Source organism: Pseudopodoces humilis, chromosome 1 (genome assembly GCF_049639895.1).
Source record: "Pseudopodoces humilis isolate 2021_Gansu_Grassland_sample_001 chromosome 1, ASM4963989v1, whole genome shotgun sequence".
NCBI lineage: Eukaryota > Metazoa > Chordata > Aves > Passeriformes > Paridae > Pseudopodoces > Pseudopodoces humilis.
Genome location: NC_142200.1, coordinates 26,315,505 through 26,387,593, shown reverse-complemented (window position 1 = coordinate 26,387,593; position 72,089 = coordinate 26,315,505). Strand labels below are relative to the sequence as shown.

Sequence of the window (72,089 nt, the reverse complement as noted above, 5' to 3'; positions counted from 1 at the left end):
CTGTGACGGTGTAGTTCATCGTACGCAGCAGCCGAAGCGGGGATGGGCAGCCTGAGGCACTGTCAGCTCGTGTCCCGCTCGGCCGGTCCTCGCTACGTGCCCTGGGTTTACCCGGTGCGAACTGTGGCGCTGAACCAGGGACGAGCCCGGCCTCTGCTGAGGCGCAGGCTCTGCCCTCTCCCACCGGCCCAGGGAAGCCTGGGATTTGGGGAGCAGCCCGGGATTTATGGAGCAGCCTGGGATTTGGGGAGCAGCCCGGGATTTATGGAGCAGCCTGGGATTTGGGGAGCAGCCCGGGATTTATGGAGCAGCCTGGGATTTGGGGAGAAGCCTGGTCATACTGGGCTGAGCAAACCCCGTGGCACAGCCGAGCGTGTGGACTGAGATGTGGGGCGCGGGGAGATATAATCGGGTTGTGAGCTGCAAGCAGAGAGCAGATTAATGCGGATTTGAACTCCTTGCTGAGGCAATTGTAGGGGATGTGTTCAGGCGTTTGCAGTGTGTTTGTATTTGGTATAAGCTTTCCTCTCCCGCATATGCACGTTGGATTTAATAGCACAAATGTAGACCTTTGCCTTCGCCTTTCAGAGGAACATCTCATCACCACGGAGGTGTAGTCACTGATACAGCTCCATGCAGTCACAAGACCCAGTGCAATAGAGACAGAACATAAACAGCATTTGTATGCACATCTGAACGACAGTAATAATGCAGGCAGACGCAGGCAAATTCAGCTGAATTTGTGCCTTCTGAATATGCTGTGTTTTTTAGCTCCATTGTTTTTGGGGTCTTCTTGGGTCAGCACTATTGTGCCATTTTCCTGTAGACCTTCAGATGCCCTCTCCTACTCAGTATGCCCTGTGCTAGAACACTGTATTCAAGTGGTTAAATTTCCATGATGCAAGTAGAAACAAACCTTATAAACCTTGTCAGAGGAAGAAGATTCAGTGGTATTAGATGGCAGGGTTTAAAATGTTTAAAGCCTAAATCAGGAAAAGAGCTTGTAAGGCTTTTCTCCTACAGGTTGTACCAAAAAGGCATGGGCCTGTGGTTCTGAAACTCCTGCTTAAGGTCCAGCAGGGCCAGACTTCCAGATGTGGTGTGGCATGCTCTCTGCTGTGTATCTGTGAGTAAATGAGAGATGGTTTTATCTCTCACACATGTTTAAGTCCTTTTATCTGAGGAAAGAAAAAGGGAATAAAGATGAACTCCCAATGGAGAAATTACTTCTGTTATATAAGTCATATTTTCTCTAACTTTGAGAATAATTCTGAGTCAAAATCCCTTTGATAAAATATAGATTGGTATAAAATTTATCTGAACTGAGGAGTGGCCTTAGTAAAGCTGTAGGAAGTGCTTCTCTCCAGTTGCTCTCTGGAAGACCCCAGCAGCAGTGGCAAGTGATTGCAGAAGTTTTCTTCTGTACCTCTTCACAGCCACAGAAGAAACATTCCAACCTGCTTCTATTTTCCAGGTCTCTCAGGGTGAGCAGGAAGAAAACCAGAGAGGGCTAGGCTGCACCTGATGCTGGCCAAGCCACTATTTTTTGCTGTCATCAGAGGTAAACGTTAACATTGCCATAGAACTCAATAGATTGAGCTTTTTTCTAGAACAGTTGCATTTAATGACATTTATTTAGCATGGTTTGTTGTACGACTATTTGCCCTGTACAGCGTCTTCCCTACCTCCCTTAAATCTGTGATTTTGTGCCTCAGTGAGTTTATTGTTACTTTTTCTTCTTTCTTTGTTTATTAAAATAGAAAGTATGCTGTGTTATGTTTGGGTTATCTGATCTGATCTGATCTGCTCTGCTCTGTACACCAATAGTTTTTGGAAGCGCACCCAAGATAATTATTACTTGCTGAAGTCAAGGTGAAGTCTGTGAGTGACTAAATGTGCACACATATATGTTTGCATTGGTCATTGACAGAGGTCATCTGGTGCATTATTTTATCTATGTGTTGCTTAGTTTCCAAGTTATGTAGGAGGCCTAGCAAATGGAGCTGCTGTAACTGTGACTAGGTATGTCTTTGCATTATTTGCACTATCATTGCATTTTATGGAGAAAATTCTTTTTGTGTCTGCATATTGTTGTTTTCTATATATCTGCATATTGTTGCATATTGGTTGTTGTTTTTTTTCTGCTAGCATCAATTTGTGTTGAATTGTCTAATAGAGTTTGTGTAATAAAACTAGGTTTATATTCCAAGGCACTGATGTTTCCTTGAATTTTCATGAAACTTTTATGCTCAAGTATTGATATTTATTTCTTTGTAAGCTTAAAACTGTGCAAGAAAACAAAACATATTAAATAAATAGAGGAAAAGTAGCCAGCAAAATAATACAAGTACAACAGGACACAGTGAAATAACCCTAAGTTCCTGAAACAGAGGTTCAACAAAGGCTTGCAGGCAGCCTGCCTAATAGCAGTTATATAATAGCAATACTTTGTTGCCTTGCTGAAGAGCCCTTTTTACCCCCCCTCTCCCCCTGATAAAATGTTTAGCACACCTTGTACTGTGCTTCAGGGGCTTGAGCACATGAGCTTATTGTTTTGCTGTTTATACCTCTCTTTCCCAAATGCCTGGAATTTCTGGTTCCCCAGCAACCCCAGGGGTGTCCAAATCCTGCACTTTGCACTATGCAATAATGTCTGTATGGTCTGGAGTGGGTTTAGGGATGAAAAGTCATGGTACTTTAACCTGCATGAAAAACAAAGTATGAAACCTGGGGACTGTAGTACCTGAATTTCGTAAGAGTGGGTCACAAGGAGAATTTCAGCCGTGGTGATTTATGAATTTGGAACCACTTAACGACTCTGTCTTGCTTCAGTTTATCCTATCTTCCGTGACATTATCCATCCAACACAAGACTCTGATCCCTGATAACTGTAGGAATGAAAACTGACATATTAAACAGACTTACCATGGTCTGAGGTTTTCTGCACCCACTGTCCCTCATCAGTTTTAGAAAATTATTGCCTTCACCTACAGAGGGCTTATTCATGTAAAATTGCAACAGTGGTATTATAATACAGTGGTAGCATAATGCAGGAAGGGCTTTGCTGCTGAATTTTTTTTCCCTTTCTGGCAGGAAAGTATGTAAATGAGGGGGGCATCAGCAGGGTTAGGAAAGGAAAAGCAGCACTGTAAGGTACTTAGCTGTCTTTTCCTCATAGTTAAACTAAGTGTTCCATTTGGCAAGCAATAACCTTCATGACAATAGCTATTAACTATGTTGTCATCTCTTTGGTGTCAAAACTTTTTGTACAGAAATACAGACACATTTTGTGAAAGCAGGGAAGATGACTCTATTAATATTAAACCTTAGGGAGCTTCCACAGGCTTGTGGTTCTCCTTCTCCCAGATCATCTCAAATTTCAGTCCTGCCTTCCAAAAATTGTAAGATGTCCATTTTGGAGCATAATGTTGGAAAAAACTTCATAAGTATATTGTTCCTGGTTAGATGATCTCATGTGATTGGACGCTGCTGTTCAGAACCATCCTCTTCTTGGAATCAGATTTTCCAGAGACTGATTATGAGAGGGTTTAAGGCTCCATGCTTTGGATAGGGCCTTACCAAAAAACTGTCAAAGGGGCTCATGGTGTGTGTAAGAGACACACTTTTGAGTGACATCCTTAGCCTCACCCTGCTGCAGGTTGATCTGCTAAGGTCATCGATAGAGCATCCTGTAGATAACCAACTGCACCTGATGTTGCAAGACCATGACACAATGATGCCTGGAACTTCTGCGAATGTCACCCTTCCAGGTCACCCTTCATACTTTCCATCAGCCTGTGAGAATTCTAGCATGCTTCCACCATCAGGGAGTTTCAGGGACTGTTCCTTGATTTGAGAGGACAAGAATTAATATTAATTATGAAAGTCTTTTGAGAAAAAAATGAAGATTAACCAACAGTGTCGTATGTCTATACAGTTTTCAGAAAACAGGAATGTTGGAGGAAATGAATACCCAGTTTGTAGAAGCACTGGAAGACACAGAAATGTGAATAGTCTGCCTGGTCCTCATTACTTCTCTCTCTGCTACACTTTACCTGAGAAATTATGGGAAAAAATTTTCTGAATAGTTTTTCTAAATAGTTTTCTAACTCAGTTATATTCTCATAAGATTATTTTGCTAATTCAGATTACTATCCCATAAGATAAGTCTGCTAACTCAGGCTGCTATCATTGCAGACATCTAAAGGCATTGAAATCTTAATTGTGGGGTTGCAGTATAGATGTCATTAACAATAAAAGGGCTTGTGTTGTAGACAAGTCTTTTATTGGAAGAGTTTAGATGTCCTCCAGAAGAGTCAAAAACTGCATGTGCACTATGGAAGATGTAAGGGACAAAAGAGGTAAAAATGGCACATTTAATTTGAACAGAGCTCTTCAGGAATCAGTCAGGAAGATCAAAAGACAAACTAAGATGCCTGAGAAATAAGGCAGGAACTGATATTGTCAGAAATCCATCAAATCACAGTGAAAAACAGACCAACGTGAATTGCTGAATATTGGCAGATAAAGAAAGAGGCCTGGATAATTTCCATGAATTAGCCACAGAAGTAGACTCAAAGTGAGAAGGAAAGAGAAGGGCAGAGATAACATTATAGTGGAGAATTTGGCGAAAGGAAAATGTCAGCTCCAAAGCTGGTGCTTCTGGATAGTAGAATTAAAATAAGGCACATCACAAAGATTGACTCAAGAGTGGACCAAGACAGAGACTGAGATGCTTCAAAAGAAATGTGGATATATTGGGGGGAAAATAGTGTTTACTGAAATAACCATAATTTATAAAGAGAAGAAACTTGGATTAAAGAATAATACTCATAAAAAAATTACATACTAATAATACCAGCATTTAGTTCATGAATCCTGGAAACTAAAGTAGGAGCCAGTTGGGAGAAAAGGTAAATAATGTTATATTGTGTGTCTCTACTATTACTTTAATCAGCCTGACTTTTATGTTAAGAACACTTAAGCTAGAAAAACCTGTTCATCTCCTGTACAAATATTAGTATAAAATAGATGTCTCAGATCAATACCACATCCGCTAGCCATTAAACACCTTGTAATCAAACAAAATATTTAGTTTGTTTCAAAGCCAATCCCATGCAGTCAAGCTTATTTCATGTTTTATCAACACTAAAGGATACCCTGTCATCTCTTATCTGTCTTCTCAAGGAAAAAGAATTCCTTTTTAATTAGGTCATTGCAGTCCTAATGTGCTGCTGCTCTCATATAGACTCTTCCTGGTATATAACGGTGGATAAATACAGTATAGCATTTAAGGAGGTTTGATGCTGGCATGGATATATTAATATGCAGGCTGTAGAGGAGGTAGAGACAACAGACTTTGATAATACAAATTCCTTTCCTGAGTTTTGTCCCAGTTCTGACCAAACCTAAGGCTGGCATTTAAGTTAGGGTCATTTTTACCAATACTGCCAAGCTAGATATTGATAATTGATATCAAAGGCCTACACTGTAGCCATTGAATAAAATCTGCTTTTCAAGTCTGTCATCATTCAGTGCTTAGAATTCTAACAAAGATCAAGAGATGATCATCCTATATACATAATTCTGAGCTATCCACACCATATTCTTTTGTGAGGTAAAGTCAGACAAGAGAAGTGGGAGGGATTTAAGAGTGATGTTGGTTGTTATTCACCTGGAAAGGAGATGGGTGATAGTTTTCAGAGAAGATTCAGTTTGTTTATAAGTTAAAGGAGTTTATTGGCAAAAACTATACAGCTAACGCATAAAAATGTTGTCAAGCAGAAAGTCAAAAAAATGTTGAATTAAGCCTCATTTTAATTTAGATTTATTCTGATAAAAATATATTAATGTGTAGTTTTAAAACACCTTGTTTATAAGACTTTAAATTTTGAAATATCACTGTATGTTTTTGCCCTTAATACAGTTTAGACTGAATTTTCATTATGTAATAGTCATATTAAAAAAATTAATGGATTCTGAATTTGGCTCAATTGCAATTTTTTGCTAGGAACAATTAGAGATTCTTTTAAAAGTAATTATAAAGAGTGTTGATTATTTGCGTGTGTCTGAGGCTGCCTCTGTAATGTTATTGTAACTGGACAAATTATATAATTGAAAGAAATAGTAATTTGCTACTGAAATGCCATATAGTTGCTGTTCAGAGTGACTTTCAGTTTTGTAGCAGCTTCTTGGGACTGGAATATTTCTGCTAGAGGTGGATCCTGAGTAACCTTTTCCTCAGAACCCTTCTTGTGGGGAAATGTCAGACTGTTGTTGTACATCACTTGTAAAGATCAGTCATGAGGAATAGAGAGTGAATTAACGAGGTCAGGGATTGTAGAGCTGCCTGTGCCAACCTATATGCAATAAAGGCCCTGTATTGCACAACTTGCAGTGGTGTTCAGAGCTCTTCCGTTTGCTGCTGTTCTTTCTGCCAACACTATTGATCAGTCCTTTGCCTTGTGTGCACTCCAGTCCAAAATAAAGCTGTTCCTGCCCAGAGGGGCTTTTGCCTTATCTTAGTCTACATTATTCTGTGCAGCAAATCATTGATACGAATTGATGTTAACCACACCTAGTCTTTTGGGCTAGAGATGGCTGTAGTTTGGCGTGTAAGTTCCCTGTAATTTGCCACACATTTAGGCACAGCTCCCACCCTAAAGGAGTGTGCTATTTGACTGACAGGGAGTCTGTGCTAGTGTAGGATCTCATGAGTAGCCCCTAGCTGTGGGAGGAAGTGAGCTGGTACAAGCTGATGAATCCAGCTAGTCACACCAGCAATTGGTGTACATACAGCAAGCACAGCCTGGCTCTGCACACAGTGAGAAGCTGCTGTCATGTGTGAACTATCCCCAGACTTCCTCCATCGCTCAGCTTCTCAACAGATCTGGTACATGTCTCATGTCAGTCAGATAAAGCTTTGCATTGTTCATCAGTTCCTGGCTCTCGATCTTATCAGCTACAGGAGGTCTTTTCATGTTTTTTCTTTCCCTATCCAAAGCTTTTTAGTCCTTCACACCTCAAACTATATTGCCCATCATGGTGGAACTATTATCAATAATGTCTTTATGATAAAGCAGTCAATATGCTGCAAGGCTTCATCACAGATCAGCTTGTTATATCACCTTATAAATTAACCCATATTGGTTGTGAGAAGTCATCTTCTGTTAAATAGCCAAGTTTTGTACTTGTCTGGCAGAGAGGTAAGGTACAAGAGCTTGGTACAGATTTACTTTAGCAGAGAGCTTGATCCTGTGTTGACCATATAGTTACTGTGAAAATTCATCAGAAATTATGATTCTTTCCTTTTTAGGAGATCATTTGTGTGTCTCCAATGACAAGGTGGTTTTAAATTAAGCAAACTCATTAATGACTTAAAATTTGGTTCTATTGATAGATACAAAATGAAAGTTACATTTTTTTCCCAGAGCTTTCTCATAAACAGTCTTAGCAATTTATTCACAGGTGTTCAGTAAGTAAATCATTAGCATGAACAGATCTTATTAATCCCTCTGCAAAGGTGAATGAAAAAACACTGACTTTTGTAGTCTAAATTGAGTCTGAGAACCCTTTTTGGAGGTTACAGATCATCGTGCCTCATGGCCTAAGCAAGACAAGCAGGATGTGCTTCAAGATGCATCCTGTTTTAATGTTCCTTATAACAACAAAGTGCTTAAAAGGGCTTGATTGACCTTTATTCTACCTTACATCTCATCATGGAGATACTTTAAAATTAAGAACTGCTCTAGGCCGGGAGAGACTTTCCAGGAATTTTGAAAGTCTGGGTTTCTGATTGCATCAGAGGTTTTAATAAACTCATTGAAGCACTGTAAATGTCTTAAGTTTTACTTCTTCCTTTTCCTGTCTTTCTATGGTGATAAATGCTATAAAAAAATCCTATTGTTTGCCTGAAAACTGCTTTTTGATTTCGCAAAATAAGAATTGGCAGTGTATGAATACTGTTAACACTGATGCTCTACCACAGAAGTCTTTCATGTCATACAACTTGATCTAGATTCAGTGACAAACGGCCTTTAATCCAGTTTGTCAGCAGGTATGTCTGACTAAGATAACGAGTCTGAGAAATACATGTTTCCTTTCCAAACAGAAGCTGACTGGCCTTATTACTGCTGGCAAATCAGCTGGGATGCTTTCACTTCATACTGTCAAACCATCCCTGTATCAAATGACAAGCCTCATCTGCACTATTTCTTCAAATAAAGCACAGTCTCTCTGACTTTGCACAATCAACCTCACTAGCTATTTTTATTCAGCACAGCAGCTATGGCAGTTGCCCTTCAGCATTACTTTGCATTCTGGAAGAAGGTTTCATAATTTTTTCCTCTGTGCATAGAAGTTTCAGATGGTAGCTGTAACTGACTGCAATAATGCTTGGTTTGACCACACGAAAAGAAACAAGTATTAAGCAGACACAGCATGTGATGTCTTTCAGGAAAACACGTAATTTTTAGAAGTTTACCTAGTAATCTTAATTCCCAGTTGCGAGTTATCTGTACAAGCACAGAAGAGCGCTGTTGCCTTTTTATGAATTTTTTTTTGCAGCACCCTGTATTCTAGGCTGGCTATACACAGCTTTATCCTCACATTACCACCCTTCTGCCTGCATACTTTTCTACAGGATTTGCTCCCAGCACTGGCAACTGCAGGACATCACTGACATTGAAAGAGCTATAACAGCTTATACAGCACCATCATGGATCTTTTTCTGGGTCAATACATCACTGTGCTAAGTGTCTCCACTTCTGTGAACTTATTATTTAGAGGTTTTCACCATTTTTGTAACCCAAAATTTGCATGTTAAAATTAAACTTATTCAAAAAATGTCAGCTGTGAATTCTGAAAAAGCCACATACATAGTTTAACTGGTCAGCCAAGCCTGTTTCCCAGGGAATTGCTGACAGACAAAATCATGACTACCAAAATCACGTTCTTGGTAAAATCAGCTTTTGTAAACAACTCTTTCTCCTCTAAACTCTGGCAATAAGATGTAATTAATTTCTGTGTCTAAATTCAATTTGAGTTCCATTCATTGAAGAATATTCAGCTCAAAACAAGTGGTGGGAAACAGGTTACATCCTGCTGCCAGTCCAATATAGAATGCCATTTAGAATTTAAAGGCAAACATAATTTCTGCAATGCTTTGATGTAAAAGAGGTGCTACCTGTAATAGCAGACAATTTGGTACACAATGTACAGTTATTTGTACATTTTGGAAAGCTTTTTACAATGAGCTGTATAATCAAACCAGATTTGTGTTGTATATCAGTCCTGGGAAAATACTAATCCAATCAGAATCCTTAAGGCTGACTAATGCTAATGCTTACTGAATAGAAGTTTTCAGAGTTGCATGTGAGAAACACAATGAAAAATGAAGAAATATGAAAATAGTAGTTACATTACTGAACTTTGCTTTCTGAGTTGAAAAGTCAATTTTGTGAGCTGTACAATAAATCCGAATATGATAAATTAGAAGGATTCAATTTAAATTTTGATTAGTTTAGAGCAATCCAAATTCAAAGCATCTATTTTCTATTCATTCTTGTTGAAGATCAAGTCCTGCATTCCACCTGCAAGTAAGGTCTTCCTGTAGCTGTAAAGTAGACATGAATTTGGATTCTTAATTTTCCTCTATTTTCTACTTCTTTTGAAAAAGAAAAACATATAGCTTGGACAGATATGAAGAACAAAAAGAACAAAATGTAGAAGCATTTTACAGTCCATGGCTTTGTAAAGTGTCTAAAACTCTGATGAGCTTCTAACAATAATCTTTATTTTTAATGGGTGCTAACCTACATGCCCAAAGTAAGAATCTTAAAACACTAAAACCATAAAAACATGAACTGTTATTTTTTCTAGATCGTCCTATGCTTTTTGAAAATACTGTCACCCCACTGCTTGTTTCTGAAAACAGTTATCATTTTCCTCTAATAGCAGCAGCTAGCCAATTTCACTTTACCTAAAGCCATCTTTTCCAAAGAAAATCTATGGCAAAGCTAAGTTCTGTCACTGATGTGTTTTAATAATTTGTGGGGAGTGTTGCAGGGTGACACTAATATTTTCAGTTAGCCTGGTTGTTTGAAAGGTAGCTGCCTCCTAAGCAAGTAGAAGAGATATTCCATGAAATCCACTCTAGGATGGAAAAGCATGTAGAGGATTTTCATAGAAAGGAAGAGAGTGGAGACCAGACAATATCCATTCCAACACAAAGCATTAAACGTGGCTGGGATAACCAGTGGTGTTATCCACTGACAGGGGCTGAATTTTTCAATGACTTTCTGACTAAAAACAGGTTCAGCCAGCTCTCTACTGCTTTTCCTTTTCACACTACCTCAGGCCTTAATCTGCAGAGGACATTCTGGGGTCAGCTCTGACATGACTAGGAGATGAAGTATTATCCCCAGTTTAAACTGTTTGCAACATAACATATTTGAAATAATTATCTCAGTACCTTGTGTAAAGGAGTGAGGAAGCTATCAGCAATTCCATGGGTCAACATTAAGAAAACTACCGTGAAAGAACCATTTCTTTATTTCTTCAGTGCTGGAAACAGTTTAGCCACAAGGCTGGCTTTACATTTTGCTTTGATTGCATATGCCAGTGAAAACTGGCATGATGAACTGATTTGAACTTTGTGAGATGGATAGCAGCTGTTGTACTAAGCTGTTTAAGCCCACCAATTTGGGCTTAAACCTTGGCTGAGTAAATACAAAGCCTTAACCATACATAGTACCCGTAATGAGCTTTCCTCTTCCAATTTCTGTGAACAGAATTTACTTTTAAATAAACAACAATTTTAGTGCCAGATTTTCAAATACCAAATTTTCCATTGCCAGATACAGAAGTATCTTACAAAAAAACAAAAAACAACTAAAAATAAAGCAGGTGTGTATATTTTCATTTTTCATGAATGAAGTTACTGTTCATCACTGCTGAATGCAGTATAGCTCTCTCCTCCCTAAAACAAAGTTTTAAAAGTCTAGCACTGGAATAATGAAAAAATTGGAAAAATTGTGTCTTTGTGCTTATGTGTGCATTTCTAGTATGTCACTGCAATAGGAGAAAGGAAGATAAAGGGGATGAGAAGAAATGTAAACGAAACCAGCCTACAAAGTGTACTACTTCCAACTTCCTGTTGGTTTCTGTAACCTTTAAAGTCTAAAAGTCAGTATATGCATATAAGAATAGCAAAAGTTCCAAAGCATTCTGTTGGAAGTCACAAGGTTGTTTCCTTATCACTGAGTAAGGCATCTAATGCTGACACAAGTAAGACAATAATGTTAATTTTTTACCCAGAAAAGAATGAGTGAGCAGTTAATAGTGTAGAGAAAGAAACATTAGTTCTGAGACACAAGCTTGTTACAATTCAGAATTATACTTAATCACAGAAAATCTGAAGGTCCTTTGCCCAGTATCTCAGCATATCACAGAATTTCACAGGGAATGTAGAACCTTCAATTTAGTGGCAGCTTGATGTAGAAATATATAGCAAAAGAGATTTCTCATATCTGAGAAATCATACTGTAGGTTTCTCCTAGACAGAAATGTAAACAAACCATCAGATACTTTGTCAAAATAAAACTCAACTACAGGAACCAAAAAGAGGTATGCATTATGTGACTATTTCATCGATTTACAATTTGCAAACCTTGGCAGGTTTCATTGCTGCTTTTAAGTTACCTCCAATTCAGTGACAGACGCACACAGCTGCTAGGATTGTCCAGTTCAATCTGCAGTATTTCATTAGAACCAGAGGCCTCAGGTATAGGCGTTGGATGAAAGGTTAGGGTTTGTATCCATCCTTCTTCTTTACACCCATTGATGGCAAAAGGCACAGATTCAGGTGAAAGGCTTTTGGGCAAAGCTAGGTGAATGCCTTTTGTTACTAAGAGGGTTTTCTCTGCTATTTCCTGCTCTTTTGAATGTGAAACTTTAGTAAGAGAAACTAAAAAAAAAAAAAATAAAAAAAAATCAATATTTATTCTCTTGTGACATTCTTCTTGGCAGCTTTACACAGTGCAGTCATTGGTGTTCAGCCACCATCTAACTCCCATCCTGGGGGCAACTGAGAGCTCCTGTGGAAGCTCTCCTTGGTCACTGCTTTGCACAGAGCTCATAGTTCTTCCGTGTGCTTAGCACTGTTTTTTTCAATCCCTGAGCATTTTCATGACACTGTCTGTAGCTGGAGTAGAGAGTTCATTCAAAGGGTAAAAGAGGAGCTTGTCACCATTCCCTCATACCCTGAGAAGCAGCATTCCTGTGCTCAAAGAGGATCTCATGTTAAATAAATCTTACAATGCCCATTACAGGGGTATCTGGTTGAATACTATTTTCAGTGACTTCACTTTACACATTCAGCAAACAAAAGCAGAGTATGGCATGGTCTCTAGTTACAAAAATAGAATACATCACAGTGTGATGTGTATTTTTGTTTATTTTTTTTAATTTGAAATTAAGAAGTTGTCACAGAAGATCAAATCTCATTTCTTCCTAAATTGTACATTTTTATCTGCAATGAAGGTGAAGGTGATATGGCTATTTGATTTTGGTTGGATTTTTAAGTTCAGGTTATTTAATTGATCTACATTTAGCAAGACAGATGACCTTAATAACTCATTGGAGAACCTCACAGAATTACTCAGGTACATACAATTATTTATGTATATGAACATTTGTATGTTAATAGTTGACACCAAGGTAAACACTAAATTTTCTTAAAATCTATTTTCTGTTATTTCTTTCAGCTGTACTTAAGAGGTAAGGTTCAATCCTTTTCCCATAGCTATCTCTTAGCATGTTGTGATAGACACATGTATAACTACCACGACACATGTATAATTAGGTACTCCTTTTTGTTTCCATTTCTCTCTTCTTTAGTTCAATTTTATAAATTGATTTCCTACCTTTTCTTTTGTTTTTGGAAAAATACAAGTTTACTTTGGAACTCTGTTCTGTCTTTTGAGAATGCCCTTCTCACTCATGCTGCTCTCATTTTAGTGTTCCTAAAGCTGTAATATTTCGTGATTCCAAATATGTGTATGTGCTACATCAACTATTTGTGACTACAGCAGAGGAAAGCCTTAATTTTCATCAGTGTACCAGGACAATAAAGATCTTTTATCTTCTAGCCAAATGTAACTTTGGTTCCCAAATTTACTGAGCATCTCAGAAGCAAGAACCTTTTGGTTGCAAGTAACTTTTTAGAAGAGGAATCTATAACTTGCTTGATCTTGGTGGTCAAGCACTCTAGGGTTAACATCATCTCTTCTGTCTTCCAAATAGTGCTCACACCTCTTACAGAGGAAGAGTAAGTGACTTCCCCGTGACCAGCTGGAAGCTGATGGCTTTATTTTATAAACCAGTTTTAAATCCTTTGCATGTGCAATGCTGTACTGTGTCAGACTGCTGAGCTGCTGCTTCTGTTGCCCTGCAATATGCTCATGTGCATCCTGGTAATAGACTTCCAGTGGGAGTTGATGTAAGTTTACCACATGGTGCAATGCCAACTGCAGGAAGCAGAGGTTTTCAAAACTTTAGGGAGTGTATTTTCAGGAAGTTACATAGTGAAAAGTCAGGATGATGACCACAGACACAGCTGTGTGTGAGGAAGAAGGCACACTGTCACATGAACAAGGAAATAGCACCTGAAACCGTAATGACCAGACACCTAAAGGCCAGGTTGTGAGAGAGTTCAAAACATCATGGAAGCTAGTGAACCGATTCATTAGCCTGGTATGAGTAGGTACATACTGAGATTTCCCTCAAGATGCAGCACTTAACTAAAATGTCCTTATTGACATTAATTTTACACTGCACAGAGCTTTATCATACAGATGTAATTTCACTGAATAGTAACAAATAGCTTTTGTCTGGGAACTAAAGTTTTTTCATGTAGTCAAGCTTGTTCATTTTAACAGCAGAGATTACTTAAATATGGTATCTTTCAAAGTGTATATGTATATTTCAAAATGCATTAAAGTGGCTTGTATCAGCAAGTTAGAACTCAGCAAGACAGGCAGACTTTTTCCACTGCACTGACATGTCACAAAGCTTGGCCTGCTAGTACTTGCATTAGTCTCTCATTAGAAATCAGTAGTAAACCATCGTTTTTGTAATACAAGAAAGGACTCTAACCCAAGGACCAAAAATTACTTTAATTTTCTTAACTGCATTTAACTTTCACAGAATTGCTAGAATGAATCAGAACACTCCAAGGTTCTTCTGCATCTTGCTCAGCACTGAACAGTAAAATGACTGTTAATGTTAAAAAAAGATTTCAAATAGATTTTCAGATTTTAAAATCTACCATAAAGATTAAAAGGTAGATTTACAACATAATCATTGAATGCACTTCTGCTGAAAATGTCTGGTAGGTTAAAGCCTGTGTGAGATGTCATCACTGCTGTAGCCAGAATACTACTAGAAGTTAGTAATTTACTAAGGAAAAAAAGACTTTTGATACAGAAGAATCTATGCCATTTTCCATCTGTACTGCCATTTCCTGTGCTTCACAAATAGTAATAATCACAGTAAAAATACATTTAAGGAGATTCCGTAAACAAACACAAACAGGATGTGTCCTTCCTATGCACAAAGTCAACTGTTCTGTGACATGTAAAACTTCAAAACAGAATTCAAGTGGGGTCTAAGTGATGTATAGGCTTTGTACTGTCCTTTGCCCAAAAATGAGTACCATAAACATGGAGGTATCTGAGTGAAGAGTTTGCACTTACTGAAGTTATTGATGCTCCTCCTATTTGTATTTGATTCCAAAGTACCATCAAATCAGGAAACAGCAGTTTGTTTACCACATTCAGATGTGATCTGACTCTAAAAAATTGAGGCGAGTTGAAGAATAGCATCTGGTTTTATTAGTTTCTATAAACCTTCATAGTATGTGGTACTGGTAGCAACAGAAAAGGGAAACAAGATTACACTGGCACCTTTTCTACCCAAAATGTTAATAATAAGTAATCAAATGGCTACAATAATTATCTAATCTGTTCCCTGTATTTGTATTGCTTGAAATGTATTTATAATGCCTCTGTTGCAACAGGATTTGTGAATATGTGCTTTAGGAGCTGCTCCTACACATTCTGTACATGCAAGTAGGCCTCACTGCTGTGCATCATTCTACTGACTTCATCACAACTGGCAGAGAGGAGCAGCCTTATGGAGCACAGATAGGATTTGTGTGAGAGGCCTGAACTTCTGCAGGCACTGAGTTGATGTGTCCTTTTATTGCTGCTAACATGCCTTGCAGCTTCACCCATGTACAGTGTTACGTAGGTAGATTGTACCATTTCTAGTATCCGCCTTCCTCTCAGGGCTAGCTTATGGCTATACCTGAGGCACTGCATTCTGCCATAAAACCACTGTCACAGATTACGAGTCTGATGCAGATGAGAGACAGAAAAGAAAAAGGCTGGAATCAAAAGGCCCAAGTCAATGCAAGGCTCTCATTAGACCCTTGGCATGGGCTCAAGCCTGCAAGTACTGCTGAACAATCAAGGAAAATATGTATTTGATTTTAAGAGCACTGGACTTTCTATTTGTGGATGTATGTCTGTGCGCTTAGCATGCACCACATATCTACTGATAAGAAAATGAAGATTAAAGTAATTAAAAATCCCAGTCCCTTGGTGATGCTGGTGACTGACTTTATTTCCCTGGTAAGAACCATAAGATCTTTCAGGAAGTCTACCATGCCAAACATTGTGTCATGTTTAATCCTGCACTTGTCCTTTATACAGTACTCCTGTTGATGTCAGTGGAAACTTGACTTGTGAGAGTAGAGAAGACTCAGGCTGAATGGATTTTTTCAATAGTAAAATTGAATGGAAGGAAACCTTCTGAAAGGTACCAAAATCTTATTCCTTCTCACAACATAAAGGGAGGTTTTTTTGCTTTGTTCTTCAAGGGTTCTCACCTATATGGATTTGTGTATCTCTACATTTACTGTTGATATACTGGATAGCACGACTGGCATATTTTGAAGTGATTGATTCAAAGTATCTATAATGAGCAAACAAGGAATGACTAATAAATGTGTAACATGCGTTTCCATTTGTTGTTCTACATCACACGCCACAGCCATTTCTAAATAACTTCTGTGTATACAGTTTTCCCATCACAGTTCCATTTTGTGGTTGCTAAACCATATTGAAGCATGCAAATGTGAGGACACACACTGTGTTAATCACTAATAAGCTTTAAATATTTTCTGTTTATATTTGAAAGGGTCTGAGAAACGCCTGTAAGTTTTCTAAGCAATTTCCAGCTGGTTACGTTTGCTGTCACCAATAGTACTCATTACACAAATAGACTTTTCTCCCTCCTCTTACAAATACAAACAAAAGAGGCAGATTTTACAATGCTGAATGTAAATGATGAAGTCATTCTGGTGTTCTATTATTCTAGATTTACAATGACCTCGCCGAAAACAGAACCTAGACCCCTGTGGTTAAATCACAACAGAACAATATTAAAACCAGATTTGAACGAACCATCTTAAGAAGAAAACGGGGTTAAAGTTACAATGCCATTTCCATACCGAAAACTGCTCAGAGCAAGACACGCACAGACAAGCCTTCAAACAGGACCATCTGCAAGCGCGCTCGGGTAGGAGCTGCCCCTCGGGGTCAGCCCGCCCCACCACAGCGCCGGGCCGAGGGAAGCCGGCACGACACGGAACGGAGCCGCCGCTGAAGGGCTGCCAAGGTCCGATCCCTCCTGTCCTGCCACAGAACACGGGAGCGTTGCGCAATATGAAAACATCTAAAATATGTATTGCACAGTTTTGTTCTCGCTAATCCAGCCTCGAGAGCGGCAGCTCAGCCGCACTCAGAGTTAAGTGTGTAATGCCTCAATGGTAAAAATTACACGTAAGCGCAGCTCGACCTGCAGCTTCTCCGGAGGCGAGCAGGAAAAACGCACTACGGAGTAATAAGCGGTGACGTCCCCGTTCTTCTGAAGCCCCATCACAGCTCCTCTCCACAACTCCGCCGATCTCCGCGTCCAAAACCTGTGACAAACCCTTCCTGCAGGACCCTCCGGCACGGCTGAACTTGCCCCGCCGGGCTGCCCTCCTCCCTCCTTTCCCTGCGCTCCCGGCAGGGAGCAGCACCCGCCCGCCCTGCCGCGCCGCGCCGCGCACCCGCACGTACGCACACACAGCCCCACACACAGGGGCACGCGGCCGCCCGCGCGCTCCCCCACACCGCGCTCTCGCGCCCGCCGCCCGCACCGCACCGGCTCCCGGCGCGCTGCTCGGCCCGGCCGCCGGCACCTCCCAAGGTCACGGCGCCCCGCACCGCCCGCGCAGCGCAGCGCGGCGCGGCGCCCGCAGGTGCGCGATGCGCGGAAGGAGAGCTGCAGCGCGGAAGGAGGGCGGCCCGGCACCCCCGCCCCGCCTGCAGGCACGCCGGACCGCCCGGCGCCGCCCGCCCGCCTGCTGGGGGCGCTCTTCGCCGGGCCCGCCACGGCTCCGCGGCCGATCGCGGATTATAAGGGACCGCTCTCTCCGCCCCCAGCGAAGTCTCCCTCCGCCCTCCCCCTCACTCCCCACCCCTCCTCCGGCCGCAGAGAAGGGCATGGAGTTGGCGGGAGCCTATAAAAGCCCCTGAGAGCGTGCTGGGGCCACGGCGCTGTGACATCCTCCACCGGCAGAGCAGGGCTGTGCACCATGTCCCACCACTGGGGATACGGGAGCCACGACGGTGAGTGCCCGGCGGTGCAGGACACCTGCCGGCAGCTCCCCGGGAACCGCGCCCGGGACGTGCCCGCTGCTGCCCCGCGGAACCCTTGCCCGAAGCGGCAATGAGCTCGGTGGCGCTTTTTTTCTCGTAACCTTGAAATGCACCTGCGCCCGGGCAGCCTGTCCGGCGCTCCGCACGCTGTGCTGGAGCATCTCCTGCTTCCCCGCTGACATTCCTGTACTTCGGGAAGGGAGCTACGGGCGCTACTCCACAGGACGGGGTGGTCCCGAGGACTCCCCGGTACGACCCTCGCCTCAGCCGCCGAGGCTGTGGGGCTGCCGGGTGCCTGGGTGCCCAGGTGGGATCTCCGCTCGCCTGTGCTGCCCGCTGCCGCCAGCCCGCACAAGTGGTACGCAGTTAAAGGCTGATACTGGTGTTCGAACGTCCGTATTTCCAGAAGGAGGGCTATCGCTTATATCCCCCGAACTTTGTGTCTTTTCCCACTGAGTCGCTTTCCGCTGTCTTGCAGGACCAGCTCACTGGCATGAGCACTTTCCCATCGCCAATGGAGAGCGCCAGTCCCCAATTGACATCTGCCGCAAGTCCGTCAAGTACGACTCCTCTCTGAAGCCTCTTAGCTTCAGTTATGATGCCAGCACGGCCAGAAACATCGTCAACAACGGGCACTCCTTCAACGTGGAGTTTGATGATTCTTCCGACAAGTCAGGTAAGACCTCATCTTCGTGTGCAGGAGGGGAATGGGAGAAATTGCTACTAACACTCCTACTAAAGTGCATAGTAAATCCAAAAGGGTTTTTTAAGGATGAAAACATACCAAAATGTTCTGGTTTCTGTGAGGTGTTCAGCAAACAGGAAACTTGGATCCCGTTAGAAAAAATTTAAGGCTATCTAGGCAGCTAAACTCGAGTGCAGCGAATTGGTTTATTTTTGTATAAATCAGAAGGCTCTGGATAAGGGCTTGGCTGTGGAAAGAAAGAAATATAAAAGTATTTGACAGGAATAATTTCCGGCATAGTTTATCATAAGCTACTGATCGAATAGTTAAAAGAAGAGGCAAAGTATATTGTAAGAAAAAAATGGCCTTAGAATAGCAAAGAATTACAGTTAACAACTTGAAATGGAAATAGTTCAGAAATAGTTTCTTTGGTTATCTAAATATTATTTCATATTTCTGAAGCCAATATGCTCCCAGCTTAGTACAGAAACAGGAATGATTAGAAAATACCTCTTTGTTCTTTTGTAATTCAAAAAAGCATTATCTCTGGTATTTCTTCATGCTCTGGGCTCTCTAGATTAAGTATCTGACACATTTCTACAAAGTTTGCTAGCAGGCAGTCAGTCCACAGTGTCTTGCTGTTCACTGTGCTCTGTGGTGAAATTAAGCACTGAATCCTGCAAACCCTTAGTAATCCTTACGGAAGGGAATGGCCTCTCTGATGGGCAGACTGAATCCAAACTGCCCTTGCAACAAGGGTTCTGAATGTTGGCTCTGATTGTAGTTTTTCATTTGGCTGCATTTGTAGACATCATCACCCACCCACAATTAATGTGCCTTTGTTTTTAATTTGGACAACAAAAACAATCCTGTTGTAAGTCACTGTCTTCTCTAGACACTGCCAGATTTAACTTGCTTGAGCAAGTGTCCTGTTTTTCCTAAGTGTTTTGTTGGCCATGTCATTTAGGGAATGGTGCTGAAACCAAATGATCTGTGCCTGCTAATACAAGGTTTTTGTAATTAATGTAATACAGCAAGATAACAAACTCTCAGCATAACAGACATTCAGCAGTGCTCCAAGAATCTGACTTTGTATTTTAACTATAGTCTTTGTGCTGAACAGTATTAAGTGGTCAGATATAAGTGTTAACAGTTGTATAAATACATATAGGTCCATATATACTTTACAAAAAGTATCAGTACGGCTTTAAAAAGAAGAAAAAGGTATTCTGACCTGTTTATTTTTCTGAAACACTGGGAAGCTAAAGGAGCTGCATTGTGTTCAATTTTACAGTGCCATGGAGAATGTGGTAAATGATCCAGAGTACAAAAAAAGGTATTCTTTTCTAACCAGATATGTGCAAGTCTGCTCTTGCTGCCATCCTGCTGTCATTGAGCCCAAAGGAATCGGGTTTAGGTCTCCACAGTGTGAAAAACTATTATGTTCACTTTGTGTCTACCCAAGTCTGGAAAGAACTGTGAAAATCAGGTGGTGAGGAAAAAATGGCAGTAACAAAATAATTTAAAGAAATGTCTGTAGGAAGAATGCTTTTGTGAGAAGTCAGTGCAGAACCAGAACATCTGTGACAGGGATCCTTTGACAAATATGCAGTGACACAGCTTTCAGAGTGGGAGGATAGGAGATGCAAGTAGAAATATTCTCAGTATCTCTATTAGTGAATCAAAAAATTATTATTCTTTAGAAACAAAAACCACTAAATGGATTTCTGTGAAGCTAGGTAAGGGTGGATCATTCACTACTAGACTTCCTACTGAAATTTACAGTGCATAGAATCTACCTGGCAGCACACTTAATGGCTTCATTTGTATGCGGTTAACTAGGTAACCTACTTTCCTTACATGAAACAGAGCTGTCTTTGACTTGCATCTGCTTGATTCTGAATTTGATTCAGCATACCCAGTTCTTGGTTAGACATCACACAACAATCACAGGGAGAAGCTATGTGAGGTTATGTGATGTGCTGGTATGTGTTACAGAAGACAATGGAATAATATCCTGTAAATACTTCCCACAGCCTGTATTGCTTGTTTCTATGAGCTGTCCCGTATGTGGTAATGAATTATCTGTAGTAGTAGGTGCAAAATGAAGTAATAAGATCATTGTTTGTGAGTAATACTCAAGATGAGTAACTGCACGCAAAGTAGATCTATTTCATTAAGAACTGTCAGTCTCATAACTAATGACACTGAAGCAAACTGAACAGCAGTTCTAGGTCTTAATGTATATTTGATCACTGCTGCTCTTCCAAGAATACAAAATGAGTTCTTGCAAAAAAAAAACCCAAACAGGTAGTAATAGCATAATAAAAATAGGTAAGAAAGCTAAAATGCATGTTTGGATAAAACTCTGAAGGAACTTATTTCTTTGATTCAGAAAATATGTAATGCAGATAATGTAGATCACAATTGAGAGCAAGTAGATATAAGACTAATCAATTTTTTTCCTGCAGAATGTATATTTGTTACGTGTATGCATCAGGAAAGTCTATGGAGCTTCTGCCCATGTCTGTGAAAAACAAAAAGAAAAACTGTGATTCCTTAAAATTATATCTGTATTACTTTGAGTAAGAAAGTAAAATAAAAGTTCAGCTTTTTCAACAAAAATAACCTTTTGTGCAATTTTTGTGACTGATGTAACTGCACAGAAGAAAATGTTTTCTCTTTCAGAAGATTTCTTTATATTAATCTGTGGAGCTTTAAAGACATAACTTTTGATTCAGATTGTAATTATGCTTATGATCTATACATTTTTATCATTCAATGAATTTCTAACAGAGAAATTGTATTTATTTTTTGTAATAGCTTTAGAACCTTTGTTTTGCTTTCATGATAATTTTTTTTAGGTATGCCTCAATGCTACTAATAATGCTTAGAAAAATGCTCTCCCTAAGCAATTACCTCCAAATCTTTCATTTCAGTTCCTGTAGCAACTGTCTTGGGTTGTGTGACAGCTGTTACACTCCAAAATATACTTACAAAGGTTCTGTTAATTCCCAAAGTGAATCCCCTTCATATTTCGCAGTTGCAAATTGATAGAAGTGGTGTATGGAAAGGATATTTACAGGCCAGCTTTGACACAGTAATGAACGTTTTTTGTCTGGAAAAATTCCATGGCTTTCCCTTCCATAAAATAGTATTTTCTATTTTGTATCCTTGGAGCCTTTTGGAATGCTTTCTTGGGTTTGTATGTAGAAAATCAACTGTGAACTTCCCCATTCAGTTATTACTTAGTGTTTGCCTTCAGTTCTTGCAGTAGCTTTCTTAATTTTCATGTCCACTGTCTTTTAATAGTATGGAACATTAAGTATTTTTGGACATTCATCTTTAAAATTCTTTAATTCTAAGAATTTTTTCTTCATTTTGACAGCAAAAAGTCATTTTGATAAAAGTGTAACTAGGAATATTGAATTCAGATTTATCCACTCTTGTGGTGGAACCAGACCTTACATGTCTGAAGCAAGTGGTGATGATAATTCTTAAAATAAGGTGTGTAACTATAACCCAGGAATTTTACAGAAAAGGAGTGTCATTAAGGGTGCTTCTTTTATCATATTAAACACTGCATATTCTAATCTTTTGAAAGGACTTGAGTATAGTTTCCCTCACTTTAAAAAAGAAAACAGGGACTTCTCAGAGCCGTGAAACCACAGGACGTGGGTCTACTCAAACCCTCAAGAGCCTGAAGGATTTTGTAACATACATGAAGTGTGTTCTCTGTGTCAGTTTCCCCAGTAAAAAGTTTGAGAATTTATCTAAATCCTGAAATTCAGGTGGGACATGTTCACAACCGTAGACTAAGTATTCTGTATTTTCTGATGACGTGTGTGATGAGCTTACAAAAGAAACAAGTCAATTAGCCATGAATTTATTCTATAACAAGAATATTAAAATACCATATTTTAGCTGTAGATCCTGACAGAAGTGAATTGCAACTATAGTGTAAAACTCTAGAGACTTTATAAAATGTGCTGGTAATTTATGCTTGTGGGTAAGTCTCTTAATTGTTTCCTTCTCCTTGCTGCTGAGCAAGAGTATTGAAATTCAAGTCAGTATCCCAAGTAAATCTGACACTTTTGCAAATACTAAGTCAGAGCAGAACTTAAAAATTATGAGAAGACCTTGAAAATGAAAACACTGTATTCGCCTTGATGCTGGATCCCCTTGAGAGTCTTTCAGTAGTTGTAATCTAATATATTATCTGGATTCTTTCTGTAATTGTAAATATTAATGCATACACTTAATCTGTCTTGAATTATGACTCACTGTAAATAAACTAATCTGTTTTGTTACAGTGGTTATTGAGGAGCCAGCACATTAGCACTGCTCAGTTGGCAGTGTGTTTCTTTGAAAATAGTGCCACTGTTGCTCTTCTACACTTCCACCTCAGCTGGTAAATGAAGAAGAAACATGTAGGTCTGCTGTCTTTAAGGCTCAACTCTTAATCAAAGTCACTGCTACTGGTCTATTTTTAGGCTTCCCAGATCTAAAGATATAATATTAGCCATGCTAGAATAATATTGCATGTCATCAGTATAGGGTTATGGATTGAAGGTCCAGAGTGCACTATAGCTTGAGTGATGAATGTGTTGATCCTTTGGAATCAGAAATCAGACCTATTGATTATAGGTTTAGAGGACTGTATTCAGACACCTCCTTATGTCACAACTAATGTTGTGCATGGCTTGGCTGAAAAGTCAGAGGTTTCAAGGTCATGTGATCTTTTAAGTCATTTTTCCTGTGAACTGGGATCACCAGAAGCTGCAAAGTCTGTATAAACAAGTGACTTGAATAGCTCCAGTACTTCCAGGAATTGGAAAGGAAGATGAGAGGGTGAGAGGGCATGAGATTAGTCCTGCATGTTTCAGGTCTTCATTTCTTTACAGAAAACTGCCCTTCTTCATTTACACTGGGATGGGGTTGGTTTGCTGGTGGGTTTTTTTTGTTTGGGGTTGTTTTTTTAATGTTAACGTGCAATTTCTGAGCAGAAATTTGACCTGGATTGTGCATTTAACAATCATGGAAACTTCCTTTTTGCTAATCCTTCCTCTGGAGGTGCTTTTAATGTAAAACCAGGAGAAGCTAGTCAGCTGTTATCAGCTGGGGCCACTTAGAAAAGTTTATTTTTAAGATGTAATGAAGCTGTGTGCCAGATATCACGATTACCACTCGTCCCAGCTGATAATTTGTTTATTTACTTACAGGCATGGGGGACTGCTGCATACTTAGAGATAATGCTTGAATTTGTTAGTCCTTCATTAGATCTCAGCATAGTACGAACTCTGTCCAATACACAATTTTCAGTACAGTAAGCAGCCACTGGATTAGTATTTAAGTACTACAATTAGAAATTAAATCAGTTGATGCTTGCGAGAGAATTTTAATGCTTCCATCTTGGTTCTTAAAGTTGTTGTCAGACTATATAGTGTGAAATGTGAGGGTTGAAGGCTGGTCAGAGATTCAATACAGCATCTTATGATTCTCAAAGAATTTAAGGGACTACATGAGAAATAAGCTCTACTGGTCCCAGGGACTTGAAAGAATGTTAAGAACCTAAATGACTTTGTATCCTGAAGCAGGTCAGAGTCTTCCTGGCTGCTGCCCAGTCTGGATGAAATAGTTCAGCTGAGGTGAATTGGAACCACTGACCTGCTGCAGATACACACGTCTTCAGACTTGCTGTGTTTTGGCAGCTGTTTCATTCTGGTCTGTCTCTGTGGAACATCCTTGTACCCTTATCAGGCCAAATTTCTAGCAAGGTCAGCAGTAGGTTTGTTTTGGTTTTTTTTCCTTATGATGTACCATTTTTTTTTCTCATAGTGAAACCCATTACAGATATTTTCTACAAATATGAGCCCTACAGTCACATGTTTCGATACTGTCTTGCTCTTGTTGGTTGCATGATACACTGTACTTGGAGGAGTGTCTGAAAGAGATAATGTAAAGAAGGAAATACCCCCAAAAATGTGACTCTCTGTACTCCAGGTTTCACAGAAGTGACAGCTTACCCTAACTGAACTCTAGTTTGTCAGATGGGAAGCCCATCCTTGCATAAGAACACAAGGCTAATTCCTGAGCATCCTCATAAGAGCCTTTTTTATGTCATTAATAGTACATGGTGCTCAAGTAGGTTTTTCTCTTGCCTCAAGTAATGCTCCATCTGCTTTGTCTCTTCAAGTCCTGTTTTCCGTTGTAGGGATGTCTGTGTATACACAAAAGCTTACCAAATATTAACACTAATGTATGTATTCTGAATATCTTTACATAAACATATGTAAAATGTTATTTACGTTTCACATAAAATACAAAATCATAGTTTTCTTTGTGCTAAAGCATTGTGTGTGTGAGAGGTCTGTTCTCAAAGATAGATGCTTGAAATAGCCTGCTGCTGGGATTTTGTTTGGAGGAATCTCAATTAGAATTAATTCTTGAAGTTTGGAGCTTCTGGACATTTATCATTATTTTAGCTACTGGAAGGAGCTTTGTAGTCAGTGATTGTCATTTATAGAATATTTTCTCATTCTTCATTTTCTCAGATAAACAGATTTTACAGTAGTGTTTTTTCTTGTTGCACTAATGTATGTGACAGGAAGGAATTCAATCTAACTCATTAAACAGTCTTGTAGTTCCTCCATTTTGATTAATCCTTCAACATGTTTATTGGCTTGATGAGACTTATTAGTCAGAAGACTCTGTATAGAGAGAATATTCCATAGGAGTTAACTAAATAATAGTAATTCCCACAGTATTCCTGAAAAAATTTAGATGTGGATGCTTCCACTTTCTGAAAAAAAGGTATGAAGTGGTCCACAGTATTTTTTTACAAGGTTGTTCTGGTTTACATTGGAAGGATAACTGCTGTCTGACTTGCCTTTAAATAGAACAGTGAAGGTGTGTAGCCTCAGTAACCAGCTGTACCAGATGCAGCAAAACACCCTTTGATTTTTGTGTGTTTTCAAATATCCCAAGGAAGTGTAATGGAGTGAAATCAACTTCATCTTCTGTAGACAAGAAATCCCACAGTTGGTAAAAGTCACATAAATGGAAGAGTTTGTGTGGTTATTTGACCTCCCAAATTAGTGCTGCTAATACTTGTGTTCACTTAATTTAGACCATGTTACAAGATCATTTAACAGTGAAATATAATTACTGGATGTTACTAGTAACTTTTCCAGTAAAGGGTAGAAGATAGTATGGTAATGGAAAACCATTACCATTTCTTAATCTAAGGAAAGTAGCTCCAACTTTATTTAATGAGTATCTAATAGTGAAAAGAAGAAAGGGCAGTGTCAAACTGTCACCTCTTGGGCTGTAACACAAGACCAGTTTATGATGTAAACTGTCTTGAGTAGATGGAATGTGTGAGAAAAGAATGGTTTTTTAAGCACATCTTGTGCTGTCTTCAGACAGCATTGCATCTGAAGTTGTGCTATAAAACAGAGGAGATCACAGCTACATATGTATTTTCAGGATGGTTTTCACTAATACTGATTTCAAAAGTAAGGGAGCTATTGATGAAATGCTCAAATATGGATCAGAACTTTCCCATTCTTTTTAAAAAAAGGGATGGAAAGGTTAGACTTCTTTTGAACATAGCCTGGAGTTGGTATTCCTGTCACATGGAACAAAGACAGGGAAGTTGCTGGTATGAATGTTCTTCTGATTCTCTGTGAACTTTTATATTGGAAAAGCTGGTAGCATTTATTCATGGTTTAAAAAGCTTGTTCTGAAGAAAAAAGCAGTTCTATCATTCCTACTTTGCCTTTTAAGTTTAGTTTTTACTTTCTTTGAAAGGCTGAGAAGTATTAAAAATAAAATAACTACCTAATGGAGGCTAGAACAAGAGGGCCATTCTGTAATTAAGCCTGCTGAATTTGTATTCATTAACACTAATCTAATTATTACTTTCTTTACTGCTCTGCTGTGAGTCAAAATAAGCTAGTGCTGGATTTGAGAACCACAGAATGAGAAAAGTAAGCAAAAACTGCAGAGGTTTTTCTGCATCTCTTGGGGTTTTCAGATTATAGCAAACTTTGTGTAGAGAAATAACACTGCAAATGAACTGAAGAACATTGCATGGTTCTGCTTTTCAGCATGCTTTCCATTGATTAATAATGGCAGATTAACCTGTTCTGTGCTAGTGCTTTCTGAAGTCAAGGAGTGGTGGAACCTCAGTCCATTTGTACCTGCAATGACCAGCAAGACCATGAGCCAAAGGAACTGAAACATTGCAACTCCATGCCATCATTGTAAAATGAAACGTGATATTGTTGATGCATTAAATGATTTTGCATCTGTAAAGACACAAAAACCAGTTGCTTCACTTTCAGAAGGAACTAATGCCTTTTTACAGCTGCTGTTCTGAAAAAAGTACTCAGATTTGTAGTCCTGTGCTCGAAACATTTATGCTTCTTGGTAACTAGCACATGCAGAAATGTAAAAGTATAAGATATGTTCCTATTTGATTACTTTAAGTAGCCATTCTTCTTTGCATCACATAGCTTAGAAATAGGTAGGACAAGTCCTGGTCTGTTGGCTACAGTATTGGAAATTACATGCATTGCAGTGGAACATCTATTCGTGTTTTTCAAATAAAAATACGTTTTGGGAGACTTCTAAATATATTTATCCAAAGGAGCCCTAGGCAAATGCTAGATTGGTCCATTGAACCCAAATTTTGCATGCATAGGGGACACTGGTGGAAACTAATACATTTTTAAGAAATCTTACTTAATTTTCACGTATTGCAATTTTTTAGTGAAATCCTTTTCACCTTATTGTTTATATCCATGGCTGGTGTTGTCCATGCTTGTATATAATGGGACTTTTTCAAACCTGAACATGCAGCCACCTTTTCCAATCGGCATTTGATGTATGTTTTCACATATGCACGTATTGTGCTAGTGTCTAGACTAATTGACGACTTTACTCCACAGAATCATTTTGTAGCACATACACAGAGCACACTTACATGTAATATCTGATGTCAACACTCTTCTGTCACTTTTCTATATATATATATATTTATAGAGAGAAATTGGTCTCTTAAAATATCTAACACTTCAAATTACTTTTTCTTTTTAAATTTTTAAATTGTAACAGTTTAAAGATTTAATTGTGAATTTGGATTTGAGATGCTTGGGGAGAAAAAAAGGAAAAAATCCCCAACCAAATCGTAAACTGGTGTGAGACCTTGCTCTGAAAACTTAGATAAATAGTTATATTTAATAGAACTATTTGTTATTATTCTGTGCTTTATGCTGCACTGGAGGAGACATTGTCTATGTCCTGAGCATTTTGCAGTGCTAGGGCTTGATCCTGCATATCATAATGGTGATTGGTCACAGCTGGAGTGGAAGGGTAAAACTAACAAGCACAATAAGGGAGCTTGCTCTTGTATAATTCAAAGTGTGGCTGCAAACGTCACTAGAGCAGTCCCATAGCACTAGTGCCAGATAATGGAGAGCATAAATAAACAATTTGTGTCCAATCCATGTTTTAAAAAAATCTGTCTGTGTAGGCATTGACATTTTTACCACTGTGGGAAGGACAAGAGATTTGAATTCACATCTCTGCACTGTCTTGTCCTGTGCCTAGTGCTTTACCTTGCTGCAACAAAGCTAACCCATGGCTAACAGGTGTTCAGGTTTAAATTGGAACCACAAACATTTTACTCAATCCAATCTGCCACAGGATTTGCAGGATTAAGGCCTAAATGGATGAAGTACCTAAAATGAAAGGACAGAGTACATTAGTACAAGGAAGATGATTCAGTCTTTAAATGTACTTCCTTAGAATGATTCTATGTGGGCCTCTTACAAAAGGCTTTTTTAATCTATTTGGTGACAGAAAAGTTACATCTTCCCTCATCACTTGTAATACTAGCATGCCTGTTAAATTGCTGATGAGATGCTCACTGTAAAGTCACTTATGTTTTTATGCATTTATTATCAATTCTGGTGTATTGCAGTAATGTACCATTGAGGATGATCTGGAGTAGCATGGCAGCATGCAGTGAACTGTAAATCATGTAAAAGACTTGAGATAGCTGTTTCAGTTCAAAGGGAGACTTGATAACAGAAGTTCAGTGAGTGGCTAAATAAAGGTTCTTTTCTTTGCAGTGCTGCAAGGAGGAGCGCTGGATGGAGTTTACAGGCTGGTGCAGTTTCACATTCACTGGGGATCCTGTGATGGCCAGGGATCTGAGCACACTGTGGATGGTGTGAAGTATGAGGCAGAGGTAGGACATGTTTTACTTTCTGCAGTCTTCTTTGTATAATGAGGGGATGTTTTTAAGTATTCCACCACAGTAGCAATTTCACTACAGATCTTCATAGGAGAAAGTTACCATAGACAGTTTTGGTATGATGCTGCCTAAGAACATAGTCCTTGCAAGAGCAGGAGATTAGATTTGTCATTTTTCTCAGCTACTTCATGTCAAAGAGAAACCAAAAACCCCACATTAATAATACCTGTTTTTTTCCCTGCTTTCTCAGTGACTTTTGGAAATTATGAAGAAAGAGAATTGTATTGTGTCTGTACATGCACATCCTCTTTTCCTAGTTTCGATTTTTAATACCAGAGGTATTTATAAATGGAGCAGAATAATTTTGGGCAGATACTTTCATATTTTGGTAGCAAAGAATCAAGGGGAGCTGTGAAGTGGGCAGACAGTAAAGTACAATCTTACAGGCGGGACTCTTTGTGGTACCCCTAGGATGCCAGATGTCCCTCAGACCACTTAAGACTCCATATTAGTCTGACACAGAAACTGAGCAACTTTAGTGCCTTGAATCCCACCTTTTGTTGTCCCCTGTTTAGAAATCTACTGGTTTCTGTGACTGACTTATAAAATATATCTATAAATACACATTTGTGGAACGTACTTGTGATTTGTGTTGACAGATAAAAGAAATTGCCCCACAAATTCATTGGCTCTGCTGCTTTTTCATGAGGGAAGTAGCTTTTATCTTATCAGAGAAACTTTCAGTTGCCTTCTGTCTTTCACAGTACCATAATTACTTGTTCAACTTGACTTGCAGGTGTGGGGAAACAGCCTGATGAATTAAATTAGAAATTAAAAAAAAATTAGAAATAACTTGGAAATTAAAAAGAAAGTAACATCCTGGCTAACGTGACCTTCCTTTCATATTATTTTCCAAGTCTTTCCAGAAAAGGAAATGACTGATTTTTTTAAAAACTTTAAAATTGTAAGTCAAATCTGTAGTTAATGTGTCTTCTTCTGACACTGGCAATGTATATCTTTGGTAAGAACTCCAGGATATATAGCATTAAAATAATATGTTGAAATCTTGCAAGCTGTATGTGAGAAAAACTTATGCTGAAGATAAGTTTTACTACATGAAAAGCAGAATGATACAGCCACAGCTTGCCTTTGAAACTCACCAGGGAATAGGAGTGAGGAGCAAAATAAAATACATTATAGAAATCTCTTTGAATAAATGAAACTTTCAAGTAGATAAATAATTCAACAAATTCTTAACTGTACATAAAAGCTTTCAAACCTCAGCAGTAAAACACCATCTTGCTCTTAATAAATTACTTCCCTGCATCTTCATTTGTGAAGTATTCTGGATGGAATATCATCTTCACAGTGCTTCTTTGTTTTCTTGCTCCTAGCTCCATATTGTTCACTGGAATGTAAAATATGGTAAATTTGCTGAAGCTGTGAAGCATCCTGATGGTTTAGCTGTGGTGGGCATCTTCATGAAGGTTTGTTAAACTTTTTTATTGTTTGTCCGGTACATTGATTGTGTTGCAGGAGGGAGGGAACCTAAGAACAGAAAATAGAGAATAAGGCTGCATTGTGCTATACTGCCCAAATCCATAGCAAATTAGGTGGTGTTCCAAATTTTTGTCTCCCTTTATCTATAAAAGTTGTAAACTGGCCATGGAGTGACTGCCATCCATCACTGTGGCAGCCCTGTAGCAGCATTCTTCCCTTCATTGAGACAGTGATGCTACCATAACTCTTACCAGTGAATGGTGATGTGCATAACTGACCAAGTTGTGTGTATGAATCTGCAGTGTGACCAGCCTAAATAACACCTATTTTCCTTTTCTTGGTATTGTTAAATGGCAGAGTGTTTTGTGTTAGTTGAACACAGCTGGCTGGAGGAGGTGTCTGCTCCAGCAGTACGTAGTACTCCATCCTGGCCTCACTGAGGGTGACTATTTTATTAGGAGGGTGACTTCCATAAAAGAAGAGCAGCTTAGGTCCAAAAATAAATCCACATACTTTAAATGAAAATAGCTTTATTATGTCCAATGTCCTTGGCTGACCTGTTTATGCTCACTGTCAACTGGAATGATTTTACAGAGACTGTTCTAGTCACTTATGCTGTAACACTCCTATTACGAAATGAAATGCAGCTAGAAAAGAGTTCCCTTGAGAACTGTAATAGAAAACTAAAGGTGTCATGAGAATGATGATTTTTATTTTCATATGGTTTGTGTTACAGGTGGGAAATGCCAAGCCTGAGATGCAGAAGGTTGTGGATGCTCTGAGCTCCATTCAAACCAAGGTAATACTTGCTGTCTGTGCTGATGGATACCACCACAGCTGTGCTATCTTATCTTCTTTGGAAAGTAGATTTTTTACTTCTTCCCGGCCTGCTGCATATAGGAAAGTAAAACAAACTTTCCTGCCATCAGCACAGGTGTTCCTATAATTCTAAAAGCAAAATAGATTTGGATGAAGTTGATGTAGAAAGTATGGGGTACTAGAAACAGTAATTATTTCCTATCTTTGTGACTACATTTCTGTCTTTTAACTGTATGTAAACCTATAGGATAGAATTCATCTTCCTAATCTAAACTACATATCTAGGTGCCCTTTCTAGTCAGTGGTAACGGATGGAAAAGGCATTTCCCCTCATCTGTGCATCTGTGGTCTAAATTTCCTTTTTCCAAGAGGGCATGCTTCTCTTGGCTGTTTCTATAGAGAGTTCAAATAAACAGTTTGATCAGGATATATAATTCAGGGGAAAAAAGTCTTTCTGCATTTTAAATATTGTGTGTGGTGTGTGTGTAATTTAAGTGTGCTGAGTAATGAGTAAATAAAAGTACTTAGTGAGTAATTGGGTATGTTCATAGTGTGTAAAGGCCTGTACCAATGAGAAATGTGGACAGGAAAGGTAAAAATGAGACTATCATCTTTCTCATCAAGCTCCCTTTGAGGTAAATGAATATTGTTGCTTACTGCAATGGATTCTCCAGCAGGTCTCTCAGGTTCTGTGTTTGCAGTGCAATCAGTGTATGTGGCATCTGAAATCTCATTGTTTTTCAGGCAAGGTCAAGTATTATCTCTAAGACCAAAGAACATAAATGCAGCATTTGATATGACAAGCAATATCTTGAAAACCTTGTAAGAAATATATTGCTGAGAGTATTTAATCCAAAATATACTGTAGTTGGCATGTAACACTTTATGCCAATTTCTATTCTGCCTTTCTACAAACATGGAGCTTTCCTAGGAGATTTCACTACTGCAAGCCCAGTGTGCGTATGTGGTCTCTCTGACATCAGCCCATCTGCTTACTTTATCGTAGGGAAAGCAAGCTCCCTTTACAAATTTTGACCCCACTGGACTCCTTCCTGCATGCAGAGACTACTGGACATATCCTGGCTCGCTGACCACTCCACCACTGCTTGAATGTGTGATCTGGCACGTTCTGAAGGAGCCCATCACAGTGAGCTCTGAGCAGGTAGGTTTCCAATGAATGGTGCCAGTAGATGTGTTACACCAGTGGCTTCAGTTCAGCCCATCAGGTGATTTGTGAAGTGGCAGTGTTAGTGTAGAGCTGTACAGGGTATTAGCTAGCATCACAAGTGAAAAATATCTATCTGAAGTGGTAATCCTCTTCTGACAGGACTGCTTCTGCCTGTGGATGTAGAGTTTGTTGCAGAGTGTAAGGCTGTCCTCTAGCTGGAAACTCCAGGGAAGATGGGTGTTGCCGCTGAAGATGAATAGATCACACGGACACAGGTCGAGGTGTGGTGAAGAAGAGAGCGTTTATTTTTCCTCCCAGGATTTATAGGCTTCTGACCACGGCCAGGGATTGGATGGTCAGGATAACACTTTCTCACTGCACTGGTCATGAGAGATGCCCATCACAAGATGTGTAACAGAAAGAATGTACACATATCTATGTTTACAGTTCCTCTCCTGGGAAAGTCCTTAGAAAACTATGTTAGCAAGCTCAGAAGCTGAGTTTTCAGGGCGACAGATGGGGGTGGAGGGGGAAGTTGAAATTATTAAGATGTTTTCTGGATATATGGTTAGAGCTGTCATGTGGTAAAAATCTGGAAAATCGAGGCATGCATGAAAGGGCTATTTGCACATGCAGAGTTAGTCTAGCATGTATTGTGAGCATCAGCAGGTTTGCTGTACATGCAATTACCTCTCTGGCTGCACTTGCCCTGAAAAGACCAGGTTTACAAAGCACCTGGGGAGCATGTATGCTGCATCCACAATCTCACAGTGTAGAGCTGTGGTTGGTCCATTGATTTTCCAGCATTTCCAGGACACAGAGCCCTTTTTGCAAGTTCTGTTTGTCACAGAACAGACTGGGAAATCCTACGCAGATTTGTGATGATTCTAACAAAGCTCCCATTCTTTGGAAGAGGCAAAATTTGCAGATTCCAGAAGTCTGCTGCATAAGAAAATACTCTGTTGACCAGCGTGAGAAGGATAGTCTTCCTAGTAGGAAGAAGCTTGTGCAGAATAAATCACTCTTGGCCCCAGCGTTCTGTGCCATCCATTAATTAAATTACATACAGGCAAGATTCCTTGCTTGGGTTCAGATCTCTGTGCTTGAGAGATATAAATAGAATCTAGAGCCTATAAATAGAAAACAGCCCTGAAGGGCTTTAGTTTAACCTTCAAATTCCTAAGTATCTCTTATTGATGACAGATAGACTAACAATCTGCACCTACTTCTAGGGGCTTTGTTCATGTGATATGAAAGAAAATGCAGCTGAGCTGTTGTAGAACTTAACATAATAAAAGATAGAATACATGATGAGGAAGAACTGTTGGAAGAAATAACTGTAGCAGTGATTGATTGCTATTAGTAAACTGCATTAAAGTTGACACTATTTACTTACTCTAAACTATTCTTATTGCTGTTGATAATCCAAAATTTACAAATACGGTTTTATTATAAGGCAAGGGTACAGTCACCAAATTAGTGTATTTTTTTCTACTATACCTACTCCAAACACCTACAAGTGGTAAAAGTTACCACTTACTTCTCCCCCACACATCCCTCCATATCACTATCAGTATTTCCACACTGTGTAGCAGTCTGCTTTTTCATTCCCATACTGATCAAAACAAGAAACCATATATCAGAGTATTAATGCAAGGTTTAAGATGGGTAGGTTTTCCAAAGCTAGAAAGTAGCTGAATATAGCAAGAGGGTGTAGCAAGCCTGCTATCATTTGTTGTGACACAGCAGTTTCTGGCAGAGGTTGAGCTCTGAATTTTGTTCTGGTTGGTCCTGAAGGTAAACTTCAGTGGAGACAGGTCACTGCTGAGGCCATTTTTCCTTGAATGTGGGAAAACCTGACTTTGAGGAAATCCTGTGTCCCACCTACATATATTAATCAGCAGTTCTACCTGTCTGTATGAGATCGTGTTTGGGGTGGGTTATTATTTTGGCACAATCTTTCTGTGAGATTCCTACTTAGACATAAAGGTGCTTTTGTTACATCAGATTGTGCAAACACCAATTTTACTTTAGGAACAAGTACCATAACTATACAGTATGCTCCTATTGATGTGAAGCAGTTTTCTCCTCGCACAGCATTTGAAAATTAGGATAACTTGAATTTATTCAACAGCTTTATTTTGACCCAAGGGTAAAACCGTTTTTAATTGTTATTATTTCAAGTGGACTTAAAAAAGAGCCAAAAGTGTATAACTTGCAGAGGACTCCGAAAGGATTTCAATTCATATCTGGATCAAGGACAAACAGCTCTTTGCTTATGGAGTTCAGAAAAAGTGTGTTTTTGTCATTGTTTTTTGTGCTTTCATAATTGTTCTTGCGAGGATATTTTATGGACAGGAGAAGTCATGTCAAGGCTGGAAATGGTGTGGATGAAATGCAGACACATGGGTGCTGATGCCATCTCTAGACTACAAGTAGAGGCAAAACTTTGAGTTGGTGCTCTGGCTCAGGCCCAAGATGTGTAGTTTCAAAAAGTCCTGCTGAAATGAGAGGATGCATTTGAGGTTATTTGTGCCTTTTTCCACAGATGTGCAAACTCCGTGGCCTTTGCTTCAATGCTGAGAATGAGCCCGTGTGCCATATGGTGGACAACTGGCGCCCATGTCAGCCTTTGAAGAACAGAGAAGTCAGAGCCTCCTTCCAGTAACCTCGGTGCTGAGAGTGTTAGGAATTGCTGTGTTTGTGAGGAGCCCCTTTTGCTAAACCCAAATCAAACTTTGCCATGTGTGCCCAGGCAACATCTCGTCTCCCAGATCCATTCTTTCTTTTGCCCTGCATCTGAAATGCCAGCTAATGAAATGTGAAAGGCTCTTGGCCAAATGGGAAAGGGTTCTTAAGGTGTGGGGTGGGGGGAGGCAGGGGGTAGGTGGCTGTGTGCATTTTGGTGACTATTACTGCAACTGACATTTTGGTATAAGAGTATGTTGGCTACTTGGGAGAGGATATGGTGGTAGCAAAATAAGCCATTTTAAGAAACCTCATCCACTGGTGTGATAGTACACGTAACTAATGATAACTTGAAGCTTTGTAAGAAGCACAGGAGTACAGAATCTAGCTATAATTTAGGAAAAAAAGTATTTTGAGAAAGTTAAGCAAAATGAATATTTAGAACTAGACTTCTTAGATTTTAAGAAACTGACGTAAATATTTTTGAGACTGTTTTGCATTTTTACCCATGCTGTCAACAGCCTTAGTTATGTCTTAATGGTAGTGTTGGGATTTTTAATTAAAAATGTTCTAAGTCAAATGTTTTCTTTAAAAGTTGTTATTACCATAGAAATAATACAAAATATCTTTTCATTGAAATAATATATGTTCTAATTTAAAAAGGAAAATAATATTGTATTTTAGATAACTTCTCTAATAAATCTATACTTCTATTTTTGCTTCCCTGCTGTTATTTAAGTCCAGTAAAGAGTCATTAATCTGTTCACATGGTTGCATATTAAACATAATTACTAAATAGATACACTGGGAATTGGCTTCAATGACACTGAACATGAATGCAAGACTATATGGATATGTTAAGAAATTTTCTCTAAGTAACTCTCTTCTCTCTGATAGCAGAAGGAAGTGTTAATTCTGAGCGATCACTACAAATGATCATCAAAATTGAATGTGTAATGAAAGATGCCCTCACAAAACTTTTGAACAAAATTATACAGAAGAATGGGCTCATTAGATTCTGATCCTAGTTTTAAAATTAATTTATTATGAGCTTGCTACCCTGTCAAGAATCACTTTGTAATTTTAAGGTATCAGTTGGGCAGGCTATGTTCTGGATCTTGAAATGTGTGAGATGGAAATGAAGATATCTCAAAATGCATACAAAGACCTTTAGAAAACTCTGTCAAAACTCAACCTTTGAAAAGCTTCCACATTTAAAATGCCCACCATCCTACCTCCACAAAAAAAACCAACAAACAAAAATAGAAAAACCAAATGTTAATTTGTTCTTAGTTCAATTTTTTTTTTCATGGAGCTACAAAGATAAGCTACAAGCTTATCTTTTGCTACAACAACCGTGCTGTTGGATTCAAGTTCATGTTGAGTGGTTTGAGTACCTTTTGGACTCCAAGTATCACCCCCAGGCCTGAGAGCTATGCATTCTTCCTAAACAATGCAAGAGAGGCTACACGGTTCATAATGGGAATTATAGATCCAATTTATTGTGGCTTAAAGCTGCTGAAGCAAGCTAAGAGGCAATACAGAATCATAGGATGACTGAGGTTGGATGAGATCTTGTGGGGGGGGTCACCTGGTCCACCACTTCTGTTGATGCTGGACCACCAGCATGTTGCCCTGGACCATACCAAAATATCATCCAAATATCTCTAAGGATGATTAAAAAAATTACTCCTAAACTTAATAAAATATAGGAGCCCTGGATTTTAAAACTCTAAACCTATACCTTCACAACCATGATATCCTGAATAGTAGGCAGTAAGGCTGCCTGAGGAGTGGTAATCTCATTGGTACCTGGACAGCTGAAAAATTATCCAGGCTGCTACATGACAGAATGTCAACTAATGTCTGGGGTAAAAACCTGGAAATGCCCTTGAGGTTCTAGCCACTGCTGCAATGAAGAGTTTCATATCTTACATTCCATCACACTTCAAGGTTGCTCTATAAATAATAGCTAACAGCAACGACAATCAACAACAGTCTTATATTTATCATCTTGTTTGTTTGAGCCTGTTGACCTGGAATGTTGCCAGTGCCATATGTTTGCCTTTGCCGAGGATGAAGTACTTCTGTATTCAGCCAGACAGTGCAATAGGTGTTCCTAGGTCACGTATTTGGGTACAGGAAGAGCCTGTAGTAAGTCTTACTTGTGTGGTCTACCAGGGAACACTGGTCTTTTTCTGTAAATAAGCCAAATTACAGAATCACACCTCAAAATCCTCACAAAAAAACCCTTTCCAGCCCCTCTCCAGTATAAAATGATACACGAACTTACCACAAATTCACATTTTGCAGTTAGATTCTAGTGCAATGGATAGATAACCTTTTCCAAGGGAGATGTGTTAAGTCCAACCTGGAAATAAAGAAAACGATTTCCCTGGCATTCATGATTCATTTCCTGAATGGTGAGTTCAGTTAAGGTAATGGTGAACAGAAGTATCCAGCTCTTCTTTCTGACCTTTATTCTTATTTACTGCTTGCTCATATGAAGAGTTTGTAATTAGGTCTTGCAGTTGTTGCGCAGCAGACATAGCACCCATTCTAACATCATCCTGTTTTAACTGAAAAACTGTTGCTGAATTCATAATGTAACTTAAGAGACCAGTTTGGTCATGGAACCAAAGATGTTCCAGTGCACGTAATTCTGTTACTGTCAAGTAGGCAGCTCTGATTAAAGGGAAATTCACATAGGAGGAAGCAAAAACTAGGGCTAGTGCATTAATCTGAAATCATCATAGGATACTCAGCCAGCACTTGGATGAGGGAAAGAAGGAAGCACATTCACTTGCAAACTGTTCATTTTGCACAGTTTGTGATCTTGTCTGTCACTTGTCTGCCAACTCCATGTGTTAGAACATTTTATGATTTTTCCACTGCTATTTCTAAGACTTGGATGTGTCCTAGATTGACATGGGCGGGTAGAAGTGTGATTAGAGATGTTCCCAGGAAGATAAGATTAATGATGCCCTGCATGGAATCAGCAATATTTATAGAAGTCCAGATAGTTTATAGAAGAGTATCACTCACTAACAGCTTTAGGATTTTCTAACTCTTCAAAGAAAAACCATGCAAGCAACAGCTGTGTCAAATCTAGTACCATAGAAACAAGGACTGATGAAAGTACAAGCAGTAGCTTTATTGAAAAACTCCCATGGACCCTCTAACATCCACCACTTCCTCTTCCAGACCACAGCACCCCATACATTCATGTAGCACCTGGTGACAGTTGTTTAAACTGAATGTTTGGTATATTTGTGTATATATATATGTCCAGTGAAACTGGACATTTCACTGCTGTGCACTTCCTCTTTCTGTATGATGGTAAACAGCTGTGCTGCCTTGATGCCATCAATGGTTCACTTAGGCCATGAGGCTCCCCAGCCACCAACTTCCTAAAGGCAGATGCACAAAACTTTTCAGGGTTCCCTAACTAATTTTAGACCACATTTCATTCTTGTCTTTTATCCAAACCGCAAACCAAAGCCATGTGGTTTGGGTATGTCCCCAGCCCAGTGTGGGTTACAGTGCAGTGATTCTCATGTTCACCCTAATAAGGAGCTCTCCAGAATGCTCACTTTGTTCAGAGCTCAAAGCAACAGAGCTCTGTTGCCTGAGCTGATGGACCCAGATGCTCAGCAGACTCGGTGCTAACACAGAGTAGCTGTGCTGCTCCTAATCCCCAATTAGTCAGTTTTGTCCAATGAGGATGCCAGTGCACTCCAGTGTATTAATCAGTAAAAAGACACCTTCAGGTCATTTGGAAAAAGGCAATACATAAGCCTTGTCTTTATAATCCTGCATGGTGTGAGGTATTCTATGTATGGAGGAAGTCACTGGTCTTTTGAACTCACACCCTTGAAAGAGCAAAGAAATGCATTTATACCATGTGCAATAAATGGGTAACAGGTGCATATTAACAACAGTTTTCCTAAGGAATAGAGTATAATGAGGCTTGTAATATTATTCAGTGGTCAAAAACCTGGAAAATTCACTGCAAAGTATTGACCTCCTGTCTTGGGAAGCCCAAAGTGTTAAGGACCCTAACTCCAGTGAACCTTCAGGGCTCATCAGTGTAAAAACTGGAGCCCTTGACCACTGAAGGATCCTCTTTGCTCATCCTGTGCCACTCTGCCTTACAAAAGAAAAAGCAGGCTGGTGTAATGACTCATGGGATATTCTCTCCCTTTCTGCTCCACAGCCAGGCCTTCAGGAGTCCAGTGCACCTAAGCAGGGAAATGGAGAACCCTTTCCCAAGCAAAGGAGGAAGGATACCAAATGATCTTGGGTTTGTGAAACTGTAGCAGCAAAATAATTTGTTGGAATTACTCCAAGGTCAGGGAGAGCTTCCTCTTTCCTTTGCTTAAATCCTTCTTCAATCAGATGACTTGAGCTTGATTCAAGAAAAGGAACAGGAGCTTATTTAATGGGCTGATACATCAGGTGATGCAGGATACTGTAATTTGGATGGTGCACCTCTTCAACACTTTATTAGCTGTATAAAAAGTTATATATATATATAAAAATTACTATAAATAGTCTAATTGTGTTATTCTCAAATGACAGTCTAAATAATACATTCCCTGAATCAAAATCAATACCTAAAATGCCTCTAGATACTTGAGGATGTGTTTTGGTTGTTTTAGTGATTAACAGTCATGCTTCAAGAAGGAAGGTAGATGTAGTAAAGAAAACAAAAGCAGCATTTTTCTGGAACAAAAGAGAAAAACAAGGCTTGAAAATATACCATTCTCACTCTGAATCTGTTCTTGGGAGACATTTAAAAGGACAGCATTTTGCAGATCAGCTTAAAAGAGGGTGGTAAACATAATTTCCTCCTACTCTCTGTAGAAGTGCATCAGGCTTTCTAAATACTTTCTGACTGGTAATAGAAGTCATACCCAGACTGCATTTTGAAATAAAAGTATTTGAAATTATTTTTAGAGACATAAACAAGTGTTCAATTAATGATAATGCCTACAGATACAAAATGCAGTAGTCCCAGAATGAGTAAAATTCTCCTGCTGTGAGTTTGTAAATGTCACCTTCTGCTCTGCATTTCCTAAGGTTCTCTCTCCCTGGAGAAGAGCTTGTCACCGTCATCAAGTGTATGGGGGAAGAAACACCAGAAGTTAAGGCCTGATCATGAAAACTCTGATGTGAATAATCACTTACATGAGTAATCCTATCCATTAATCAAAGTTTAATTGGTTTCCCACACCCATTGCACAGGAAGGGTCATTCTCCTTCCATGAGCAGTAGAGTTAGGAGGCTGCATTCTTGAAAGGTCAGGTGTCCTGTTTCTTTCAGTTTCAGTTTAGGGATGTGTCCTGAGGAAGAGTGGAAAGGGGATAGGAGGAGGAATGGGGGTGAGCTAGGCTGTTGGGACTGTTCATGTGAAGAAATCTGAGCATGCTCATAAGTGACTTGCAGGACCCAGCTCCAAATTTCTGTTGAGTAAAATTCTATTCCAGTCTAGTTATCTAATCCTTGTATATTCTCCAGGTAAATGGAAGTGTCAGATCATTCTCCTATGAAAATCTGTTACTATTTCTCAATTGAGCAGCTATCTAGGTTAAGAAGAGGGGACTGTGAAAGTATCTTTGCCTTTCGGAAAAAAAAGTAGCAATCAGGAAAAAAAATCTAAACTAATGGAATATTGAGATAATTTTTATTTTGAGGAATAATGTCAGAGCAATTGACCTGGTTTGTCATTAATCTATGTCATACTATGTTTAATAAACTTATATGATAATAACAAAGTATACGAATAATGGTTTTTTAGACCTTAGGCCTCATATCTAACTACTGCAATATATCTGACTGCATGATAAATGTCAGTCCTAATGAATAAGAAGGAAATTCTGCCTTCCCTCCTTCAGCATGCTATCTTCTCAGTAATATAAACTTCTGAAAAAGTGTTTATTTTTGTCATTCAGAGACCATTTTTCTTAGAATGAATATGAAAGAGAAAAGCAATATACCAATTATCACCCAGAACAAATAATCCTCATCAAGCCAATCAAATATTTTATACTTAGGAAGTAGTCGATTTGTCTTTAATTTCAACCCTTTGCACTTTGATCAAAACTGTACCTTTTGAAGTGTTCACTACTCATAATAGGAAAAAACTGGGTCATATGTCTGCTCTAGTAAAACACGCTGTGTATTTCAGACACCACAGATTTGCTTATGTTTGCTTAAAAAAACTAGAGATTCCCACTAGGATTGAAAAAAAAAAGCTTTATTAAAAGATGTTCCAAGGACTCGAAACTAATTGCCCAAGAAGGATAGAGAGATAAGAAAAAAGTAGGTCTGACATAGGCAGCCATCACTCCTAGTCATTGCGTTCCCAGTGACTGAAGAGCTAATCATGCCAGACTCTTAGGAAATTCAGTGCCTGCAAGCTTGATTAGGTAAGACAGCAAGTCTAATCTGCATTTAATGAATGATTCAGGAATAACGTTAAGAGCCTAACTTTATGGTAGCAGGGTGTTGACAGAATTAGGTACATGCTCTATGCCTATCTTGTGACCTAGCTAATTATGGGTTTCTAAAAGAGTTATTACACTTCTTCCATCCAGTTTCATAATTTGTTGTCTGTTTATTCTGCCAGCTAAGAGCTAGCATTTTGTTAAAACTTATGCTACTATGAAAGCAGAAGCAGAAGCTATAAAATAATGAAAGAAAAAGGAAAACTGACTAAACCTGTTATTTCTGCAGTGCAGTGTAGACAGACAGATATTTATGCCTCCATGGAGCCCCAGTATTATTAGTGTGTATTCACAGAGATCAGTAAGAGGATTTTGACCTATATTGTTCTGAGTGCTGAAAACATAAAAGTAAATACGAACAAAGAAAACTGATCAAATATAAAAAGAAGATTAGGACTTTTTAATCCTAATAATATTTTCTTTAATGTAGGGAAGAATGGCAATTTACTTTTAAGAGGTGGTTCTTAGATGTATTATTTTTCAAAAATAAATGATTTGTGAATGTTGGCAGCACTGCAAAATGTCACAAGGGGAAAATGATATTGATAAGCACAACCTGCAGTGACACCATCAAGGTATCAGTCCTTCCTGAAGTCTGAAAACCTTTCTGCATATTCCTTTTGCTTTAGCAGGGAAAACTCGCTGAGGCATATCTAAAGCTGACTATGTATGCCCAGGTTCTGGCAGGGAATGTTCAGGAGACAGATAATCACCACACTTTTCAGGCCTTTCTGAGTGCCTTGGTCCTTCAGTCACTGAAATGTATGTGGAGAATTCATTCAGCAAGTACCACTGGTGATTGCCGCCTGGCACCTTACAACCCTCACTTTCTCAACTCCCACAGCCTCCATCACTTACCTTGTTCCCTAGCTCAGACCACACACACACTACAGTGGTCTAGACTACCACTTTGAGTGTAGATTCCCATTTCATGTTCCATGTCTTAAAAATTGGGATAACCAGGACACTGTGACACAGGAGTCACGCTCTGACAAGAAAAAAGTTGCTACCAAAATAATATAGTGATAACCTATTGAGTGTCTGAGTTATGGCAACTGGCTCCTTTCTTGTGGTTAGCAGATTAGGATTCTCTTGTGGTTTTCTGGTTTTGTGTCCAACTGAATTTCTTTAGTGCTTTGGACAGCAGTGTGGCTAAAAGAAAAGCATTTGGAACTATTGCTTGTATTTTACAATGGGGAAAATAAAAGCAAACACAGAATTAAAAGTGATCTCCAAAGTCATCCTCTGTACAATCAGAAAAAAGCCCAAGGCTCATACATTAACTAACGAGACTATTTTTACTTCCCAGCAGTAAGAAATGAGCCACTGATTGGAAGAGCAATAGAGATGTGCTTGAGAGAATGAGGGCTCTCAGCGCTTTGAAGCAGTCAAGGGAATCTGGGTTAGACAGTGGCACCACCAGTCATGCAGCCTGTGCTCAAACAGCTTTGCACCGCAGAGCTTTCCTCCTGCAGGCTGCTGTACGTACCACCAGCCTCATGAAGGCTGTGACGCAAGATCTCCGCAGACTTATAAGGTTGAAAATATCCTCAACAGCTTCAGCTCTGGCAAGGCTTTTTGAGATGTACGCAAAACCTGCTGCAACAAGCCCACTCTGGATATGAAGAGCTGAAAAGAGTGCAGAATTTCTGTTATAAATCCTCTGTTCCAAGGGACTGAAACACAACTGTAATTAATCACTGTAGGACAGAGCTAGGCAAGAAAGCGCTCCAGATAAGAACATACTATTTTTCTTCCAGAAAAACTGAAAATATTGCTTATGTGTGAGAAACACTGGACAGATTACTCCAGAGCCCTGAGATTATTTCATTTTCCATGTTAATAAAAATAGATTTAACAGCAAAAACTGGCATACCACGAGATTTTGTAGCAATGGAATTTCACTAGATAAAAACGCTACGACCAAATTAGAACCTGTCTACCTCTGTTCCCATGTCTCAATCAAAGGTCCTTTATTTAGCCCTTCCCCCAGTTCTGCTAGGGGTTTATTACACACAAAAGCTAGGCTTTTTCTCATGACCGTAAACTAAACCAGTGCTACAGAGTTTCTTCACAGAGAGCCATTATTGGCCTTCTGTGAGTCTGAGCTTTAAAATGAGGTCCTGGAAACTCATACACCTTCAAATGCATTTTATGGCTGTGACTCTGTGACTACTCTGAATCTTTCTGGTGTTCTTATAGAAGCTGTGTTGTCAACAGTGTCTGACAATATTTTTTACTGTGATTTTTTCCACCGGTTTTTGTTGGTCATCTGTGAGTCTTACATCCAGACAACTTAGTTAAATCTCCTCCTACAACCAAAACATCAAGAAAAAAAAAGGGAAAAAAAATCTATTCTGCAGGCAGTTCAAACCTGTTTCCCAAGGAGATGGCAGGTAGGAATATATTTACATGAGGTTTTTCTCTTAGTTGTTCTGGATAGACAATATCTGTGGAAAGTTCACTGATGGCAAACTAACTATGGGACAAACATCACCCAGAGGGTGTAAGCACAAGAATCACTTGTTTTGTTGTATGGCACATAATCAGGTGCTGTGCAAGAAGCTGATGGTTGACTTTGTGATTGCTTATAGCAAGTGAAGATAGACCCTGGAATTGAAGGGTCTCTGGTAAGTGCTGCACACTACGGACACCAGCAGCTGTAAGTGTGCACTAGCAGGACTTCTGTCACTGTTTATTTGCTCTTTGTTTCATTTCACAGAAATGAAATGTCTCAAGTCATGTTCTTTATCCCTCTGTTTGGATAAAACTCAAGCTTTTTTCAACAGATTTGCAGCACCCAATGGAAACTCATTCATTCATATTTTATCTGTTCGAACTGAATGGGTTGTTCTAATTGGGACTCTATTAGAGTGTAAATCAATTTCTTATGCCAAAAATATTTTAAATGTTCATGTTTAAATGCATATTGAAGAAAGCTTGGCATTCATAAATTTTAAAAAATTAAATTTTAATAATATACATATCTTACGTCTTTTTTCTTTTCAGCTTAATGTTCCTCACCTGGATTTATTATGTGCTAGGCCATCACCACATAGAAAGCAATAAAAAAGCAGCATACATTAGAGAGAGACAAATAGAAATGTCTAAATATGTTAGTTATACCATGAAAGCTCTTGAATACAGCAAACCGTGTACGGAGGAGCAAACTAGAGAAAAAGAGATGTCAGTAACAGCATTACTTTCTCATGATAACTGACAGGAAACTTTCTACACCGAGATTATTCTTTTTGGCCATGAAGATAAAACATTATCAGGACACTGAATTTCAACAGTTTCCCACTAATTGAAGGTCTTTAGCTCCAAAATCAAAAATAAAGATACAAATCACGTTAATATGCTATCAATTTTTAAGAGGTAACCAAAGACTCAAGTAAGAAATCTCTTATAAATCCACATAGCAGTACATTGCCCATTGTGTTGAGCTGATAACAAAATTGGAAATTCAGTACTGAAAGTAGCTTCTTTTTTCTGTGGTTCTTGGTCTTATCTTTTAGAAAATGCATGAGCTGGAGTAACTGCTGCCCTGGAGTTTGGTCTAGAGCTGTTGAGTCTTGTAGTCTGTGCTGAAATTTGCTAACTTAAAACCAACAAAAATATAAAAAAAACTAAGGTGAGAAAAAACATTATTTAATGTCCAAACAGACAATAAACCCCCTTTTTTTTCTCCTCATCTTACTGTCTTGCAGTCTCTTTATTATCACTGTAGACCAATATCTATAACAGCATTCAACATTAATTCAGGTCTATGGTGGCAATTCCTGGGGTGGGAGGGGCCTGATATTCGGATCAGGAATTCATTAGGGTACATTAGCTCTTATGTCCTCACCCTGCATGAACATGGGGAGAGGTTCAGCTCCTGATTTCTTGCAATGAACATAAAATCAATTTCTTACACTACCCCTTCCCCCCAGAATCCAGTTCAGACCCCACAGAGAGCGAAGCTCTCTGAGATGAGGTCTAGTACCTTCCACTAGTACTACACTAACTTAACACCAGTTTCCAGGTTTTCATTTGAATGTAGCAAAATGTTGTGGTGGGAGTAAATTACTCTGTAAAATTGAACATGATGAGGCATGTGAGGGCTTTTAAAAGGGCTTGAATCATCTCAGTCATCTTCACGCTTTCCCCACTGTTTGGCAAATGGTAAAAGACGTCTCGTTTCTAAAGGTCTGTTGCAGGCTGCCTGGTACTACTTGTGATTCAGCCTCCTTTTTGCAGACAGGTTTTCTTCCAACCTACACAGCAGGGAGGCGGTGAAACAACTTCAATTCACTCAGTCTCTGAGATATGGAATCTAGTGGCAATTTTCAGGAAGGTATTACTGCAGAAATCATAAGAAAATCTCAGGTATATCACCAAGGATTTGCTTCATTTTGCTACAGAAAAGAACCAAAAACCCAAAACCATTCCTCAACCAAGTAATACAAAGTCAACAAGCCCGAATTTGCCTGTATTGTTCTCTATTTATCTTTCACATGCAGCACTGGTGAAAATGATTGTTTGGACTAGTAACTCTAGAAACCACAACCATGAGGATGAGACCTAGCTATCTCAAGGTACAGCAACTTTACTCACAGTAGCAATATGTAGTAGTAAATGAAACTTAATTTATAAGCTTCTTTTTCTCTGTCAACATTTTTGCAAGTAAAATTCCAAACCAGAAGCCATTACACAAGGGCTAAATTTGTGGGACATTTTATCAGCCCAGGCAATCAGATCTGTTATGATCATAATCCTTTCACCTTTTTTAAGAACAAGAAAAAAATATGTTCTCTGGATGCTTCAAACAAAGAAGATTGTCTGATTTTGAGCAAAATGAATGAATATAAAACACTTGGAACTGTTTTGATCTGGTTATAAACAAAAGTATCAGTTGACGAATCACTGTAAATTTACTGGTATACATTTACCCATAACATACTAGAAGTACCTATTTGTTTGTGCTAATATTTCATTCTGGTTTTGCCAGATGGAGGTACAGGCATGCAATATTTTCAGAAGCTAATATGGGATATGCCAGAGTGGGGACTTAGACACCGACTCCATGGTTTGTTGGAGTAAAAAACTTCTGCTAGTGACAGGAGGGAGAGAGAGCTGTGGTGTTTTAATGACAGGGATTGTATTCAGCTTCAGAATGAAACCCAACTGCTATTGCAATTTTCAAGAGAATAACGCTCATAGTATTCTATTCTTTTACCAAAACTGACAATTACTGCATACCTACATTTCGTGATACTGTCAATGCAACTTTTCTTCTTTGACTTAGCACATAAAAGATGTACATGCCCATCCTGTCTACAATTGCTCACCATATAATTGTAAATCTTATGTAAATCAGCACAAAATTCTACTGTTCTACTCCTAGAAATGGAATAATCAGGGAAAGAAATGAACAGCCTACAGATTTCAGCTTGAACAAAGAGAAAGGGCATGAAATAAGTACAAGTTTTTCTAGTATTGTTCATTACATTTGTTTTTTAGCATCCTGATGTAATGAGCATTCATATAAATATGTCTCAGATATTTTGAAATTTTGTCATGTGTATTAGATTGTGGGTTATGCTTTCAGGATCCCAGTCCTGAGTGTTAAATCTTTTTATTGATCTCAGGGCGCTATTATCTCCTCCAGGCAGTCTCTACAAAGTTCAGCCTAGCAATCAAATTAAGTTCTTTTGTCCTGTTTTGAAATGCAGAACATTTACATCCTAAAGACAGCTATCCTGAGCTTATCTGCCAGTGAACAGATTCTCTACAGCCATTGTCTCTGGGGGTTGGGAAGGGTGAAAGAGAAGTTATTTATTTACCAGAGACTTATTCTACCTGAGCCTCTGATATGCAAAGTATGAGCCATAGCTCTCCACTGGCTACAGGCAGAAGAAGCAGGTGTCTGACAGCTTTGTTGCACAACTGATCACGCAATATAAACTAAACTAATCTCTGATCCAGATCCTGGACCAGGGCCATGCTTTGACATGGCCAAAACGTGCTGATCTCTGAGGTCAGTGAGACTCTGTGAGACTTGACAAAGCATTTTGGGGAAGAATGAAGACGTCCCCTTAAAAAAATCCAGGTCACTCTCTTTCTGACAGTTCACTTCCTTTACCTATGGTTGATTCAACAACTACATCCAGACAGTCCCAAATAGCTCCTGGCTTTTGTCACCAAACAATTAATCCTTCTGGGAAGTATAACAACAAGAAACCTTAATATATGACAAGACTCCAGGCAAAATCACTCCTCAAGCATGGCCACAGTGGCTTCTACTCAGAGAAAAATGTGTCACTGGCTGCAAAGAGATGAGTTTGCTATGTCTCTGCTATCTGAGAATTCCCTCAAGGGATTTCACAAATAATTGATTGGTCCTCTTGGGACCCTAAAGGATAGAAAAGGAATGTCATAACCATGAACGTGTCTTTGCAGGATTTTAATTGGAGAGAGGTCTGCTGCTCTTTGTAGGTATTACTCAGATACAAGCTCTAACAGGATATCTATGATACTTAGATACAAGCTCTAACAGGAACTGATGCTCAGCCATGCCAGCTGAATTCATGCATCAGGCACTATAAATCTTATGAGCAAAGGCATTATCCTTACATGAAGGTCTGCCAATATTTTAGCTTCAGGATCCAAGAGAATTGCCTTTCAACATACATTACAGTCTGGCTGTTCACTTAAAAATAGGTACTAGCCAAGGACCTTCTGTAAGAACAAAGAAAGCTACTTCTCATCTCTCAGAAGACATCAAATATTTATTGAAATCTTCATTTATTTAGCCACCCACAGAGAACCACATACAAGAGATCTTAGCTGCTAGTTTGACCTTGACTATTTAATGAGATGTATAATGATTCCATTTCAGCAAGCAGAGCCTGGCAGGACAAATGCAAGCAGCCACTGCATTAAGATATCTCATCTTCTACAAAACCAGCTATGGGGAAAAATGGTAATATTAGATGAAGGAAAAAAATCTCAACATGCAGGATCAACATATGGTGACAACAAATTTCAGATGCCAAAAGAAGAACTAATGCTATTTGCTGGCCTATTTCATGCCATAGTTTTTTCTGTGTAAGACATTGGAAACATGCATATTTTATGGTGGCTGGTAGCAACAAATTTGTTATTGTTCAAAATAAAATGTATTTAAGTAGTGTCTTCTCTCCTATTGTATATTTGCTGCTATTTACATCTGTGCAACATAATCAATCACAAAACAGACATTTAGAGATTTTTTTTTAGAAGTACTAAGTGTTTGTCCAAGGGTTATATGACAGTGAAGGAATAAATCACTTTCCAAAAGTCTTTCCAAAAGTCTTTCCAAAAGTCTTTCCAAAAGCAGCAGGGAGTATTAAAGATCCATTAAGCTTGTCATGACATAAAACTGCAAGATGTGCCTCCTGCTCAGAAGACAGGTTTGCACTGTGTCCATACCTCTCCATCTGGAGACACTGTGAGGAAAATAAGTGTAATTCTAGTCTCTTGGGTTTCTTTATTGTACCAAGGGACAAGGCTTTCATAATGCAAGTACAGAGGATGCTTTGCCTACTTTCTGTTTTTATAAGTTAGCTTCTTTAGGAGGAATATTTGTCTCAATTCTGCACATTTCTTCACTGCAAAATTTTCACCTATCCAGAGATGAGAATGGCTCTCCCAGTTCTCTGTAAGCCTCCTCATTTGGAGAGTCAGAGGTGCTCTACAATGTCATATATTACACAAGTTATAATGATACTTTTCAGATGTTGAGGGCTTTTAAAACATAGGCATTGTTTTTAGGTACTTAAGTCTGACTGCTGTTTAAATTCAGTCATAAAGATGGCCTGTGTCATGTAGATGTCTTGGAAGAAGTGCATATGAATGAGGGAGGTGGAGGTGGGAAGGTCAACTACTTTATAGGTCAGGTCAAAGAGACATTTTAGTGAATGGAAAGGGCTGAGTTAAGGAAAGTTCACAGTCTGATTTGGGGAAGGGGACCGGTGTCCCTGAGAGAGGCACATATGTTTAGGATAAGCAATTAATAGCAATTAGGATTAGGATTTAGGATAGCAATTAATTAATTTCCAAGACAAAGCCAAGTTTATATTTCAGAAAAAGACCAAATAAACTTTTTCTCTTTCAGAAATCCACTTTGGTAATCAATTTCATTGAGGAACACCTCTAATACAGAGATGGGTCACTGGGAATGAATGGAGAAGGTGAATTCCCATGCGGCCTATCTCCTTTGAGTGCTCTCCAATTGTGTGAACAACCTCAAGGCACGCTGTCTAACACAGATGAACTTCCTCACTCTATCTGTTCTTACACTCTAATAAAAACATGTTTTTAATGACCAAAAAGTTCACCTTCAAAGTGGAGTAGTAAACCAATCTGTAGGTCATGTCTAACCTGTTGGAAGTTGGTGGACTTTCCAACAGGAAGAGCATCAGGTGTAGAGTAGGAATATCCCCACTGGTGGACATTTACTCTCCAGCCTCTCAGTGCAGATCTGTCTTTGCTCTTCCCTGCTGAGCTGCTGCCCCAGTACCAGGCCCCTCCTCTATCACTTGCACAGCCCCTTCCAAATATGTGATTCCTGAGCCCACTGAACTCATCTCTGGGAGCATCATGTAAATTATGGACATGGTTACAGACAAGAGTTTACCGATTCCCAGTATTACTGAGCTATCTGAGGTGAGTTTTTTGCCAGGCCAGCTTTTACCAGTGTATAACAGCCACTTCAGCTTGGCCAGAGGGTGATGGGGATGATTGCAGTCAAGGGTCAACAGTATTCTTGCTCCTTTTGAACACAGCTCCTAAGAAGCCTCTTTCACCTTGGGCTGTCAACTCGTAGAGGCACAGGCAATACAGAGGGTAAAAGTGTGCCTTGTACATTCTTTTGCCTTGCATGGCACTGTAAGCCAAGCCACAGAGACTTTTATTTGCTTCTAGGCCTGCGCAGATTCATGGTAACAACTTTTCAACAAGCATTGCTGGAGATATTTCTTCTGCAGTAGAAACTGAAAAATATTTCCATTGTAAAAGAGACTTTTGCAAGTACTTTTAATCAGGTTTTTCCCTGAGAGCCACTTAAAACTCCAAGTCAATTTTTTCAGCAGAATAACACCACTGTGGCCTTGCTGTTGTGTTACATTCACTGTGCATATCTCTATGGACACTTTACAAACAAACAAAGATACCCTCCTAATATCTGTCTGCATTCAGTGGGACTTACAAGTGCACTTAAGAAGCAAGATTAGAAACTGCTTTTCAAACACATTTCTCTGAGTTCTTGAGTGTTTTTCCCGTCTTAAAAAAAATAAATCTTAGAAGACAGGTGTTGTGAAATAGGATAAATATATGCTGTAATACTATCACTAACTTAATGAAATAGTTAATAAGAGAGTTTATAAAGAGTTCTGTTATCATGCAACCATCAGGAACTAACGGTGCAAACCCATCAAAGTTAGTTTTCCTAGTTAATGTGTTCTCTTGTGCAGCCTGGATAATAATTCCTAGCTCAAAGTTTGTTGACAACATGGGAGTGTCCTTCTGGATTGATAGTCCTTCATGAGATATCTGTATAACATTTCCTTGGAAAATTTTTCTTGTTGAAATTTCTTGGTCATCAGTCCTGTGGCAGAAATCCTCTTGGGTTTAAGAGTCTAGTGATAATCAATGTGATCAGCTGCATTTTGTGTTATCTATTGTACAAACCAGAAGACTCAAATCAGAGACAAAAGCATGGAATATTTCTAGAACTAATGTTTAGATTAGACCACCTAAATCTTAATATATATTCAGTTTATACGGTCTTGACTTTGAATTATGTATTTTGAAAAAAAATATATTGACTCAGTGGCCACTTTTTAAACAGTGAAATGGAACAAAGAATAAAATATACCCATGGTAAAGCATGGTTGCAAGTCTGGCTTCCTCTCTTCATTCAGGAATTCAGAAAGACAAGCCCAGACTTTCTGTCTTGGCCGTTTTACTTTCACTTTTACAGCACAAAGACATAAAGAAAGCAATTACACTGGCAGAATATTCCTAAAGTTTGAAATTTGGGGAAGAATGACATGAGGGATTCCTGTTAGTAACACACAAGAGATGGAATTTTTTTCTGATTTTTCTGCTAAAGGGGTCAGAAAATATTTCAATCCATGCATTTCAGGGAATAGGAAGCTCTTGTGCATGCTTTTCACAGTAGAGAAGAGGGATGCACACATAAACATGCAGCTGACCTCTAGGATCCTCTTCTCCCTTCTGCTCTCACATAAAGACAAAAGGTTTCAGGGATTCTAAAAACTTGTTCCTTTCGAGGGCCTGACCAGTTGCTGTGCCTGATGTACCCAGGACAGGGCTGGCCCTCCTGGCTGCCAGGGCACTGCTGATCCACCTTCAACTTTCCACCAACCAGAACCCCCAGGGCCCTTTCCCCAGCACTGCTTTCCAGTATCTCATTCCCCAGGATGTCTGTACATCCAGGGTTGCCCCATCTCAGGTGCAGAATCCGGTTCTTTCCCTTGTTCAACTTCCTGGCTGGTGATTGCCCAGCCCTCTGATTTGTCAAGGTCTCTCTGCAGGGCCTCCCTGCCTTTGAGGGAGTTGACAGCTCCTCCCAGTTTTGTATCTGCAGACTTTTTCAATGTCCCTTCCAGTCCTGCATCCCGATGGTTTATGAAGCTGTTAAAGATCACAGGGCCTAAGATGGATCACTGTGGAACCCCACTGGTGACAGGTCTTCAGTCTGATGTCACCCCATTCCCTGTCAGCCTTTGTGCCTGATCCATGCACCAGCTGTTCATCCATCACATGATGTGTTTATCCAGCTGTGAGCTGGACATTTTATCCAGAAGGATTCTATGAAACAGCATTGAAATCTTTACTGAAATCCAAAAAGATCAACTGGCTCTCCTTGATCAACCAGGTGGGTTACCTTGTCATAAAAGGAAATAAAGCTTGATAAGCAACACTTTCCTCTCATGAAGCTGTGCTGGTTGTGGTCAGTGACTGCATTCTCTTTCAAGAGTATTTCAATACCTCCCAGAATAATCTTCTCCATAACTTTACCAGTCACTGACAGGCCTGGAGTGTCCAGGGTCCTCCTTTCTCTACTTTAAAACTTGGGCAAGATTCCAGTCAGCTGGGACCTCTCTGGATTCCCAAAACCACTCAAAAATCATCAAGAGAGGTTTTGTAATGACATCAGCCAGCTCTTTGAGGATTCTCAGATGAATGCCATCAGGCCACATGCATTTGTAGGTGTTGTGTTCTGCAAGAGCAGGATCATGTCCAGAGAAGCTACAGTTACTGGGAACCAGCATGGGACAGGAACAGGATGGGCTTCTGTTCATGAAACCACTTATTCAGCATGGGAACAAACTCAGATTCAGAGACAGAGAGAGCCAAAGGCAGTGTGAGGGGTTTTGAGGGACAGAACTAGGGTGGGGTTCAGGGTCAGGGACCACTAGAAACACAACAAGGGAGAAACCCCAGGGGCTCAAACCCAATCAGAACTCCTGGGCCACCCCCCACGAGGTCTGGGGTGGGACAACTTCATCCAGGCCTCACATGGCCTATCCCCAAAGTAGGAGGTCAAAATTCACACTAGCCAGGCTTACAGCCATGGGTCTCACTTTAACAATGCTTATCTGAAACTAAATCTTTGCCTCCCTGAGAAACCTCACAACATGTAGGGATCTAGCTGGATCAGCAGCAGCTGTAGGGAGCAGCAGCCTCAGGGTCAACAGGGAGTTGATCACTCTTGCAGTCATGGTCCTCCATGTCAGGGCACTGAGACCCCCTTGGTTTGTCATCTGTGTTAAAGACAGAGATAAAGAACGAGTTAAATATCTCTGCTTTGTCTGTGTTCCTGTTTTTGAAGTGACCATTCTCACCCTGTAATGGGCTGGGGTTGTTTTCATACTGCCTTTCATCATTAATATATTTGAAAAAATTACTTTTATTGTCCCCCACATTTCTAACCAGTTTTATCTCCAGCTGAGCTCTGGCCACATGAATTTTCTCCCTGCAGTGGCAAGCAACATCTCTGTATTCTTCCCATGTCCACTGGGCATACACCTTTCTTCTTTTGCCTTATTTTCAAGAGAAGATTCCTGTTCTGCCTCTCCTGCTTGATTTCTGACATTTGTGAATTTCCTGTTCCCATGCCCTTAGGAGGTGGTCTAAAAAGTGAGCAGTAATGATGAAAAAAACCTCAAGCTACTGCTTACAGAAAGTCATGGGACTTTCAGAAACAGCAACAATGCCTCTTCTCAGGCACAGCCATCCACCTTACCCACACAGATTTCATGGAATATTCTGAGTTGGAAGGGATACACAAGTATCACTGAATCCAACCATTTAGTGAAGGGCCCATATGGGGGTCAGACCCACAACTCTGGTGTTATTACTCTGCTCTAATCAGCTGAGCTACACCCAGAGCATTTCTTAGAATCCCCCATGAAATAGGGAAAGGGAAGACTGTAGGCTGGCTTTTCCACAGGAGAACAGAATATCATATGACTTAGTGAGCCCTAAGAACATGTGAGGACATTTCAGACAATAATTGCATATTTGAATATTTCCACGAGAGCATCTCATCCCAGCTGATCCAGAATCCTTCCTGTGCGGGATGAAATGTCTGAGCTCTCTACAGGATGAAAGAAAAGGAGCACTAAGGCAAAGTAGTAAGTAAGCACATTTTTGTGAAACTACAAGAAACTGAAAAATGGCTTTATTTTCTGCAGTGAATTTAATTTGGATAAGAAATTAAAGAAAACCAGAAGCCTCTCCAAAAAAAAAAAAAAAATTGACAAAAGTAAAACCTTTGCATTTTAAGTGCTTCAGTTTATTATTTTAAAAAAGTTTAATAAATCGAGAGATTTTACATAGCTGTTAATTCCGTGCATCCTGCTGCTCTTTACTTCCTGAGCTAGTTCTATTGCTGGGTGAAACAGAAAGATATCTTAGAAGCAGCACTGCTTTGCACAGTGAGTCACAAGATGGAATAGCTAAAAAGAGCTCCACAATTTATTCCTGATCTTAAATGGGATCTGACTTGGATCCTTTTGATCAAATTGCTGCTGGAAACCTCCGCTTCTGAGCCATCATTAACACTTTTTGTCTTCTTGTGTACTTCCCTTGATGTTATTACAAGCAATAATCACTGAACTAGGGAATCAAATGTACTTTTGAGGGAATCAAGGACATTCAGAGCATTTCAAGGTGACTTTGCTTAGTGAATGAACTGATTCCACATAACAGCAAAAATATCGTGATTTTAGACAGAGTTGGCAGCTCAAAGTGCAGCGTCTTCAATTATAAGTGGTATGGAAAGCAATATGTCAAGAAAAGAACAGAGTGATTCAGTAAAACACCCTTGTAAGCAACAGAATTAATATAATTCCATCTCTAGATCAGAGAATCATAGAATCATAGAATAGTTTGGGTTGGAAGAGACCTTAAAATCATCCAGTTCCAACCCTCCTGTCATGGGCACAGACACCTTCCTCTGGACCAGGTTACTCAGGACCCCATCCAACCTGGTGTTGAACACTTCCAGAGAGGGGGCTCCCACGGCTTCTCTGGGCACACTGTTCCAGTGCCTCACCACTCCACAGTAAGGAATTTCTTCCTAATATCTAATCTAAACCTACCCTCTTTCAGTTTGAAATCATCCCCCTCTTTCCTATCACTACATACCCTTTAGGTACAGGAAGGCCGATAATCTCAGATAGTCACAGAAGAGTGATTAGAGATGGGCTTACATTGATTATCCATTTGTTAGGACTGTTAAAGGGAAAAAGCCCCTCAAAATTACCTGCCTAACAGCACAATTAAAATAATTCTGGGTCATAGGATAGATGAAGCAGGGCTTTTTTGTTATAAATCTTGCAAAAACACCCAATACACTTACTAGAGTAGCTCTGAATACACAGCAAAGTATCAAGATGCATTAAAAACGTCATCCTTTCAGGCTATGTGTTTCCTTATGTCACTAATTTCTTAATCTATTTTAAATCTACCCACTCACTGTCAGACTGCAATAATTCTTCAGTCAGACTCCCATTTATAAGAAGATGTCCTGAGAGCTGACATCAATGGAAAATGCAAGCATTCACTTCTTTGCCAGATTTATCCACATACTTCTCCACAGCCTCTTATAAAACGTATCTTCCACTACAGTTACCTCGCTCAGTAGCTGGCGTATTTTATACTATAAAACCCCTAGAATGTAATCTTCTAGTCCTGGGATAAATTCTATATCCTTTAGAAAGATACAATGGAAAGTTAGTGACCCTGCAAACAACTGAATAATAAAAAATGAAGTGTGGATAAACTTTCTTGTTTGACATACATGAGAAATGAGTAAACTACCCAAGTTAGAAGTGAGGCATAAACACTGCTAGAGTGGGTTCAACTTTAATAACCTTTGACTCCAAATATATAAACCCTTTTGTGTTTCCTGCAGAGTCCAATAAATCTCCAAATAAACTCCTCTGTTGACCACACTTTTACCTCTTTACCAGACTTCAGAAAGTTTTAAAGATTTTTCAGATGTCCCCATTCCCCAAACATCCTGCCTTCTTCCACCTCACACAGATTATTTTATGTCCAGCTACACGTATTTTGTCAGGAAGCAGCATAAATGCACATTGCAGATGTGGTGTTCCTTATTTTAGCTAGGGCCTCCAGTGGGGATAAATGTGCGAACTGGAGCAGAGTCCCAGGAGATGGCTGCTTGAGTTTGCCAAGCAGGGCTGTGTGCAGCACGGATGATTCACCCTGCTGATGCCGGCTGTTTCTCACACTCAGGAAAGGAGTCAGAAATGGCATGGTGGAGGAGAAGTTAAAGATAATATTCTTCTCTTTGATACAATATCTTCATGTGGAACTGAATCACTCGGGTGTGAAGAGACGAAATGTTTTGTTCAAGCTCATTTTCTAAATGCCTTAAAAAATAAATTATTTTCTTTCAATTTTTTTTCCCCCCCCAGTTTTTACAAGGACCTGTTTCTCTCTTCTCCTGACAAGCTGAACAAACCATGGAATTGTCTAGCTATTTGTCTAAATACTCAAAGACTCACAGTGAAGAAAGAGCTCATTTCATGTACATGATTGCAGACGCTCACCTCCAGTGTGGACTTGTGGTCTATTTGTGGCCACACCATTTTGCAACTGTTGAGAAAATTCTTCTATATATAACCCTGAAGTCACCACCTTGAATGGTTAACCATTCAATTGCATATAACATCCACTGAGAGGGCTCACCTGGAACTTCACTGGTGCCTAACTCTTATTTTACTGGATTTTAAACACCAGCTCCCACTGAAGATTGCAGGCCCCCTGGATTCATGTTACCTGAAGGGCAGTGCAAGCCTGGCTGTAATCTCTCAAGACAGCTACATCCATTGAAACAGTGACACCATGAATCACAGGAGTAAAACCTGTATGTGCAAGAAGCAGAGTTTTCTTGGCAACTGGCCCACTGAGCTAACACTCACCTCTGGAAGATGTCCAGAAACCTTGACTTCTTAGCAACCGTATGAAATAGCAATGATTATTCTGTCTTTCCTTTCTGAAATACAGCCATTTTCAGTGCAGACTGAAAATGCAAAATCCAGATCTAGATTTACAAGGGAGTTTTCACTCACTATTAAAAGACCCATTTGTCAGGATACCTCAGCCCTAAGTTGCATAGCTAACTCCATGCATTGCTTTACATGCAATACATGGAAAAAAATAGGCTCTAGACATATGATATCCTCAAATCTAGCAAGCTGGGCAGGTGGCACATGTTAGCAGACAGAAACTGGTGAGATTTAGATCACATCTCTAGCCTGTGTGGAGCTCCCTACTCCAGTATTGGTTTCAAACCACCTGCTTTCACCTAGCTGTGAGTCCTATCTGTCAGACCTTCTCAACAAGTATGGCCTCAACAGTATGACTCTATTCCAATGGTGGGCTTAGCTGGGTATTTATGCAAAAACGTACAACTAGAATAGATTAATTCCTGTGCTGTAGGAGGTTGAATCTATGTTTTACACACCCAAATTACTTTGCCAATGGTACTCAGATGGAAAAGATTCTTTTCAGTCACTGTTGTGGAAGCTATATCCATCCTTGTAGATGTATTAAATATTCACCATGCCCTAGAAAAAAAGACATGAATGAACATGTCACTGTAGTTTACTGTTTTCTTATGATTCTCATCTGGGAAAAGAGAAAAATCTCACTTTCTGCACTTTCTTCCAATTCAAAATTTAAATATTTGAAAAGAAGTACTCTCTTCCACAAGAAGCCTATGGCTTAGCCCCTTAGTGTTCTCATATTACTCTTCTTTCCTTCCTCTGACCTAATAAATATTTAACTATTCCCTGGAAAGTGAAAGTTGAGAGAATTCCCCTCCAGCCTACTATCAGGTACTCTTAGAAAATGTATTGTGGGCCTCATATTCTGTGTCTGTATATGTATTCTGTGAATACTTATTAGGTCATAGGTCTGAGGTACTGCAATTACCAGCAGCCTCTATATTTTGTGCTGTCCCTTTTCTAATAGATGTTGTATAAACTGCTTCTGAGTTGAGAAAGATAGAAAGAACCTCACCTGCAAAGCCTGCATGAGCTATGCATCATCTGGCTCCTTAGAATGGAATATTGATAAAACTGAGGCATTTCCAACATACTTAAAAGTAAAATTTTAGATAATTTGCTAATGAGAACATAAGTGACTGTGGACTTGGACAACTCTAAAATAAGGCAAAGCAAAGTGTTACATTTTGAATACTTAAGTAGCAAAGACTGCTAAAGCCAAAGTCCCAGTTAATTTCTTTTGTCCTTTTCAGACTGAGGGTCCTAAGTCCTTAAGCTTTCTTATGCTCAGCATTGCAGTGACATGCCAGGGATTGTGTGCAAGGCAGAGCATCCCTGGTGTCACCTCTTCCTGGAACTACCACAGGTTGCTCTGAGCTGCCAATTCCTGCCCCTCCAGAGTAAGGCACATGTTATGAGATAGGGCAGATGTGTGGGGCTGTCCCTCCCTTGCTGAGTGAGGCAGCGTGGCAGGAGGCCCTGCAGACACCCCTCTGACCTGGCAAACAGTGCCAGGAGGAGCCACTGCAGCCCAGTAACATCTAAAGAAACACTGACTCTTCCAAGAACCTTTCCCCACATGACTTGAGGAGTTTAACTAGGAGTTTCATACTCTGTCATGATTGTATTCTGAAAATAGCACAGCTTTTTTTGATCCTGCTGCCAAAGGAAGAGATGGGATATCTGGCAGCAGAAAGCTGCTGGTTTAGTCAATAGGAGCACAGTCACAAGACAGGAAAGAGTCAGAAGTTGCACTGGACATTAGGGCTCTAGGTTGCTGCTTACTTTGGCTTTAACTTTTCAGACTTGTTGCATGCAATTAGAGAGGGACTCTGAAAATTTGTCCCCAGAAATGCAACAGTGAGAAGATTACACACATAACAGGAAGTTCACTGAATCCCTATACACTCACAGTGTTACAAACATGAAATTTGTACAGCAAGGAAGAACTCTATGCAATGGGAGGTGCAACAAGAAGAGATCCAGCGGGTGGTAAACTCAATCAGATTCATAAAAGAGCAGAAATACAGAACCTTGGCAAACCATATGCTCCAGTCCTTTGGAATGAAGCTGGTCAATGGTCTGTACTAAGATAATTCTGAGAGCTTTTTGTCTAATCCATCCTAAAAACCTCTGATGAAGGATACTACACAACTTCCATAGGAGCACAATTAAGGATACTACACAACTTCCATAGGAGCACAATTTCAGTGCTTTAACAGCCAAAAGGAAGTTTTCTTTTATACCCAGTGAGTTAATTTTGGTATAATTTAAGCTAATTTATGTTTGTTCTCATTCCATTGGCCCGGAAGAATTACTTATCAACCTCTTCTTTACAACACCACTTTATAGCAACGGAAGGTAGAAAAATGTTTTTCATCTCACTGGGATCAAGTAGAAGGAATAATTACCTCCCACATCTTTGTCAGCTCCTATGTGAATGCAACCCAGAGTAAAATTTTCCTACTTGGCTACATTGTGAGTGTTTTGGTTTTTTTGGTTTTTTTTTTTTGGTATCCTGTAACTTAAATCTTGCCTTTCTCTGAATAACATCTTGGTACTAGTTGTATCATTTCATTGATTAGCCTGTAAATGAAAGTGTTAATAATTTAACTTTGTAGTCAAAGGAAAAATAGAAACTACTGTAAATATGCAGGGATGTCCATATGCTTAATCTTTCTTTCCAGAACAGACCTGCTCTTCTCTCTTAAGAATGTAAGTTCGCACTGTGCTAGAAATTACTCAGCATAAAGTGTTATAAATATTATGGGGTAACTCTTATTGTTGCAAAACTTTTATTTAAGGCTGAATAAATACTCAGATTCTTCCAACTTATTTATTTATAAAGGAAGTTTATTAATTTATTCCAGAGGCATCATCTTCTGTCCTCTTACTTTGAGTAATTTTAAGAAAATTATTCTAATATGTAGTCCCACAAGAGATCATTAGGCATCTTCACAAATGGAAAATTCTTAAAGAAAACAAACAAAAAAATTTAGATCTTCACTAACTCAGAGATTTCGGACTTCAGGAAAGACCCATTTCTGCATCCAGAATCTGCAGGAGTACAGAATTAGTCATCATGAATGTATATCCACTGTGGTTTCAGTTGGAGGGAATCTGTAACTCCAGTACTTCAGTTTCAATATTTTATAGAACTTGTTGCATCTTCTTTAGCCTCCCATTTTTCTCACTTGCAGGATACAGAAAAGGGAAAATAAATCCAAGAATTAAAATAATAAAATAAAATTCTATTCTTATGCAAAAGTGTTTTGCTTTGGTTTCTTTTGGTTTTTTTAGTTACAAAGTTAGAAAATCTCTGTTAATCTAGAAAAGCTAGATAATCAAGAAGAAGAATGAAAGTGTGTAGTCTGAAAATTGCCTGAATTACCCGTATTTTCTGGCAGAAACAAAGAGAAAGAGAGAGAACAAAATAATTAAAATCTTATTAAAGCCCCCCCATGTCAAGTGTGTTTAATGCCTCATAACCATTTACCTTTCAACTCAATAAATAATGGCTATCAAGAAATAGGAGGAGCCCATGGCAATTAAAAGTATAGTACACAGAAATCCTATTGTTATTTTTTTACTTACTGTTAAGAGCCAGGCTCTAGGGTTCATGAGGCCCCTGACTGCTAACAGATGAATGTGATGTACTTTAAAATCAAGCCCATTCTTCAGTTAAAAGTCAACCATTTAAATTTCTTCCTGAAAGTAGAAAGAATGTTTTTTAATCAGCTCTTCTGCAAGATATTTTAACATGGTTTGGTAGATTTTCCCTAGTTCATATGTACAGCAAGTCTAATAATGTACTGTAGGCTTTAGAAATGGGATTTACCTTCTGGCAGAATTTTGTTTTGCGCGTAGACATCACTATGATTTAATAAAAATCTCCTTGATATACCCCTGTGGCATTCCTCACCACAATATAGCCTTGTTGTTACAGAAATGAAACAACAGAATTGAAAATAAAGCTTAGGAAGGCCCAAAAATACTTTGCTGTTGTGTGAAAAATGGTCTGTCCTCTGTGGCAGCCTGGTATAACGCATGGACCTGAGTGGTATCTCACTCTTTACTTTCACAGACTAAAATTAATTAAAAAAAAAAAAAGAAAAGACTTGTAACAAACATGACCCAGGATGTGAATGAACAGATCATTTAATGAAAAAAGTGAAAGGTTTAAAACCTGTTCTGTTAATGAGAATTTGGTTCTTTGCATGTTGTTCCCCGAGTGGCCTGCACTGTCTTACCACTCCTGCTCCAAACCAATCTCAGCAGAAGAAGGGAGAAAGAAATATTAAATCTAGTCCACAAACTAGAATTCAGTGTTTGTGCCAGAAAGACATTTGTCTATACCCAGGTGGCCTCCTGTGTCTGTGTGTGGATGACAGCACTCATCATACATGGGCAAACAGGGAAGTAGAAATGCAAGCATGGATGGCAGACTGAAACCCAAAATATGAAATGGATCATATTTTGATCTCAGGCTCAAATCAGGAAGAGTTGAGTGTTCTGGAATGAGGAACAAACCCATTGAAAAGATACTGAGCTGTGTTGTTAAAGCTTTAGCCTACATGACAGCAGCCACATGCAATATCTGATAGATACAATGATTTATGGAAACCCATTATATTTTGTGATTTATATTGTAATAGTGTTTTATGTAATGTCCTGATTCCTCAACTGCTAAAGAAAAGAGAAAAGATTACTCATGTGAATAAAAATGTTATGAATCCTGAGTATCATTAAACATGATTTTCCACACACAGAACACTGAGCTTTAAGAAATTCTAGTAAACAACATTATCTTCAGTGAAACTTCTGAGGTCAGTACCTGATGATCTGACCTAGTTCAGCAGCTGATCTGCTGCTGATATGCTGAGCAGTTGACTCATGCCTAGCCTCAGACAGATCACTCTGTAGCCCAAAGAGAGAATACAGCTTGTAGAAGTCTCAGGTTGTGCCCATGGGATGTTTTTGATAGGCTGCATTTCTTTCAGTTCTGATCAACTAATGGGGAAACTTTGAAATACAGTAATATTTGCTACATTCATTTCTCAGTAAGAAATCTGCCTTTCACTTGTTTTCAATATATTATCTTAGAATTCCACTGTTGCATTGAAAAACCAAAGGTGGCAAGGAGAAAGTTAGGGGGAAGGTTTAAAGATCAAAGCTTAGAATTACCTATAGCAACCTTATTATTGCTGTTAAGAACATTATTCCCACAGGACATTTTTCATTTTCACCAGAAACAAATTTTCAAAAATTTTAGTCAAAAACTAACCATCCAGGAAATGCACTGCCATGCTGCTGCCTAAACAGCATAAACATACTTAGAAATTAACAGATTTACTTTATTTTCAAGCTGTCATTCTCAGTGACACTGGTATAGTATATGGTTTTAATTTAATCCTTGGCCTGAGTATGCTGTATTCCTGTGGCATATTTCATGAGAGAGGCAAACAGTACAGAATACAGGAAAGGTTGTGTAGACCTACTAAGGAAAACATATGGATAGCTCTTATTTGGCTCTGACACTACTGAAACATCAAGCTTTGCCAGCTACTGCTTCATAGAATTCTTGATCTGACACTAGCACGTGGATGGACATGTCTTCAAAATCCGAAAAACTGCTTTTACAGAGAAGAAAGTTTTGCAAGATGCATTAAAATAAATTTTTAAAGAGCTGGGAAAAGTCTGAGATAATCTGCTTAATGGGAGGATATACTATTTGTAAGTCTCAAGTGGTTCACATGTTGGAGTCCTATTAAAGATAGATCAGAGGTGAAGTGATAAACAGAGAGTGGAATAGCTTTCTAGATAATTTCTCATGGCTTTTCACAACACTCATTCTGACTTCATATAATTCCATTTTCAAAAAAAAAAATAATCAGCTTCTTTCTGAAAGTCCTTTCTTTTCCAGTGTGCACAAAAGTAATAAAGTCATCCCTAACTATATATACAGAGACATCTTTCCATAGTAATTCAGCCCATATCTGTGTATATTTATCAGAACAGCTGCTGATGGCATGCATAATTCAGTGATGCACAGAATGCCTTAATGCAGCAGTTCCATTACACCCCAATGTAATATGGCTGAGGATACAAACATAAGGAGCTGAAGATACAAATCCTTCTGGAAATGTAAAGAGACATGAGGATAAATAATCTGACAGCACATACTAAGAAACAAATATATTGCTCTGTCACGGTTCCAGAAGTGTTTCCTCTAGCTGCTCTGGTGCAGGTGAGCAGTTAGCAGATACTATGCACCAGAGGACAGGTTAGATGGAAACTGCCTTGGTTGATAAGCAGAGGATGAGAATTCAGAAGGTCAAAGTTTAATGTCCATATCTGCCACAGATTAGCTGGTATATGGAGGATAATTCAGATAGCTATTTTATGTTCCATTTTCTTCCCATACAGACTTAGGACAGTATTGCTGTGGGTAAAACATGCTCTTGGGTCCCCTAGGCACAATGATTCATGACTCTGTGCATGCTCAGAGCACCGGAGAACAGCCAAGATGCTGGAAGCTCAGTTACATGCATGCTACTTTACCCTGGGAGTGTTTCAGGGACTGTATTTACACAATACATTTGAGGAAAGCTGTAGAAGCTAAGTAAACTGCATTGCAGTCTTCAAATTACTTTTTTCTGCCCTCCCAGCACAGAACAGATGAAGTAAATGATATTCCCCCTTTCCATTCCCAATGCACAGCAGAAGTTATAATGCCATGTTCATATTTACAGTATGTATATCCTTTTAAGCCTCTAACTACTGCAAAAGGGTCCATCAGCAGTGATGGAAAACAAAAAATATCCCACAGAAGTTTACATTTGTAAATCTGAAAATGTTGCAAATTTCCAAATGTTCTAATTCTTTCGTGAGCTGTAAAAAAGAAAACAACTCTCCCACACACTGATGCTGACTCATGCACTGCAGGATTACTGAGACATGGCATCCCTGGAGGATTATTCAGTTACTCAGGGGAAACTGTAGGATAATTGTCCCTCCCTTTTCATGACCATTCATGAAAATACCTACTGAATATTTTTCTGCTGCTGCAGGCAAACTCTCTGGGCTGTGTTCTGGCAGGAAGATACTCCTCCTCTTCTGCATTAACGTTTTGATCTTCAGAAATGTAAATGGTCTGAGAAAGCTAGTGAGCTTTCTATCTGTCCAAAATCTAAAGAAAGACCATGTCTGTTGCTTTTGGCTGCTTCAGACAAAAGGATGTAAAATAGTTTCTGCAGATTGCTTTTAATTTACTGTAGACACATGCTGATTGTTGAGTTTCCAACGCACAAGTTTGAGCAAGAGGAAGACAGCAGTGAGAATAGAACCTTGCCTGTTACAGATGCACATCAGATATTAAAGAGATATAATTAGGCTATTAATTACCATGGAATGAGTTTGCAATAAGTGTTTGTTTTTATTAACGGTTTGCTTAGTCAACATGAAGAATTCAGACTTACATGAATTGCAAAGTGATTTCTGAGGCTAATGATAATTAGAGTGTTGAAAGAGAAGGGTAGCCCATTTCATTTAAGAAAAATATAGAGGAACAAAAGGGTTGACTTCTGGAAATTGCTTCAAAAGTCAGTCTTGGAAACAAGCTATGAAATGCTCACCACCCTCACAGAATTAGATCTGAACCTCTCCTCAACCTAGTGTTTCTGTTAGAATATGTTAAGTGCCCAACACCACAAGCCTTCCTACCCATTATTATCTTTAGGTATGCAAATAAATATTTAGCAATTGTGTTGATAATCTGTATTTTTTTTTCCTTTTTCTAAATCCTGAAGGATAAGGAACTTTCTCTATAGCATAAAACTAATATTTAACTCCCCAGGTAAAATAGATTTACATTGGTGCTTACTGGTATTTATTAAGTGCTTTAAAATAGTGCTGTCAATTTTACAGAAAATACTAAGAAAATATTATTTCTTATGGCAAACCTCTGTTTTCTTAGGGTAACTGTTTCCTTAAGCACACCAAACTCAGGGTGATTTCAAAATCCAGGAACATAAATCCTGAAGGTTAATTCCAGCACTCTGAAGAAATCTCTTTGCTGTTTCTTGCTCCTGCGTCACGTACAAATCCACCTAATTCCCGCTCCCTGCGCCCAGTCCCTTGCTCTCAGGTAAGTGCTGTGGGCACGGTTTTCCTTCTCCCCTTTGTGCTGGAATTGAGCCAGCATCTTCCTTCCTGCTCAAAGACCTTGTCTGACATTGGCTCCTCGGTTGTGAGCCGAGCTGCCGCCTCCTCTGCTCCTCACCGGTGCTGACTCCAGTGGCTCCTCCAAGAACATTTCAAAAACCGTGCTGATGATCCAGTTTGCCTCAGGCTCTTCCACGCCAAGCAGCGAGGCACAGCTTTGATTTTAACTGCGATTGCAGTGAAATTTGTTATGTGCTTGCAGTTAATAGGTGTATTATTAAGTCACGAGGATCAGGCCTCAGTGAACATGCTCTCACTGGCCTGTGATGTTGCACTTACTGGGAACTGAAAATTGTTTTGAAACCACAGTATTATTTTTATTCTACTCAGTTCCAAATAAATCAACTTTCACTACTTTTTCTGATATATCTATGGAAAGCTATCAGCTTCTCTCACAGAATAATTTTTAAATGCTTTATTTTAAGGCTCAGTGTTCTCCTGGAGTAGAAATTGTAAGTAGTAGAAATTGTGCCATGAAATTAAGGGTATAAATGAAAAATACCTTAACCAAAGCCTCATTTCTGCACAAAACTTCTCTTCAGTGGGAAGCCATTTTTAATTTAAGAAAACAATTTTCTACATAATGTTTATTGATATCTAGACAGCTTTCTCCTTTTAATTACCAAAATGCTCAAAAAATTCATTATTGTCCAGAGAAGAAAGTGGGGGGCTGCTACTCCAGATGCCATCAGATCTCCTTCAGAAGACAATTAAATACTTATTCAAGATTGCAGACCACTGTACCGAAGTCAACAGACTTTTGTCATTTATATCAGCTGGAAGTGTAAAGTATTTGCTGCTCTTAAGGATTTGCATCCTTCTCTATTCCCATATTTTGCCCAGACCACTTTTCATCAAAAGAATTTACTTTCTTTTATAATCTGTTGTTGTAGAAGGCATGTAAAACACGTATTTTTTCTATTGTTTCTGTCATATTAAAAACTGTAACATTAAGAACTGTAGCATTATGGAAGAAAACACATTAGGATTCTCTAGGACTGTTCAAAATGAACTCTGGTCTTCCTTGCTGCTTTTTGCCTGAACATGCATATTGTTATTGCCCTATTCTGTCACTTTTCTCCCATTCCCATTGTTGCTATTCTTATGGCATGGTAAGTATTTCAGAATATTACAGCTGACCAGACTAGAAGGTCACCCTTAAACTATTATAGCCTGTGAAAATGATAGAGAAGTCTTTTTTGTGCACCAAATTAAAGACTGGCATTTTGATTTAAAAAGAGGCTACATTTGACTGTTCTTCACACCACCCTTAAAATTCTCTCACATCTATAATTTTCCTCTGAATAAACTATGTGCTGGATGTCAGCTCAGAGTTCAGCTGAATCTAAACTTGACTCTATCTTGAATATTGAGTTTTCAATCTTTTGTCCTCCTCTAAAAGCTGTGCAGCATCAGCTGTGTTCATGCTGTGATTGAAAGGTAAAATCTTGTCTCTATGAAGTCAATGGGAATTTTGCCACAGGATTCAGTGGGGTTAAAGTTTCAGCCAATCTATTTCATAAAAATCCTTTATATTTTGTTCTGTCTTAAATACATTCACTGCAGCTTTTAGATTTAGCTCTCAGATGAAATGATAAAAAGAAATAGGTGCATTTTAAGCTATACTGTGTGATGCCTTTTAATTACTTGGCGAACAGCAAAGGACAGAGCAGGGGAAAAATCTGGGTTGGCTTTTCTATTAAATTTTAATGCTTGGTATCAGGTTTATTTTCCAGACAAAATTGTGTTATCACTGTAAAAGTAAACAGGATACTTTTAGAACTGTATAAAATATAGGTATTGATTTTCTGAAGCATTGCATTATGCAGCTCTTGCCTGAAAAACATTCTGGGTATACCATCATGCAAAAGTCTAGCTTTTGTTCAATGCCTTATTTGTTAATTTTTCTGATGAAAGCACCAAATTTAATACAAAACCAGCTCAGTTTCTGTATAAGTTACTTTGCTCTGCCCCATGTTTAGAAATGAAATTAAATTGTCTTGATTTGAGGGTTAAAGCAAAGCTTCTGTCTCCTTCTCAGACAGAAGAAGGAAAGAAATAAATCAGCCTACTCTACCTGAAGCAGAAGGCCTAGCATGAAAGCAAGAGCTCAGAAATGTGGTTTTCAGAAAGGCTGCTCAAAAATGTACAAAAATTGATGGAAATACAAAGAAGAGAATAGTCAGTCACACTCAGATTTTTCTTGGGGAGTAGGTGTGGAAAGACACATTCCAATTAGCTGGAGAGCTGGATATTAGTTCAATATCTCTTGGAAACCTTGTTAGAAAAGAAAGAACACATCACCTGCAGGACCCATGCTATGGCTGGGGAGCAATGCGAACCTTTCCTGGTGCAGTGTGGGCTTTGCTGATATCCCCTGTGTGAAGAGGTCCTTACTGCGGCCTCTGCTTCTGTAACTCATCCCTCTCAGATGAGGCTGGATGGTACCTGAACTGACTTCATTTCCTTGGGAAAAGGAGACTTACTCACCTGCTGTACTTCAAAGCAGAGCCTCTAGAGTACAGAAATAGCTGGTGACAGGGGAGTAAGGATGTCATTCAAGAAGCAAAAAGAAGCAGGTGAGTTTGCCTTGGACATCACAGAATCACTACGTTGGAAGAGACCTTTAAGATCATCAAGTCCAACCCATGCCCTAACACCTCAACTAAACCATGGCACCAAGTGCCACATCCAGTCTTTTTTTAAGCACATCCAGGGATGGTGACTCCACCACCCCCTGGGCAGAGAATTCCAGTACTTTATCCCTCCTTCCATAAAAAAAATTCCCTAATATCCAACCTGTATTTCCCTTGACACAGCTTGAGACTGTGTCCTCTTGCTCTGTCTGCTGTCTGGAGAAAGACACCAACCCCCACCTGACCACAATAGCCTTTCAGGAAGTTGTAGAGGGTGATAAGGTCACCTCCTTTTCTCCAGGCTGAACAACCCCAGCTCCCTCAGCCGTTCCTCACAGGGTTTGTGTTCCAAGCCCCTCACCAGCCTCGTTGCCTCCTCTGGACACGCTCCAGTGTCTCAACGTCCTTCCCAAACTGAGGGTCCCAGAACTGGACACAGCACTCCAGGTGTGGCCTCACCAGTGTCCAGTGCAGGGGGAGAATGACCTCCCTGCTCCTGCTGGGCACACCAGTCCTGATACAGGCCAGGATGCTACTCAGCATTGTAATGAGATACATGCAGCACTGTGGGAAGGGAATGGGTCTTTGGCTATTGTAAACTAACCTATTTGTGTGACTTTGCTGGTTTTTCTTACCATTCAGCCTTATTTTAGCTAGCAAGCTTTTAGTGTATTTGTTCCCCTGTAAGTAGGATCTTTTTCACCAGTTTTCCCTTGGTTTCGCTTTTCAAATGGATAATACAGTGGCATTAGCATGTTATCCGATGACAGAAGAGATTACTAACACACTTACCAGACAAAAGTTATTGTTGTGCAGGCAGACACTAGTCAAAAATATTAAATTTGTAAGAAGACAGAAGGAAAAGAAAATAGAATAATTTACAGCATCATCCATACTACCATGCCTCTAGAAAAACTGTAGAAAACTTACACTATACAAGTTATATGGGTTTATTTTATTAGCTGTGCATATAGTACTCTTAAGGCAGAGATGTTGTGATACCAACTCATGCATAATGCAAATGAAGTGTAGGTGTCCAGTATATCTCATTGCATTCTTTTGCTCAGTGATTTTTAAACATTAACTTTGAGTTTCATTTAATTTCATTTAATTTTCTACAAATTGAAGAATCTTGTATTTTACAGTATGTGTAAACACAGGGTGAGGAGAGACATACAAATATTTATAACATCAAAACTCCACATGCAAGTACTTACCTGGTTTCTCAGTTTGTGCAGTGTCTGAATTTGACACCTATAGGTATCAACTTTGGGTTATTAGGCTCTATTTTTAGCTATTTAAAATGGTAGAAAGAGCTTGGAGGCAGAAGAAATAACCACTCAACTCCCATCAGAAAAATAAATGTACTGTGAAACAGCCATTTTTCATGCAACCTCAAAAAAAGCTGTCATTTTGTTCTTCTTATATTACAGTTTTCATTCTCTCTGCCAGCACTTTGAATAAATCTCACAGCTGCAAGAAGCTGTGGGGTCAGGTTCATTCCTCATGCTGGGTTTTCATATTGGCCAAGGGAGTACTCAGAAGCACATGTGGGACTAATGCTCACCTTTTGTAGCAGCTGTGGCCCTTTTCCTCCAGTCCTCTCTTTCTCTGTCAACACTGTCTATTCCCTACCTCCCCTCAAACATTTCCTGTATGTATTTACCCCTCTTTTTCTCTTGTGGTTACATACATAAATAACTGCAAAAATGTAGTTGATATTTTAGTCTCAGAGTAGATAGGTTTGTGGGCATTTCCATTGTCCTCTGCTGAAGAGATGTGAGGAGGTAGCTGAGAAAATTTTGTTTTCTGGTTTCACATGTTATATGCTTAAAGTCAGTGGGTTTGGCATTCTAGAGAATAGAACTGTTAGAAATAAACCTCACAGAGACAGGAGAGAGGTGTTCTTTAGGCAGTGGAGATTGAATTAATGAAGGCCTTTGAAGATTGAGATGAAGGCATTGAGTACAAAGAACTAGCAACAAAAAAAGCTTCATTTCCTCTGGCTATGTGTTGGAAGGCTCGTCCAAGTCATTGGGAGGTGCCTCAAAGTTCTGTAGAGATAACAATCCTGTTTCATGAACCTGACATGTTTCTAATGCAAAAAAGAATTCTAGCCCTGTTCTAATAGTTATAGATGCTTTCTAGGAAATCAGGCTAAAAATACTAGGAGATAATATTACATCTCTGCAAGATAAAATCTCCAATCAAAACAAGTTATCTCAAAGCTAATTTTCTTCAGCCCTGGTGAATATTTGGGGTTAATTCTGTATCACTGAGATGTTCTTGCTGACTTAGCTGTGGAGGGGCAAGAGTCATTGACAATCCAGGAAAAAAAACATACACATACCTGTAGAACAGGTTAGTAGTCTCTACCAGGTTATTTGTACACTATCTACTTACAGCTGTGCAGATGAAGAGTTAACTATGGCATTGAAGTCCTACGTGTGATACCCTCTGTTTGCAAGGAGTCAGGACCTGCTGACTGAATAAATGCAATGCCAGTGTTTTGATGGGTTGGGCTACATTAAAATTAGAGTGCAATTAATGTACCTTGCTCACTGAACCCTTAGAACACTGAGGACTGAAAAGAGACTCAGAAACAACTCAAATTCAGCTGAAACTGATGTCTCAAGTATTTCATCACTGAGTGATTAACAGTTTCATGGCTATAAAAGAATAATTTCATTGGCATCTTCAGCAATCTGACAATAACAGGATTTACTATTGCAGCTTTATGAAAACTTCTCTTTGCTTGTCAGTACTATAGCACAACATTTTTCATGACAGTATGATCACAACAGAGAATATTTCCAAGGAAAGTGGTTTCTTTGATTGTTGTTCCAGACGGTATTTGTTCCATCCAATAATCTGACTCTATTCAGTAATAATTTTTTTCATTTTTTGTGGAACCCCTGTGAACAAATTTCATCTTAACTTCATTACTGGGATCTAGTAAGCAACAAAGCAAAGCCTTTTGTGTTTCTTTCTTAGTGATACTCTGTACCACTTGGTGTACTGGTTACAGTAGAAGAACCCAGAAAACAGGATCCAGTCACAATATCACCTTGCCAGCATCTAGATCTGTGTTTTCTGATGAACTCACAGCAAGCTGCTTCACCAAAACTATTCCCTGAGGGCTTCAGCTGATTAGCTTTAGAGAATTCCTAGCTTGAACAAATACTATGTGCCCTTGAACTGGTACTGCTGAAAGCTTATCCAAACACCCAGGTACCTTCTCCATCCCATGCTGGGACAAGCCTGTAGTTCCTTCTGGCCTCTTCCTGATCTCAAAAGCTGTCTTGGGGAAAAAGGAAACAGCACCTGCTATCTACTCCATGTAATTAGTTTATGGCATATACTGTATAACCATCTGGAAATTCACCATCTACTTCATTGTTGCTAATGATAAATAGTGTGTGTTACTCAGCTGAAGATTTTAATTTTCTTCCTGATTCTGCAGTACTCTAGAATTTCAGTAATATACAAGTGTTTACTATCTTCCTTTTCTTCTTCTTATTTTTTTTCCCTCAGTGCACAGGCAAGCAATAATCACAGATTCTTGGATCCAGATGAAAGGAAACCCTTCCTTTAATTTCCTCCACTGCAGCTGTCCTGTGCTGAAGTCATCAGCCATACCTAGTGATGAGTTCTTGCAGTGGGAGCACTATCAGCTTTGTGCAAACCTCATGGAAGCTTCTGCTAAGCGCTGCAGAGATCACACCTACTGCTCCTTAAAGTTTGACAGCATCTCCCTTTCTGCTCCACTTCAGCTTTGCTTAGCCTTTGGCAGAAAACACATGAGGTTTGTGAAAGTAGGGGAGAGTTCACCACGGTTGCTGACAGATGCACTTTGAGATACAGATACCAGTATATTAAAAGAAAGCATTCCCATCCTGCACAGTGGTATTCCACCAAGCAGGGAAACAGCCCAGTGGCTAAGGATAAATCAAAAGAGAAAGTTGTTTTGCACGGACCACCAAGGATCATCTGTTCTTGGACTGAGCTGAAAGAGAAGGTTTTTTCCCCACTGAATACTGGCTGAGTGTAGTATTAGTTCCTCTGTCCAACTGGAAACAGACTGTGCTGTCTGGCAGGCAAAATGTTGTCAGAAAGCAGGAGAAAGGTTTTCTCAGCAGTGAGTTGCAGGCTGTGCACCTGTACTGGGTGGATGGAGGTGGCTCAGGATCCTGTGTGACACTTCTGTGTGCCTGCAGCTCAGGAGTGAGTTTTGTT

The 72,089-nt window shown here is 39.3% G+C and overlaps 1 protein-coding gene and 2 long non-coding RNA genes across 3 annotated transcripts in view; 1 reads left to right on the top strand and 2 right to left on the bottom strand.

Moving 5' to 3' along the window:
• Positions 1–14,868: 14,868 nt before the first annotated feature.
• LOC148185031 (uncharacterized) lies at positions 14,869–17,356 on the bottom strand. The gene is made up of 2 exons (XR_015773046.1): positions 17,272–17,356; positions 14,869–17,044 (listed from the first exon to the last, which is right to left on the bottom strand). It is a non-coding gene; the product is annotated as an uncharacterized LOC148185031 (long non-coding RNA).
• A 225-nt stretch (positions 17,357–17,581) lies between these two features.
• Positions 17,582–35,605, top strand: LOC102102545 (carbonic anhydrase 2). Its single transcript, XM_005517051.2, has 7 exons — positions 17,582–17,738; positions 18,247–18,444; positions 28,593–28,711; positions 30,112–30,204; positions 30,954–31,016; positions 32,043–32,198; positions 34,753–35,605. The coding sequence occupies exons 1-7, from the start codon at positions 17,705–17,707 to the stop codon at positions 34,870–34,872; spliced, it is 783 nt and encodes a 260-aa protein (XP_005517108.1). The 5' UTR covers positions 17,582–17,704; the 3' UTR covers positions 34,873–35,605.
• A 24,415-nt stretch (positions 35,606–60,020) lies between these two features.
• Positions 60,021–72,089, bottom strand: part of LOC148185030 (uncharacterized) — a 14,792-nt gene continuing 2,723 nt past the window's right edge. Inside the window, exons 2-3 of the long non-coding RNA XR_015771897.1 lie at positions 60,589–60,702; positions 60,021–60,187 (exon numbers count right to left, since the gene is read on the bottom strand). This is a non-coding gene — a long non-coding RNA (uncharacterized LOC148185030). The remainder of the gene's footprint in view (positions 60,188–60,588; positions 60,703–72,089) is intronic.

Coding starts and splice junctions, on each gene's coding strand:
- LOC102102545 (XM_005517051.2), top strand. CDS start 17,705: ATGTCCCACCACTGGGGATACGGGAGCCACGACG. Junction 17,739..18,246: donor GGGATACGGGAGCCACGACG/GTGAGTGCCCGG, acceptor GCTGTCTTGCAG/GACCAGCTCACTGGCATGAG. Junction 30,205..30,953: donor TGGTGGGCATCTTCATGAAG/GTTTGTTAAACT, acceptor TTTGTGTTACAG/GTGGGAAATGCCAAGCCTGA.